The following is a 72,089-nucleotide window of genomic DNA, read 5'->3' on the forward strand; positions in this document are numbered from 1 at the left end:
ATGTTAGAAAGAAAAAAAAGTAATGCCACATCACTGAGGGGCTTTCACAAATGAGAGCCATTGTCAAGAACTGAACAGCCAAACAGTGATTTCTAGGATATCCCCATTAAACGTACCTGTTTGGTTTGTGCAGAAGACAGATGATAATGTGTTGTAAATGAATTGTAAAATTTGTAAGCATCTCATGACTCCATTTAGCTACTATTTTATACGGTTCTTTTTTAGTGGAGCAAATTAACACATACCTAGAAGTCGGTTTGCTTTGTAGCTATCCATCTCACCTGAAGCAATTTGCTTTCACTTGATAAACATAAACCTTCACCTTTATCTTTGTCAGTCCTCTAACTCTACAACATAATTTAATCCTCAGGGATTTTTATCATCTCTTCATCTTTTGGTATATAATGCTTGTATATTGCATCAATCATGCTGCTAGGGCCATATAGTAGTAGCAAAATAAATGTTTTGGTAATACCTACCTTTGAAAGAGGATGGAAGATATATCACATAAAATTCAGGGATCTGTTACTTAAAATTGGAGGGGTCCAGTGATCTGAAGCTTGATGATATAGCTCCTTCAAAACGGAAGTCTACAAGGAGTCCTCTGTATCTTATACTAATAAGGAAAAGATGCACTGGTTGTGGACTTGTTTGGATTTGGGATTAATATATAACACATGTGGATATGTGACTCTGACATGTTTATCAAGTGGATTGCTTACAAAACTGTTTACAAATAGTGGGGCCAGAGAGAGAAAAGGCATTCCAGCAGATCAAGGCTGCAGTACAGGCTGTTCTCCCTCTTGGCTCTCATGAAGCAATAGATTCAACGGGGCTTGCAGTGTCTTTGGCAGACTGACATGCTGTGTAAAGCAAGTACAAGCCTAAATAAGAGAACTATGATAGAGGCCACTAACGTTCTATTGCAGAGTCTTGTCTTCTTCAGTTAACTGTTCTTAACTTGTTACTGGTCTGAGGTAGAGACTGCAAGCAGGTAACTGCAACCTGAACTCCTAAAATGAACTGTTTCTATCTTGTTTTCCAAACACAAAGTCAGGTACGTTGAATGGTTCTCCGTCAACAAATTGAAGAGGTAAACACAAAATGCAGACTTGTCAGATTCTGAGAGCACAAGAAATTTGCACGAGTGACTAATCCTCAGTGTACTTACTCCTATGGCTCTGCTTCTGACCCTCCAGAATGGCCTTGAACAGGTGTTCTTATGAACAGTTGACTTACGGGGAGGGGTAATTTGGGTCTGCTTTAGAGATGTTAAATTGCTGGCACCAGATGGCAGAGGACTAGTCTCCTGTACAATCCATTCTTTTAAGGTCAGTCTTGAAGAGAAAGGAAAAGTCTCTTGATGAGAAGAACTACCGATTTATACCAGTTCATGCATCGTGGCTGACGATCAGATTGAACAGTCTGAGATTTAGAAAGAATAAGACAGGAGGACTAGTGACAGATTGGTTTGGGGAAAAGAAATGTGAATGAGCTTCTTGGAATGGGTCCAAATTATGAGAATGTTTATGCTGTGGATGAAAACTCCCCAGAAGGACCCTTCTGTGGAGGAGACTTTCAGTAATTGGTTAGATAAGATTACCCTATGGATTCAATCATAGCTTTCCTCACCCAGGCAGTGCTTGTTTAATGGGCTCATGAATGAAGTGGTCATAATAACAGATACTGAGGTCATTTGTGGACTTGCCACAAATTTATAGAATTCCTCTAACTGCAGCGGATCTGATTATTACTACAACTGGGAGCCCAGCCTGTCGAAACAACAATAAAACTTGAGTCCCTGATACGTTATCATACTCTGGAGAGACTCATCTATCTTTGGCAAATTGATGAACTGTTTTGAAGAGTGTTCTAAAGTATACCTGGAAAAATAATTTGGGAAAATATTAAGCTAAGCCAGAATTTAAAACTTTGTTTTGTTTTAATAGAGATTCCATAATTATATTAATTTCTTCCCTACCAGGTACAGTCTTGATTTTGTCTAAGTGATTCAAAAAACATCAAGGTGTGCAAAATACTGTTCATAGTGGTATGAGACCAATTAGGAGAAAAATGATCTAAATTTAGAGATAATACATTATAACTTGTATTACCCAGAGGGGGAAAATAATTTTATATTTATTTAAAATCATTTGGCTCTTTTTTGTTTTATTATACCCATATTGCTTTTAATTTTAATTAATTTGATATCATTGAACTCGAAGTCCACTTATTAATGCCATTCTTTTTCTTTAACCTTCTCAGTCAATAATTACGATCTTTAAAAAGTGATGCATAACTTCAAAGTGAATGTCTCTTGTTACTGACAATGAGATGTGGGCTAGCAGATTTCCTTGCAAAAATGTGTCTCTCCCTTTAAAGTTGGAGGAAAACTTGCTAGCTTCTCAGCTGTTGGAAACACATATTGAATAACTTTTCTGTAGCTGCATTTTCAATGAATAAACAGCAAGAGCTTATAGAAATTAAATTTCAGAAATAATTGTTGCATAGTAGTTTAAAAATTATTTGTTATTAATATTTGTTAGAAATGTTGAAATAAATTTATTTAAATTTATTAAAAACCACTTAATGAGAAAGGGATGAGAAAAAAATTTAGGAAAATTCTTAATTTTAATATGAATGGATTGATGATTATTTATAACTCTTATATACTGGAACAATCTTCCTATTGTCCTTTTTCTTGCACTTATTCCATCGATGAAATGGGAAGAGTTGTGTTTCACCTTAATGATACAATACTTGAGCACTACTTTTGTTACATATAGAAAAAACTTCTTAGCTGTGCTTTAAAAAACAGTGAAACCAGCCAGTATTTATGATTTGTCTACTAGGTGAATGTCTCCATATGGGGCTAACATTAAAATAATCATACTTTATGCTGTGAAAAAATTCTTGAGGTAACTGAGTAAATGAGATTTAAAAACATGTAGTTTAATAACATTTAAATAGTTGTTTAGAGAGTGTAGAGATGTCAAAGAGAGTCTAGATATAAATCAATTTTTAAAATCCAGCAATTGCTATAGGAATTCAGAGAAGGGACAGATCACTTCAGACAGCCTTGGTCTGGAGTGGTGCCACTTTTCAACGGGAAATCTGTCTGGTTCTGACTGTTCTTCTGGGCTAGGATAAATAAACAGGCAGATAGTTACGGGCTAAGTTTTAAACTTTCTTGACTGAAAATATGCATAGCTTGGACACTTCATTTTTTAAATATCAGTGTTAACTAGAAATGTAAAATAGGCAGTCAGATACGAAAAGTACTAGGATTTCAGTTGCCATCAATTCAAAGAAAGAGGTGAGATCTGAGCTGTTTAGAATGTGAGAGAAGATTTGAATCTATAGAGAAGAAGATCTCTATAGAGCATTTTGGGCATGTGTAACAAAAAAGATCCGGGGATGCTTACAGTGGAAGGGAGTAAGTATGCTGGCTGAAGCAGAGGCAGCATAAAGGAAGTAGTTGGCAATAAGGCCAGGAACTTGGGATGTTGATTGAGGCCAAAGATGAAAGACTTTGAAAACCAAGATCAATTTAAACTATGGGAGTGAAGGATTGTGGATCAGATTTGGAAGAAATTGATGACATAGAAAAAAAAAAAGATAATAAAGAGTGACATTTTCTCACAGCTTCCTGACAGATGTATACCACTCCACGACGCATCAGTCTGTGGAACCTCCATCCCAACTGAACTTACAAGGCTTGTCACTCAAATATAACCATCCAAACCCAGTTTCTTGTAGAGGTAAACATAATGTATGAATTGGTAAACTGCTACGTGTGTGAGTTTTTCCTATTATAATGATTCGTAGATGTCTGGAATGTCAACACCAGATGTTCCTTGCATTTAAAAAGAAAATACAGAGGCATTCAAGAAGGGTAATCAGTTCAGACATAGCTCTCACTTACACCTTAGTGTGAATGATTTCTCTAAGAACTTTTCCCAAAGAGTAAGATCAGACGGTATAGCAGAGAAGGCATGGGACAAAGAGCGGTAGATACAGCACATTCATGTCAGTTCAATCTTCTACCAATTGCATGTGGGTGAAGACATGAGAAGGGATGCTAGTGTGGGGGAATGAAATATAAAAGACTGTTCGGGCCCCGACTGTACTCTCTCAGTTTTGTCCAGAGCCAGCTGATCACCTCTCTGCTTTCCCCAAATTGCCTTGTTGGACAGCTATTCTTATTTACACAGATATAATCGGTTGACTGAGTTCAGCATTAAACCTATCAGACATGTGCTCCCTGAAATGGAGGTCTTGGAGAATTGCCAGAAAGATGAAGAAAAGTTTTTATTTTATTACCATATTTTCCCTTTCATTTAGTCATCTTTATATAAGGAGAGTCATTCTCTTCCCAGTTCCCTGGTCTAAAAGTCACTTTCAAAGTGTAGTCCCTTGAGGGCGTTACTGTACATTATGCATATAATCTATTTATAGACTGACCTTGCTTTTCACTAGGAAAATGAGGCATCTCATTTCCAATATGCTTTCCTTGGATAGAATAGAGAGCAAGCAGAGATTTATGGGTGAGTTCTGAAACTTCTTAACCAAAGATATTTGGAACATTCACTTTTGATATATCAGTGTTATCTGGAAATATAAAATGGGCACCAACTGCAGGGGCAGGACCCTTGGCCCGGTGGACCTGGAGGGCAGATTATTGGGCCAAAGAGAATTGTTCTTGAGCCTTAAGATCTAATGGAACTTGCTCCACTGGATTTTGGGCTTGCATGGTACAGTCACTCCTTTCTTATTTCCTAATTCTCCCTTTTGGAATGGGAATGTCTGTCCTATGCTTGTTCTACCATTGTGTTTTGGAAGCAGGTAACTTGTTTGATTTCCCAGGTTCACTGCAAGAGCAATTTGCCTCAAGATGAATCATATCTTGAGTCTTACCCATATGATTTAGATGATGTTTAGATAAGACTTTGGACATAGATTTCTTAAGTTAACACTGGAATGATTTAAGACTTTTGGGGCTATTAAGATAGAATGACTATATTGCGCATGCATGAATTTGGTGGGGCGGGGAGGGGTCGGTGGCAGAATGCTATGAAGTGAATGTTTGTGTCCTCCCCAAGTTTATATGTTGAAACCTAACTCTCAATGTGACTGACATGTTTACGGGGGGGGGGGGCGTCTTTGGGAGATGATTAGGTCATGAAGGTGGAGCTCTCATGAATGGGATTAGTGACCTTATGAAACAGACTCCAGAGAGCTTCCTTATTTCTTTCACCACTTGAGGACACAGCAAAAAGATGGAACCAGCTTCTATGAACCAGGAAGTTGGCTTTCACGAGACTCTGAATATGCTGGTGCTTTTATTTTTGACTTCCCGGCCCCCAGAAACATGAAAAAGAAATATTTGTTGTTTATAAGTGACCTAGTCTAAGGTATTTTGTTACAGCAGCTTGAACTATGAAAGAGTAATAGATATTTATTTAAAATATTTAAAATCGAGCATCATGAACATATGTTGATCTTTTCAAATGGTCTTGTTAAAAGGAAAAGAAATTGAAAATTGGACTTTCAGGGAAGAGGATCTTCTGGAATGTATAATTATATTACTTTCGAGTAGTGCTTTCTAATCACCACCCTGGTCAGAAATGCTTTATGTCCTCCGTTGTATTGGTAAAGATGACCAATAACAGTCATTTTCAAAAGGTTTTTATTGGGATTGTAATGTCAGTCTTTTGAGAGATTAATTTTTTGAAAGTATTTATGGATATCCTTTAGGCACTAAACAGTACTAGGCACCGAGTATATAAAGGGAGAAGACAGGGAGGGGACCTCTCAGTGACACAAATCAACAAAATGCTGGTGATTTCCGTGGGATATGCTGTTTTCCACTCCTCTCCACTTCTGTGAACCTGTACTGTCTCCCTGTTAGCATATAGAATATAATCTCATCATAGCATGTATAGTGTATAATCTCATGCAGCTCAAGGGCATGTGACCCAGAACAGGCCAATTAATGCCTTTTCCGTGTTCTTTTCCGATTGGAGCTAGACAGTAAGGTCCCTTGTCACCTTGTCAGGACCTGTTAGGATTCAGACCCAGAACTTTCAGTGTGTGATCTCTGCCTCACAGAGAGAGCTGTCTGCAGAAGGAGAGAATGGAACCTATGCTCAAAATGAAGCAGAGATGAGAATGCTGGGAAGGAATGTCTTGACAAAGTTTGAGTTCCTGGATCCGAATGATGTTGAGACCAGCCCCACCTCTTGCTTTTGTTTTGTTTGGTTACATGAGCCAAAGAATTTCCCTTTTTCAGTGAAGACAGTTTGAGTTGACTTTCTTTTGCTGCCAACTAAAAGGTCTTGACCAATCACAGGAGCTAACGTTCAGTATCATACTTATATTTATTACCGTAGAATGAAAGAAAGAATATCACCTCCTAATAGGACAAGGTCTAGCAGAATGCATGATGATGATGATGGTGATAAGAAAAAGAATAAGAAAGAGCAGGAAAAAGAGGAGGTAAAGGAGGAAGAAAACATTAATAAAAATCTAGCTGACATCTATTGATTTTCTAATTTTTATTAGGCTTTGTACTAAATATGTTACTTGTATTAGCTCATTTAATCTTACAGTAACCCTATGAGATATGTGCTATTTTTATCTCAAATTTATAGATGATAACATTGACAAAGATGTTAAGTAGTCTTCTCAAAGCCACATGACTAAGAGTCAGAGAGATAGAGGCAGTCAGTATCCACTTTAGTAGGCTCTCAAGTGATATTTGCTGATGGATAGAAAGAATGAAAGATCCATGAACATAAATAATTATACTGCAATGTGATAGAGGTTTAATCTTTAAAACATTACTATAAAGAAGATACTATTATTAACCTCATTTCATCCACGTGGAAACTGAGGTTTAGAGAGTGTAGTGGATCTTCCTAGGCCATCACTTAGCTAGAAAGTGGTGGAGCTGGGACTATACCCAAGCTGACTTTAAAGTACCCTTGGATACTTTTGTATAAGGTGAGATCCTAAGTAGGAGACCACCTTTATTTTATTTTATTTTTTTACGTCTTTATTGGAGTATAACTGTTGTACAATGTTGAGTTAGCTTCTGCTGTGTAACAAAGTGAATCAGCTGTAGGTATCCATATATCCCCATACCCCCTCCCTCTTGTGTCTCCCTCCCCCCTCCATCCCATCCCTCTAGGTGGTCACAAAGCACCCAGCTGATTTCCCTGTGCTATGCGGCTCCTTCCCACTAGCTATCTGTTTGACATTTGGTCGTGTATATATGTCCATGCTACTCTCTCACCTCGTCCCAGCTTACCCTTCCCACCTTCTCCATGTCCTCAAGTCCATTCTCTATGCCTGTATCTTTACTCCTGTCCTGCCACTAAGTTCATCAGAACCATTATTTTTTAGATTCCATGTATGTGTTAGCATACGGTATTTGTTTTTCTCTTTCTGACTTACTTCGCTCTGTATGACTCTAGGTCCATCCACCTCACTACAAATAACTCAATTTCATTTCTTTTTATGGCTGAGTAATATTCCATTGTATATATGGGCCACATCCACCTTTAAATGAGACTTTAAAACATTTTGGTGCTTTATCCATTTTTGGATCTTTCTTCCTACAATTTTCCTGTAACTATTTCTTTAAGTTTTGTGTTGTTAACATACTTATATATTACATCCTTTTCAGATGTATTATTTCTATCTTTTTGCAGGATCTTCACTAAGATCAGAGCATTCAAACACAATAATAGATAGTCCTCATTTTAAACCAAAACTCATACACATTTCCACAAAAACCTTTTGAAAACTATTGTTGTTGGTCACCTTTACCAATACAATGAGGGCATAAGGCATTTTGACCAGTGTGATGATTAGAAAGCGCTACTTGAAACAAATACAATTATACATTCCAGAAGGTGCTCTCCCCCAAAAGTCCATGTGCATCTTTCAGTTTCAAGTAACTAAATCTGTGTAGCAAAGAAGGCAATCTAAAAATGAAGTACATCCACTAGCTATTTATTCATCTGATTTGCTAGCTGCTGCTTCTTTCACTGAGTCATCTGTTTTCTTACTACATTTATGTGGATAAGTGGTCAAGAACATATCTCCTTGGATGGCATTTTTTAGCTATCCATTTTTCAGTTCTTCCTTAGCTTAGGTACTGTTCTATGCTAACTTCATATCAGTTCATTAAGTTCTTTGGTGAATTCTAACACTGCAGTACTCTTTGAATACAAAAAGTGGTTGTCTTTAGCCAATATTTCGTTTCTAATACAATATGTAAACAATCTTCATTTTTGGCTTTTTGAACAGTGCTGTTACAAATTGCAGCTTGTATTTCTGATTCTTTTCCCCAAATAAATCTTGGAAATAAATCAGTGTGCTATTTCCCAAACTTACATCATACAACCCTGACATTTGAAAAGTTTCAACAATGTGTCTTGGAAATATTTCCATGTCTTTTTAGTCAAAAAGTTTCATAACTTAATCCCTATATGGGCAATTTCTGACTTCTTTGCATCTTTTCCTGATTATAACTCTACCAAAAAAAGCTTTTAAGGGTCTCTGGCCTGTTTTTTTAATATCAAATAAGAGAAAGAAGCAAACATGCTCTCACACGTAAAAATGTAAATACACTCTAGAATACTTTGACCTGCCTAAGGATCTTTCTTCTTCTCTTCAGGGTCTTCTGGGAAGTTGCTGGATATCAGATAACACCAGATAGAGCTTTTTCTTCCTCTTTTTCATTACTGCATTTCCCTCCTTTCCCTATTAAGCATTAAATCCTCTACTTTCAGGAACTTCTAATTCTCCCTCTTTTCAAAACTATAATTGGTATAATTTGGGAATGCTGGTTTTTGCTTCCTTTTGACTCCGTTCCGTGTTTTGCTCCTCTTACCTTTTTTCATCCAGATCTTTAGTGCCAATGTTTTTTCCTGATTTGCCTACTCATGGCCACTCTTCTGTCATTACTGTAAGGGCTTTCTCGTTCATTCCTTCCTTGGTATTTTTCTATAGAATCATCATAGCATACATTTGAAATACAAAGTAATTATTATTCTCATATTAGGCATTATTTATAAAGAAACCGAAGGACAGTGACCTGAGTATGTCACCGAAAAAGAATGACAGACCCAGGTTCAGAGGTTAGAGTTCAGACCCAGGTTCAGAGGTTAGAGTTCAGCCTCAACTCTTAGTCCAAGGCTATCCCATCTAGACTGCTGTTTCTCATTTTAGGAAAGTGTGAACATGACATTTTGAGCCCCAATTTAAATTTATTTTACCTTTATATAAATTCACAACAGTAACCTCCAACCTCATATTTAGTAAGATGTTAAATTTTTTTTTCAGGGCTTGCCATTTTAAGTAGCGTTTCCCACAGGATACTTATCTGAAGGCCTAAAAAAAAAAAAAGTGAATGTGTACTGGATGAGACCTGCTTGACTCAGCAAATTTCTGCAAATTAGACAGATGATGTGCATAACCTCAAAGTATCTTTTTTAAGAAGAAGCATACCACAACCGATTATTAGTCCTCAGACATACGATCATCCTAGACATCAAATTGCTTCCAATTTGATGGATTTTATCCTTTCACTGATCAGACTGTTCTCTTTTTTTTTCTGGAAAAAAATAAATTCTGGAAAGATTTCTTCTGATGCTGAAGGAATCTTGAAGGCTTATCATTGGACTTTGATGGAATTAGAAGCCCACTGATTTGTTCAGAAAACCTCAGACAAGTTTAAAAATAGTACATATTTAGTTAGTAAAACTAACTGAGGGAAAGAGCATATGGTTATATTAGTTAGTGGGTTCTATGAATAGCATTCATGTATAACTCTTTTTCATTTAACAAGGAGTTGTAATTTCTGTACCTGCAGATACATTCTGAACCAGGCTTATTTTGAGCAGTATGTTTCCCCTTTTGTAGAATATAGTGTCTCATGAAACCATGGGGGAAAAAAACAGAATTGATTTATAATTTCAATCAGCTAATTCTTTAACGTATTCCTGATGTTTGATTTCCAAAAAGTTGTTAAGCTGTCTGGACAGGATACAAGTATTGATCACCTATAATTTGGGGGTTGACTTTCTTATTTTAACCAAAAAAATGTGATTCTCCCTTTTCCCTTGAGCCATTGCAAGAAAGGTACCATTGCAAGTGTAAAGGAGGACCTTTTTCAAATTAATTTTTGCTCTTTATTTGACTATACTCAAATTGACATGTAATTTGTGTGAGGCTGTGAAATTGTGGACATTGGAAAAAACTTTCCTGCATTACTGAAAGAACTCCAGGTGGCTGGCTTCTCCCTGTTTCAGAGCTCTTTCAGCACCATTAACCCCTTTCTCCTTTTCTGAGGTGTTTCGGTACCAGCGTACCTCATTTGGTTCAAGTACAAAAATTAAATGGGCTTTTTAGTTAATCTAGCTAAATGTTCTAGCTAATCACTCAGCAACTAATTTTTCTATGATCTTGGCAAAAATTTCAAGTAACAGAATCATACATTCTAGGTCATTCTTGTGGTCCCATGTTTCCAGCATAGATGAATAGCAGTGGACTTTTTCAAAGGACAGATCTGGGTTTAAATCCCATTTCCAGTACTTACAAATTAGGTAGCTTTAGGCAAGTGCGATGGTTAATTTTATGTCAACTTAACTGGGTCATGGGGCACCCATATATTTGGTTAAATACTATTCTGGATGTTTCTGGGAGAGTGTTTTTGGATGAGTTTAACATTCATTCAAATTAATAGACTGAGTAAAGCAGATTGCCTTCTCTAGTGTGGGTGGGCCTCATCCAATCAGTTGAAGGCATGAATAGAACAAAAAGGCTGACCTTCCCCTGAATAAGAAGGAATTTCTGCTTCCTGAATTCCTTGGGGCTCAGACTTTTTTTTTTTTTTTTCTGCTTTCAGACTTGAATAGAAACATGGTCTCTTCCTGGATCTCCAGCCTGCCAGCCTTTGAACTAGAACTATACTGTTGGCTCTCTTGGGTCTCCAGCTGACTGACTACAGATCTTGGGACTCGTCAGCCTGCATAATCATGTGAGCTAATTCCTTATAATAAATCTCTTTCCATGTATAATTTATATAGGATATATATATCCTGTTGGCTCTGTTTCTCTGGAGAACTCTGACTAATATAGCAGGTTATTCATTCTTTTGCAATGAGTGATTTCATCACATGTGAAATAGGGATAATAACACCCATTTTACAAGGTTGTTGTAAGGTTTATGAGATTAGGAGGGCAAAGCATGTTGCACAAAATAGGTGTTTATAAGACAGTAACTGTTGTTATTATAATGATTATTTTTCAGAGCACAGATTCTTTCTAATCTTAAAAAATACAGTTATAGTTAGTCCAATTTTTTTCTTCTTTCTAACTTTTTCTTCCACCTGCAGTTAACTTCCTTTTGATTTCTGACTCAGTGCTGTTTATGTTCCGATGCCATCTCTTCCAAAATTCCTGGTTGAATTTTTTTCTTATAAAATTCTTTAACTCAGCAAAGCAGCCCATGATCCACTGGTAATACTCTTTTATTTAAAAAAATCAATTAATTAATTAATTAATTTTTGGCTGCATTGGGTCTTTGTTGCTGTGCGTGGGCTTTCTCTAGTTGCGGCGAGCAGGGGCTACTTCCGTTGCAGTGCGTGGGCTTCTCATTGCGGTGGCTTCTCTTGTTGTGGAGCACGGGCTCTAGGCGTGCAGGCTTCAGTAGTTGTGGCACGGGGACTCAGTAGTTGTGGCTCATGGGCTCTGGAGAGCAGGCTCAGTAGTTGTGGCTCACGGGCTTAGTTGCTCTGCAGCATGTACCATCTTCCCTGACCAGGGCTTGAACCGGTGTCCCCTGCATTGGCAGGCGGATTCTTAACCACTGTGCCACCAGGGAAGCCCCCATTGGTAATACTTTTGATTCTCATTTTCTGGCTCCCCAGTCTCCAACTGCTTTTGACCCTATCACTCAAGATTGAGGCATCTGGCTTTACCTCTGGGTGACACACATTCCTTAGGCCTGGACAGCAAAAGAAGATGTCGTGAGAATGTGGGTCTTTCAGACTTAACGTCAGGGTCTAGGAGTGTAGTTGGAAGAGGTATTGGGATGGGGGTCTTGGGGTCAGATGAATCATGTCAAATACTCAATGTAGTGTTTCCCCTACAAATCCTTCTGAGGTGTGCTCTTTTACTCCCTGATTTTTCCTTTTTTGCCAGTCCCTGACCACTACTCCCTTAACCCTCCAGATACACATACACTATTTTCTATTCTACCACCTTTCTCTGACTTGCCTTGCTCTGTGTGTATGTGCAGCAATATTGCCCTTACGAGTGGCGTTTGGGTAAGTACCCCTCTTCTTTCATTTCCTTGACTCTAAAGTGGTGCTAGTAACACTTACTCCTGGGATTTGGGGGAAAATTAAATAACACAATGTATACAAACTGTCTTGTATCCTGCCTAGGACACAGTAAGTATACCATAAATTGTAATCAATGCTGTTATGTGACTCAGTTAGAATAGGTTATGAGTTCCAGGGTGAGGATACAGAGGGGGAGATTAGGCCAGAAAGATGGAGGGCAGTGCAACCTTATCATATTAATGTAGGCAAAAAACTGTAGTTGAAGTTACTTTTGTATGTTAAAAATGTGTATTGTCTAAGTATATACATATTAGGAGCATATATTATATATTTTAATATATATCAATCTATATATATTAGTATGTATTATTAGTAATATATTAGTAGTAGTATATATATATAAATAGTATATATTTTTATATATACTTTAAGTATATTATATATATTAAATATTATATATTCACTATACTTTAAATATATTATATATACTTAAAGACCAGACCAAGGCCAAAGATTAAGCTGTCTGGCCAGATAGAGGCAGCAGGAAAGAAGAAGTACTGGCGATGGTTTGTAGGGAGCCAGAAAGTCTAGAAGGAAGCAGAGACAATCGTGGTCCAGGAATGACAGGAGCATATAACACGGGAAGAGTCCTAAAAGATGACAGGCTGGCAAGCTTGCAAAAAGACTAGATTTTAAACGTTCTCACCACACAAAATCTTTTATGTGACGTGACAGAGGTGTTAGCTAATGCCATGGTGGTAATCATGGCAAAATATAAATGTGTCAACTCAACACATTGTACACCTTAAACATACCAATGTTATATGTCAATTATATCTCAATTAAAAAAAGAAATCGCTACAGCCGGAGTGGGAAGGACCATGGGTGCTCAGGCATCGACTACTTGTCCTCTCCCGTGGTGGCAGCACCCACTCAGTGAGGATGGCTGTGGCTGAATGTTATGTGTGGGGACCAACCAGCTTTTTCTGGATCACACAGCCAAGCCGGAGAATTAGAATTTGATCCCAGCACTTTCGAACACCAGCTGCTCTGCAGAGCGAGCTTTTCACCACATCCCACATTCCTCTAACACATGTTTTCTGAGAAATCTTCAGGAAAGAGCAGATACTTGAGCTAGCTTTTGAAAGGCATTCTCAACAAAGGGCCCTGAATGGGAGAGCACGGCAAGTTTAGAGAAGTTAGGGCAGAGAGTGTTTGAGTATAGGCACAAAGCAGATGTGAAAATGGAGCCGGGGCTTTAAAAAAAAGTACAATTTGAGGTCCCTGAGCTAAGTGGAAATGCTACTCGGGAGTCCTGGAGTTACTGAGGAGATCGTTAGAAGATGTGAAGCAGGAGTGACGTGATGAGATTTGTGTTTGAACATGTAATGAATGAATTGGAAGGGAATTCAGCTGGAAACTAGTAGATCAATTAAGAAATATTTTAATGAATGATAAGAAATGTCAAGAAGTCCAATATAGGAAGTGTTTGTGATGTTGGAGAGCAGGGGATAACTTTGACAGATATTAAGCACATTCAGTGTAGGTAAGTGAGGGGGGAGGGAGGAGTTGATAAATGAGACTCTTGACACAGGAGGAGTGACTTCTGCTACTGAGAGATTCTCCAGGTGGCTTGAGGACCCTGCTTTATCAGGAGAGTTTTGGCAGATAATGTGCACCTTGCCAGAACTCAGGGTACTACAGAGATTTCTAGGAGGAATCCATTCATGGCATTCCTACCTTGTGAAGTACAGGGAGACGCTCAGATCTTATTTAACAGTGAGAGTACATTTACCTTTGAATTGCACCTTCTCTGAATCACTGTTACATACAGAGTGTTGTTGAGCTCTAAAGCACATTTGGTTCAAATTTATGGTTATACAACAGGTATTTTTTTCTGATACTGAATATGAGGCCTTGAAAATATTATGTTAAATAGACAGACCATTCCAGCCTATTGTGGCATGTCTGTAAGTACCTGTTCAGTTTATATATTCTGTATATACTCTTTAAGAAAACAGCACCATCCGCCATGATGCACCCAGGACAGCTAGTTATTTCTGTAGGTGTTGAAATGGATATATATTTGGCTTTGTCTTTGTCTATGATTAAATGTTATTGAGTATTAACAAATAAAACCCTTTATGACTTTTTTCCGAAAATCGAATGCAGCATGATATAGAACTTAATACCCCTAATTGCAAACTAACAAGAGCTGCTTTTACAATTACTTCAATGTTTGTATGGTTATGACTCATGAACAAATTACTTTCATGGTTGGGTTGTGTTTATACAAGGCAGGGTGTGAATTTTAAAAATGGATCAACAAGATGGGACAGATTTAGGTGTGGACATATTTATGTAACATGTTTAAATATGGGCATAGAGAAGCAGAAAAACAAATACCTCTTTTGGCATGCTCAGTAGTTAAAGAAGATTTTGTGCACTATTGTATTAATAAACATTTATGGAGATTGAATGAAAATTGGCATCAGGTAGGGTTCTGGCAAAAAGCCCTTTAGTAGAGTCAGTTGAAAGCTAGTGACACGTTAAATCCTTAAGAAAATATGGAATAATGCCACTTGCAAATCCTTCACTTACAACAGATGGAATGCAAGCTCATTCCAAATGGCAGACTACTCAACAGTGGCAAATGAAATTAAACCAATAATGGTAGTATGAATCTGTGAAAAAAGGAAGTAGACATACAACCCAAGAAATTCAAATGGAATATTACTACTGTGTTTCACATCTGGTAATATACCTCACGCACAGGTAATGTTCTAACTTCCTTGAGTGATTGTTAAGTCATACTGTTTGTCCTGTTCTATGCTCATAGGCCCTTTTGCAAGTACAGCCCAGTTACTGTTACGCATTTAACCCAAGTCTGAGTCTGTATCCCTCAGACTTTAAGAACAGACACTATGCCCAATGCAGTCCTTACATACAGTAGGCTCTCTGAAGGGCTGACAAGGTCTGAAATAACTCTTCCCAGAACAAGGGTTAAAAACCTGAATCTTCTCTATGGTTCTGAAAACATTCCATGTTTCTCCTAACCAACTCTGCCCATGGGTAACGCCAGCCTGCTTATAGGCAGTCTCTGAGCAAGTTCAGAACTGTGCAGTAAATAGTACACGATGCATTACCATTTATATTACAGCTAAATTGGTCTTATTAAGAGATTAACTATAGGACAAAAGATAACTGCTAGAGGCTTAAGAATTCTCTTTAAAAATGTGTCCTTAAGGAGGAGCGTAGAAAAAAGAATTATCATCCAGCTAACAAGATGTTTAGGAGGCAGTGCTGGGGGTAGACATTGTATAACAAAGGGGCTTGGACATACTACATAGATGTATATCCTAGTAAGTGTTCCATGTATATATATAATTATTTACATGGGCTAAATCAGAGAGACGCCTGCATCGTATTCCACTTTTATTTTCTTTCTTGAGATTTTCTGTTACTAATAATTAGGAGACTACATCACATTGTTTGTCACAGGCTCAAATCTTGATTCAGGATTTCTGGGATTTCAGCTCTAGGTAGATAATCAGCAGCATCTTTGGGGAACTTTTATAGAGAACAGCTTCTTCTTCCCCGGAAATACTTGGCAAAAATTGTGATTTAATGTTCTTGCCCTGAGCTTAGTGGCATTCTCTGGTCTTCCCATCATTCTTGCTCATTTCCCAGAGGCAATGATGCTTCCCTACTTCCTTTGGCTACCTTCTCTCTAGAGGGTAGCTAATATCCATGCTCTTAGGTACAGAATCACAGGCTTTTTTCAGGGGCTAATTTGTTGCAGTAAAGTTTCTCAGAATCCTTGGATACTGTCTAGAAGGTATACATTTTCCTGATGACTGCAGAATACTATCCAAATGATCCCTTAAAATATCTTCACAGGTACTGCATTGCAAAGCTATTCAGACCGGAAGTGTCAAAACTCTGGTACCCATACATAGTAAGAATCCTGATGGATTTTTCATATGTCCCTGCCATAAATCTGTGAGGGGTTATGGACTTTGTCTTCTTTCTGTCTTCTATCCACATATCCAGTCCTGTTCATTCTACCTATTTAGCAATCTCTTGAGTCTTCTCTTTATCCCAAGCACCTTTACCATAGCTGAGCCACCTGCTGTAAAAATCTTTTATTTCCCCACATGTACCCCTAATCCCTTCCGATCATTCTTCATACAATAGCCGAGGTAACTTTATAATAGTACAGACCTTATTATATTCTTTTCCTAGTTCAAACCCTCCTAATGACTCCTGATTGTTCTTAAAATAAATCCGAATCCTTATTGTGGTGTCTAAGGCCCTATCTGGTCTTAGACCTGTCTACCGCAATAGCCTCATCTTTTGTAAGGCTCTCTCTTGAGCTGTGATCTCTGGCCATCTTCCGAGATTTTCCTCCTGTCTGCCTCAGGACCTTTACACATGCTCTTCCCTCTTTTGGAAATACTTTTCTACACCCTCCATCCACTCCTTTATTCAGCTAACTCCTACTAGTTCTTCACTTTTTAACTTATATATCCTTTCTTCAGGGAATCCTTCATTGACTCCGGTTCACGCCTTCTGAATAGCTAAGGTCACTAATTATACACTCTCAGCACAATGAACTTCATTAACCAATTGTCACTGACATTAATTGTTTTATGCTTATTTTCTCATTTAGACTTTAAGCTCCAAATGAGAATAGACTGTATCGTGTTCTTGTTTATAACATTTAAACCACTGTTTTCCCTATGCCTAGCTTGGAGCATTGCAACCAGTAGGTGCTCAATATATATTTATCTGTCACTTGCTAAGTGTCTCTGGAAGTGCATGCATAGCCTTTGGTTCAACAAGGTAAACTTGAACAACAACTCTAATAGTTTCTGATTATACTATTAAGACTTTGGAGCATACAAAAAATCCAATTTTTCTCTTATTTTTTGGTTTGGACAAAACTGCTCATGTTAATAGCTTGTCCCTGGGAAATTATGTCTTTTTCTTTTAATCTCATGTGATGCCTGTACAATATGTAGATGAATGTTTGGTGAATTCTTAATAAATGCTTAAGAAGGCTTTCCACTGCCCTAATTCTTTGTCTTCTTTAGCATCTCTAGTGATTTAGCTATTTCGTTTGGTTGTTCTCTTGGTTTAATATTAACCTCTGAATTCTAGGAGCCTGGTACCAGTGTCCTAAAGATCTGGACTGGAGGATACTTTAAATGACACATCACCATGTTCTACTCACAACTATTCCCCTTTCCCTCTGGACTATTTATCCTCTTCTGTAGGGTGATTTGCTTCTCAAGCTGCTACATTGTCTAGAAGGGTATTGGTGACCATGCTCATCAAGTCAAAAGCTGCCTTTCAGAACCAAAGTATCTAGTCATTCTTCCTGCCACAGAGCTCACTAGGTCCCATGCAATTAAAATTCAGAATTGCATTGTCTTTAATGAGTATAATATTGATGCTATCCAAATTAAATATGAGTGATAAAAAATAGACACAGATTGAAAACCATGTTTGTACTTCTTTCTTATCTAGATAAGAAAGTAGATAAGAACTACTTACTAAATGGCAATGTTTTTATAACCTCTCTTTGGGTTTGGAATATATGTAATTTTTGAAACCATGTCATATAGTCTGAAAGGGCATCTGTTTATGATGAAAGAAAAAAACCACAGGAATCACATCTTCTCTTACACCTGATTTAAATAATATTTACTACCTGTATGTGATTATACTGATAGCAAGATACTCATGTTTGGACACACATACCAGACTGGATTTTTATAAGCAGTTACTGCTAACTGAATTGCTCCTGTGTTTCTTTCTGGACTGTATGATACAGCAGAAATTCAGGAATATGTTTTGCTTCTCTTTTCTTCTTTCAAACCTTTCTTTCTTTCTTCTTTGAGACCTCCATCTTTCAGAGGTTTCAAATTAACAAAGGTTAATAATGAGAATAATTTCTTTATGTATTAACATATATGTTCTAATTTAGAATGATATAAAGATAAACACATTTTATGATTTTTTTATTCTAGATTTCATTTAATTTTCAGCCTCTAAACCTATGAATGTTGAAAACTGTGCTTGGGCATAGATTTTGTGCCTCTTCATGAAAAAATGTGATCTCTGGGCGAAGTTCGATAATGATTTATTTCTCTGGCTTATACCTAAAACATTTTCCTTCAGTTATTTATTTTATTTTTAATTTAATTCTTCAAGTCATACATAAATATGTTCTCAATGCACAAGATGTAAACAATACAAATAAAGTAAAAGTCCCTCTTTGTAACCCCACGTCAATCATCTCCTAATCTCATTCCCTTTCCCAGCAGTGACCATGACTAAATGTTTGATATGTGTGTTTGTTAAACTTTAAAATTTATTTCATGCATATATATATGCTAATACATAGGTTAAATTTATCATAAAAATATATCATGACCTAAATCAAATTACTCTTTTGCTTAAAAATCTCCCTTGGCTTCTTACTTTACTTCATACCTTATTTTACCATGGACCTCACCCTGGCCTCCACGGCCCTTCATGATCTGATCCTTGCTTGCTTCTCTAACTCATTTCCTACACTACCCCATTTCTTTACCAAGGTCCAAGAACACTGGATCATTCCATCTCTTTAATACATTCTGTCTTGTTAATACCCTGCATGTTCCTCCCTTACAGTATGTTCCTGAGCACTTTTCTTTACCTGGAAGAGTCCACACCCAACATTTACATGGCTAGTACTGCCTCATCATTCAAATCTCGGCTCACATACCGTTTCCTAAGAGAAGTCTTTTCTCAGAGGCTATTCTGGTCATTTTGTCTCCTGCTAGGTACTCTCGAGCTAACTATTCCGTTTGAGTATCCACAGCACTTACTACTACTCAGAATTTTGTAGTGGAGACAAACAAAACAAACCGTGATTGTTATCTGCTTTCTGTACTAGAATAGAAGCTTCATGAGGACAGGGTCTTTGGCTTGTTCATCTGTTTATATCTCCCATGCCTACAATGGCACCTGACACGTAATAACTGATTTTTGAGCAATGAGGACTACAGAGCAAAGAAAGTCCTGTCACGTCATGGTTCGTACCATGATGGAGGTGCAAGTTCTATTTATAGTTGTGGGTAACGAGTAAGTTACTTAACTTCTTTTGAGTATTCTCATGTCTACAATACTTATGATAACAATAGAATCAGCTTCGTCAAGTTGTTGTCAGACTGTTAACTGGGATAATGCGAGCAAAGTGGATAATTTCCTAGAAATATATGACCACCAAGACTGAATCATAAAGAAATAGAAAATCTGAACAGATTAATTACTAGTAAGAAGGTTGAATCAGTAATCAAAAATATCCCAACAAATAAAAGCTTCAGGACCAGATGCCTTTCCTGGTAAATTCTACGAAATATTTGAAGAAAAATTAATGCCAGTAACTTCTCAGACTCTTCCAAAAGTTGAAGAGGAGGGAACACTTCCAAACTCATTTTACGAGGCCAGCATTACTCCAAGACAAAGCCAGATAAGGACACTATGAGGAAAGAAAACTACAGACCAATATCTCTGATGAATATAGATAGAAAAATTCTCAATAAAATATTAGCAAACAGAATTCAACAGTACATTAAAAGCATCATACACTATGATCAAGTGGGTTTTATCCTTGGAACATAAGGATGGTTCAACATATGCAAATCAATAAATGTGATTCACCACATTAATAGAATGAAAGATAAAAATCATATGATCATCTCAATAGATGCTGAAAAAGCATCTGACAAAACACAACATCTTTCTATGACAAAAGCTCTGAACAAATTGGGTATAGAAGGAATGTACCTCAACATAATAAAGACCATTACAGTAAGCCCACAGCTAACATCTCACTCAACAGTGAATGTTTGAAATCTTTTCCTCTAAGATCAGGAAAAGATAAGGGTGCCCACTCCCACCACTACTATTCGATGTCTTACTAGAAGTCCTAGCTAGGCAGGAAAAAGAAATAAAAGTCATCCAAATTTGAAAGGAAGAAGTATAAATGTCTTTGCAGATATGATCATACATATAGAAGATCCTAAAAACTCCACCAAAAAACTGTTAGAACTCATCAACAAACTCAGTAAAGATTCAGAATACAAAATCAACATGCAGAATCAGTTGCATTTCTATGCATTAACAACAAAATCTCTGATAAAGAAATAAAGAAAACAATCCCATTCAAATATAGTATCAAAAACAATAAAATACTTAGGAATAAATTTAACTAAGGAAGTGAAAGACCTCTACACTGAAAACTATAAGATTTTGATGAAAGAAGTTGAAAAGACACAAACAAATGGGAAAATATCCTGTGTTCATGAACAGGAAGAATTAATACTATTAAAATGTTCATACTTCCCAAAGTGATCTATAAATTCAATGCAATGCCCTTCAAAGTTCCAATGGCATTTTTCACAGAAATAGAACAACCAATGCTAAATTTTGTATGGAACCATAAAAGACCCCACATAGCCAAAGGAATCCTGAGAAAGAAGAACAAAACTGGAGACGTCACACTTCCTGATTTCAAACTGTACTATCAAGCTATATTAATCAAAGTAGTATGGTACTGGCATAAAAACAGGCATGTAGATCAATGGAACAGAATTGAGAGCCCAGGTATAAACCTTCCCATATAAGGTTAACTAATATTGGGAAACAAGAATACTCAATGGAAACAAGAATACTCAATGGGGAAAGTTTAGTTTCTTCAATAAACAGTGTAGGAAAAACTGGATAATTATATGTAGAAGAATAAAAATGAATTCCTATCTTAACACCAATCACAAAAATAAATGAATTAAAGAAGAGATCTGAAACCATAACACTCCTAGAAGGAAGCACAGAGAAAAAACTCCTTGACTTTGGTCTTAGGAACAACTTCCTGGATATACACAAAAAGCACAAGTGACCAAAGCAAAAATAAATAAGTGGGACTACATCAAACTAAAAAAAAGCTCCTGCACAGCAAAAGAAGCAATCAACAAAATGAAAAGGCAACCTACAAAATGGAAGAAAATAATGACAAATCATGTATCTGATGAGTTAATATCCACAATATATAAGGAACTAATACAACTCAATAGCAAACCACAACCAAATAGTCTTATTAAAAAATGGATAGAGGGACTAAACAGACATTTTTCCAAAGAAGACCTCCAAATGGCCAAGAGCTACATGAAAAAAATGCTCAAATTTACTAATTATCAGGGAAATGCAAATTAAAACCACAATGAGATATCACTTCATACCTGTTACAATGGCTATCATCAAAAGTACAAGAGATAACAAGTGTAGGTAAGAATGTGGAAAAACAAGAGCCTTTGTTCACTTTCGGTGGGAATATAAATTGGTACAGCCATTATGGAAAAGAGTATGGAGGTTTTTCAAAAAATTAAAAATAGAATTACCATATGATTCAGCAATCTTACTTCTGGGTATATTTTCCAAGGAAAGGTTATAAGAAACTGAAGAGATATCTGTACTCCAGGTTCACTGTAATATTATTCACAACAGCCAAGATATGGAAATAACCTATGTATCTGCCTGTAGATGAATGAATAAAGAAGAAGTGGTATATATACACAATGGAATATTATTCAACCATTTGTGACAACATGGATGGACCTTGAGGGCACTATGCTAAGTGAAATAAGTGAGACAGAGGAAGACAAATACTGCATGGTATCATTTATTTGTGGAATCTAAAAAAAACTAAACTCATAGATACTGAGGGTAGAATAGTGATTGCCAGGGGTTGGGGTTGGAGAAAATGGGGAGATAGTGGTCAAAGGGTATAAACTTCCAGTTATACGAAGAATACGTTCTGGAGATCTAATGTATTCCATGGTGGAAATAGTTAACAATAATGTATTATATACTTGAAAGTTGCTAAGAGAGTAGATCTTAAATGTTTTCACCACAGAAAAGCAATGGTCATTATGTGAGGTAATGGAAGTATTAACTAACCCTACTGTGGTAGTCATTTCACAATATAGAAGTGTATGAAGTCAACACATTGTAGACCTTAAACTTAATGTTATATGTCAATTATATCTCTATAAACCTGGGAAGAAAATGACAGCTAAAATTTGGTGTCAACTCCTAAGTGATATTTGAGACCTCTCATTTTTTTCTTTACTGTTCTAACTGGGTGTTTCTTCCTAGGGAGGGAAAAAAAAAAAAGAGCTGGTTTTGTTGTTTTCTTTTTTTTTTTTTAATTTAAGAAATGTGATAGGGTAGGAAGGCAAAGCTAAACTATTGATACATTGGAAACCCATCTCCCTTTGCCCGTGGATGGATCTACCGCCTCTCTTGCACTTTTTAAAAAAATTGATGAGTCTTTAAATTCTATAGTGCTTGCTCTATATCTCTTGCACTTTTTTTGAAGCAATTCAAGTATGAATATAGGAGGGGGATCAAGAAAGAGAACACACTAAAATTCCCTCTTTTATTAACCATATGGTTAAATGTGTACTGTTAGTGGAATTCAGTAACTCTACACAGTTTAGTCTACCCTCAGTGGGCAATTAGCCATATTATAAGCAGCAAACCTGCGATGGAGACAAAAAGATAGTCAGTTTGTTAGTTCAGGACTAATGTTTGCCTATTTCTAGTACACAGGATTTAAGTTTATCTGAAATTATAGACAAACCTTTCCTACCAGCCACATAATCCTCGGTTGTTTACAAACAATTGCAATTTGGAGTCCTACTTTATTTGCTCATGAAGACAAACAGGAAGGGGAAGAAGTGAAATTCTTAAGACTCGGCAATATAAACAATTGACCGATGAAGGGACACAGACTATTCTAGCCAGGTTCTCCCCGGTCCTCTTACCCTTTCATTCTCTTATTTTCTTGGAATTAAACCAGAATGACATTGATCTGGTTAGCAGGAATTTCTCTTGTTTAAAGATTATTTCAAACAAGGATGGGGAACGATACAAAATGTTTTCCTTGTGTAAAGGCATAAACTGAAAATATCCAAGTCTCAGTCCCCACTTCAGCTGTCAGTAACAACCCCTGATGGAGAAGGCTTTAATCTGGGAAGTTATAAGGACAAGTTTAGCTGGGAATGTTTGACCTTACAATTCGGAAAAAGAAATCTACTATATAATGAACTACAGCACCTCCAGATTAGAGAAACCATAAGCAACATGTAGTAGATTCTCCTGTTAATTCTTATTTTTCTCTTAACTAAAGAGTCAGTGAAATCCTTAGCTTGACCTATCATCAGGGGATTTGCTGCTTGTATCTAATTTTAGATTTCTCCTCTTGCTTTGTCTAAGCTCTGCTGATGCCCTTCTCTGTGTGCCTCGGCCTTTCAGTGGCATATTTCCTTTCATAAGCACCTTGCCACGGGTTCTTCGGTAGAGTCTGGAGTGGAGCCAGATGCACAGGATCTGATCCCAGCCATGCCGCTTCCTGTGTGGATTTTCATATTAAGTCATGTAACCTCACAGTGCCTTGCTTTTCTCCTTCTAAATGAGACTTATCTGGCAATTTCATGGGGTTGATGTGTAGTTCAGCTGTTATCTTTATTTCTAGTGGAAGACTTGGTTTAGTTTCATCTGCATTTGTTCAGATTTCACTTTGTTTAACAAGTTTTTTCAATGGCATTCTTTTTTTTTTTTTGAGGATACAGATGTCTTTTATTAAATCAGACGTTAAAGACATTTGCAAAAATGAAGAATAATATCACTCTTCTCACTATTTTTCTGTTTTAGAAAACAATTATTTTTCATAAAAATGTTATTTGTGTTAACATGCAATAGATTATATTTTTATATAAATACATAAATATTTTCTAAATTTATCAGTTTTAATTTCTGATATGTAGTAGATAATAATAGATATAACTCACATATACCAAAGCTCCTCAGGGTCCTGAATACTTTTTAAGAGTGTAAAGTCCCTGAGAGGAATAAGTGTGAGAACCACTGCTCTAAGATTAGTCAGGAGAATGAAAGAGAAGAGTCCTTGCCCTCATTCTAGTTGGAGTATGCAGGTGAGCAAATGGATAAACATGACTTCAGATTGTACAAGGCTCTAAAATAAATGAGGTGATGTGATACCTCATCGGTAAAAGTGCTTTCAATACTAAGCTCAGGGAAGGCTTCTCTGAGAAAATTATAATTTGGCCTGAGACTTAAAGAATGAGTAAAAGTGACCAACTAAAGAGCCAGAGGAAGAGCATTTCAGGTAGAAGGAGAAAGAATTACATTAATCTGAGACACAAAAGGTGTGCATGTTTGAGAGCCAGAGATGAATGGGGCCAGTGGGACTGGAGTGGAGTGGTCGTCAGAGAAAGCAGTGCTAAAGGTTGCAGAACTAGGCAGAGGAGAAGGACCTTGGTGGCCACCATTTGGATTAAAACGAAGTCCAGTGGGAAGCCACTAAAGGATGAAATAAGGGACTGTGTAATGTGATGAAGATGTTAGAAGGTGACTGGCTGCTGTGTGGAGGCTGGATTGCTGGGTAGTAAGAATTGAGGCGGGGAGACCAGTTAGACAGGCAAGACTGGAACAGACAATGGCAAGTGGCTAAGCCAAGTGGTGGCCATGGGGATTGAGAAAAAGTGAAAGATGCCAGATATACTTTGGAAGTAACAATAGGATCTGCTGATGGAATGGATGCGGGGAATGAAAAAAGGGAGGAATCAAAGTTGATTCCTAGGTCTTTGAGTAGAGCAACCAAGTGATGACAGAGTGCATTTGCTGAGATGACCCATCACTGTGTAATCACCACACATTGCCACACCTTCAGCCCCCTTGCACCTCTGCATCAAACTTGCCTGGTAAAAATCTCAAACCTGGTCCAATATAAATCGCCACTGACTCTTCATTTGCCCCCGTGCAATGAAACATGATGGAGAAAAAAAAGCACACGCACAAGCTGACTGATCTCACTTTAGGACCTCAAACTTCAAGTGCACCTTTGTCCTGCCATGCAATCCTACTATAATTTCCTAGGTAATTCACCTTCCTGCTCTCCTAGGTAACTATTTTGTATCTTCTTCTCTCTCCTTTAACCTGCAGTACCTCTCCACTCTCCATTTCTCAGCTGATAATGACCTTGCTTTCTATTTCAATGAAAAATGAGCTTCCACACCTCTGGCTACATCTGCCAACCTACTTAAAATGGACCCTTCTGCCCTTCCTCCAACTGCAATGGATAAAATGTCTGATCTTCCACCTATGACCGCAGTCTCCACTTGAACTCTGGATCCCCCCTTCCTTGCCTAATTGTGAACATTGCTCCAAAGGTAACATCTGTCTTTCTGGAGATATCAGCCAGCATCTGCAGCACTCTCGTTAAGCTTTCACTCCCTCCATTACACTGTAATTATTCTTGTCAAGGTCATCAATAACTTCCACATTGTTTTTAAAAAATTTTATATATTTTAATTAAAAATTAAAAAAAATTTTAATACAATTTTTAAGGGTTACTTTTCATTTACAGTTATTACAAAATGTTGGCCATATTCCCCATGTTATACAATACATCCTTGAGCCTATCTCACACCCAGTAGTTTGTATCTCCCACTCCCCCATCCCTGTGTTGCCCCTCTCCCCCACCCCAGTGGGTCTGCTTCTTTTTTGTTATATTCACTGGTTTGATTTCAACAGTATTCTTTTTTTATTTTTATTGGAGTACAGTTGCTTTACAATGTGTGTTAGCTTCTACTGCACAGCAAAATGAATCAGCCATACATACACATATATCCCCTTCATGTAGGACACTACAGTGCATTAAGTAGTGTTCCCTGTGCTGTACAGTATGTTCCCACCAGTTGTCTGTTTTATACATAGTATCAGTAGTGTATATGTGTGAATCCCAATCTTCCAATTCCTCCTACCCCACCCCTTTTCCCCTTGGTATCCATATATTTGTTCTCTATGTCTGTGTCTCTATTTCTGCTTGGCAGTTAAGGTCATCTATACCATTTTTCTAGATTCCACATATATGCATTAATATATGAAATTTGTTTTTCTCTTTCTGACTTACTTCACTCTGTATGACACTCTCTAGGTGCAAACACGTCTCTGCAAATGACCTAATTTCATTCCTTTTTATGGCTGAGTAATATTCCATTGTATATATGTACTATATCTTCTTTTTGCATTCTTCTGTTTATGGACATTTAGGTTGCTTCCATGTCCTGGCTATTGTAAATAGTGCTGCTGTGAACATTGGGGTGCATGTGTCTTTTTGAATTATGGTTTTCTCTGGGTCAACAGTATTCTTTTTAAAATTTAATTGATTAATTAATTAATTTTTGGCTGCGTTGGGTCTTCGTTGCTGTGCGCGGGCTTTCTCTAGTTGCGGTGAGCGGGCGCTACTCTTTGTTGTGGTGTGCAGCCCTCTCATTGTGGTGGCTTCCCTTGTTGTGGAGCATTGGCTTTGGTGCGCGGGCTTCAGTAGTTGTGGCGCACGGGCTTAGTTGCTCCACAGCATATGGGGTCTTCCTGGACCAGGGCTCGAACCCGTGTCCCCTGCATTGGCAGGCAGATTCTTAACCACTGCGCCACCTGGGAAGTTCTCAACAGTATTCTTGAAGAGGCTGTTTTTAGCATTATATTCTGACAACTGCCTGTACTAATTTTTATTGCTCAAGAAACAGTTTGTATAATGGACATTATTGTTGTTGTTTTATTATTATTTTCTGTTCAACAACTCTTTCCCCTTAACTTTTAAATAGCATCTGGTTTCCTTTTGGGGAATTCTCTCACCACCTTTAGGTAGGTTGCCAGTCTTGAAGGTGCTTACTTCTCCCCCTCAAACCTAATTGGGCACTCCTGGAATTCTGATAATTTAAGTAGTGGGCAGAGTGACAAATGAACTAAAAATGGCTGAACCTATTCACTCCAGCTGTAGTGCACCTGGATGAACTTCTCAAGTAACTCCTTCTAACTTAGACTCTCTAAAAGATATCTGATTGCTACCCGAGTTTTTCTGGTAGTCCTGAGAGTTCCCCCTACATCCATCCGATGCATTATCTTTTTATATACTTAAGCTGGCCAGAGTAAATTTCTTTTACACAAAGTTGATGACTCTCCTCTCTGATACAGATTCCTTCTCTCTGTGTTAGTCCTGCAACTCTGCTTTCTACCCACATATTCTGTGCCCACCCCAGTGTTTTGCTCCGTTGTATTCTGTGTACTCCGGCCAGCTGCTACTGTGTTCTTTCCCGCTGCAGCCATTGCAAGCATATTTTATTCTACTGCATTTGGTAGAAAGAATCATTTCTTGATTAGTATCTGAGTTGAAAATGGTTTCTCAGTTGAGCAAAATTACCAGAGGTGTACTAGACTTGTTTTAATGGCCTGCTGTTTCCTCAGCCCTTCCAAAGCAACCTGCTGAGGTCCTTGTTCACTAATGAATGGGCGTGTTACACTCATGTATCATGTGACCACACCATCTGGCTGATACTTACTGGGCCATGGATGTGCATGTACCCCAAGGCAGCAAGTCCATGTTTCAGCAAGGCAGAAACTTATGACTTGCATACTCTGGCTCAAAAAAATGTGAAGAAAGCCAATCAGATCCATCTCTTAAGAATTTAGAATTGGGAAACAGACCTGCCTAAAGTAGTTAACCTTAGGGACATCCATCAAAATGATGGATGAAGAGTTGCTAGTGTATACAGGGGGCTGAAATACTCACTTGGAGACATGTACAAGCTGAAGCAGGAAAGGACCCCTGAAAGAGAGGCAGATGAATGAAGCGGTCTTGCAGAAAAAAGCAGAAATGTATGAAAATGTGATCTCTGAGGGGGAAACAGGTTTGGTTTCTGATGGCTGTCCTGGTCTAGTTCCTGTGAGGCTAGCTGTATAGTACTACCTCTCTCAAATTTATGAGATCTTTATATATCCTTCAAATATTATATCCTGTCATGTTTTTCCTATGATTTGTGAAGCCACAGTTTCCTGATTAAAGCAGATATTGTGACGCTTCCTATGTAACATCATTAATTCTCCTCTTTGGGAGTAGTAGCAGGTCAGAATATTTCTGTTAAGTCACTTTATAGTCATTATGTATGAGCTACAATAACATGGGAATTTTCTTGTTATTCTTGTAGCTTTTTATTAAATTATTGGCTTTGTGTATGCCATCCCTCTTCCTAGATGGCCTTTTCATCTTACGGTCAAGCTAGTAGTGATCTGTACCCACTATACCACTAGGCATTGGTAGCTATAGTCAGTGTAGCCCACCAATTCTGTGTGACTTATTCAAGAACACCATGGTTCAATTAGATATTTAAAGCTCTTCAATTTTTCCTTTTAGAGGAAAAGATAAATTTGAGTTTTTAATGGAAGTGGGACAGTTGCTTCATTCAAATGCTAACTACCTTCCCCCTTTGGAAATGCTAATCCCTTTGAAAAACACTGTGGAAAATCTTTTAGGAGTTTCTTGGAATCATGCAGTTACAATAGCACAATGACCTTTACAAACTCTAGCTACTGAAGTAGTATTGTGCGGTGGCCAGCACCATGCGTCTGGAGTCATATTTGGTTTGACCTTAGTCTTTACAACTTATTAGTTGTTGCTTTGGTTAAGTGCCTTAATTTCTCTGATCTGCATATTTAAAATGGTGACAATGATAGTACCTATGTGTAATTGCTAGGGTGTAGGGTAATCTACTATAATAACAAAACCTCCAACTACAGTGGATTTGTAAATATAGGAATTTATTTCCAACTCACACAATAGTCCAAAGGCAGGGGAACATTTAGAGCAGGAAAGTGGCTCTATAATTCTCATATATGCTACTCCTTGTGGGTTCAAGGTGGCTACTATAATTTTCATTATCTCCAGTTAGCAGAAAGGTGAAAAGGATGAAAGGATCCTATGACAGCTGTTATACAGGAATACCTGGGAATTGAACATACATTACTTCCTTACTTGTTGCTGAAAGGTCACCCTTAGTTTTCAGGGATGTTGCAAAATATGTTCTTTGGGTGAGAAACCATGTGCCCAGCTTCAAGACTGGGGAAGATGAGAAGAATGGCTCATAAGGTCATTTAGTTTTCTGCCAAACCTACTCTATTTTCTGAGTGTTAACTCTGTGCAAATAATTTAGTTATACGAACTTATTTAAACCTCACAAAGTTCATATAACTAAATTATTTGCATAGAGTTAACACTCAGAAAATAGAATAACAAATTATGTAGATTCCCAGTTACACGTCGTTTCATTTCCAAAAGCATTTGAGTTATTTCTTTGGGAGGAAAACAGAAGTTTTCTCTAAAGAAATCATAAACACAATATAGCCCAGTATCTAATCCAGGATTACATTTGTAAAAAATCCCGATAGGTAGGTAGCTTTCATACTTTATTTTTTTGAGTAGTGATGCTTTTTTTTTTAAACATCTTTATTGGAGTATAATTGCTTTACAATGGTGTGTTAGTTTCTGCTGTATAACAAAGTGAATCAGCTATACACATACATATATCCCCATATCCCCTCCCTCTTGCATATCCCTCCCACCCTCCCTATCCCACCCCTCTAGGTGGTCACAAAGCATGGAGCTGATCTCCCTGTGCTATGCGGCTGCTTCCCACTATCTGTTTTACATTTGGTAGTATATATTAGTCCATGCCACTCTCTCACTTCGTCCCAGCTTAGTTGCAGTATTCAGAATTTATTTTTTCTTTCTTTTTTTTTTTTTTGGTACGCGGGCCTCTCACTGTTGTGGCCTCTCCCGTTGCGGAGCACAGGCTCCGGACGCGCAGGCTCAGCGGCCATGGCTCACGGGCCCAGCCGCCCCGTGGCATGTGGGATCCTCCTGGACAGGGGCACGAACCCGCGTCCCCTGCATCGGCAGGCGGACTCTCAACCACTGCACCACCAGGGAAGCCCTATTTTTTCTTTGATTTAGAGTTATTGGGAGTTTTTAATTTAAAAAAAATTATTTTGTGAGTGAAGCAATATTTTTTTAAAAATTAGACTTTTGTTGTAAAGTTCTGATTTTAATGAATTTAGTGACCTTAAGTTTTCTTTTTAGGCAACAGTGGTACAATGGTGGAGAAAGTTGTCAAAAGTGTCTCCTCATTTTTGGCTGGATGTGATAAATCTTTTTGCTCATAGCACACACATACCTACTTACTTCACCTCAAGTTACTTTTTTAGGGACTTTTTTTTATCAACAGTAACATATCCTGATGATTTCAAGTCTGTAAGGAAATGGATAATATTCTCTTTAAAAAAAAATTAGGTAGCTCATCTCAGATCATTCTAATTACTGCAGCAGCTTCTTAAAATTCTTCTATGCCATAGGGCTTCCCTGGTGGCACAGTGGTTAAGAATCCGCCTGCCATTGTAGGGTACACAGGTTCGAGCCCTGGTCCGGGAAGATCCCACATGCCGTGGAGCAACTAAGCCCGTGCGCCACAACTACTGAGCCTGCGCGCTAGAGCCCATGAGCCACAACTACTGAGCCCGCGTGGTACAACTACTGAAGCCCGCGCGCCTAGAGCCCGTGCTCCACAACAAGAGAAGCCACCACAATGAGAAGCCCGCGCACAGCAACAAAGACCCCATGCAGCCAAAAATAAATAAATAAATAAAATAAACAAAAATTCTTCTATGCCATAATTATCTGTATAAATGTGAACCTTTTGTAACCATTCCTTTGCTTTTTATTCTCATTTGCTTCACGAGTACTTGGCATATTGTTTTCAAAGATAGCTACAATTTCTCCCATCCCATCAGCCCCATAGTGATATGACTTTATCACTCTTATTATTATTATTTATTTAGTTAGTTTTAAATTTTTGGCTGTGTTGGGTCTTCGTTTCTGTGCGAGGGCTTTCTCCAGTTGTGGCGAGCGGGGGCCGCTCTTCATCGCGGTGCGCGGGCCTCTCACTATCGTGGCCTCTCTCATTGCGGAGCACAGACTCCAGACATGCAGGCTCAGCGGTTGTGGCTCACGGGCCCAGTTGCTCTGCGGCATGTGGGATCTTCCCAGACCAGGGCTCGAACCCGTGTCCCCTGCATTAGCAGGCAGATTCTCAACCACTGTGCCACCAGGGAAGCCCCTATCACTCTTATTATTAAGAGATGAAGTCTCTTTCCCCTCCCTTTGGTCTGTGCTTGTCCTGAGATCTGCTGTGACCAACGGTGTGCAACAGATGTGACATTGCGTGACTTCTGGCTCTAAGTTTTAAGAGGTCTTGAGGTTTCCATTTTCACCCTTGGAGACATGTTCAACCTAGACTACCAACTAATAAGAGCAGACCAAGATAACCAAGTGTAGATAAAGGTTACATGGAGGACTGCTTTCAGCATGAGAGCCCCAAATATGTATGTGCCATCTTGGATCCTCCAGCCCTGGTCAAGCCACCCCAGCCAGCACTGTATGGAGTAAGAACCAAGCTGTCTCCTGTGACTCTTGCTCAAGTTCCTGACCCACAGAATGGTGAGCAATACAATGGTTGCTGATTTCAGCCACTAAGTTTTGGAGTGGATTGTTATGCAGCAAAAGATTACTGGAACTGTCTTTTCTTCCTCTTGTCATTACATTGTTTTTCAGGACAGGAACCAAGTCCAATGCATTTTTTGTTTGTTTTGTTTTTGTTTTTTTGTTTTTGCGGTACGCGGGCCTCTCACCGCTGCAGCCTGCAGCCTCTCCCGTTGTGGAGCACAGGCTCCGGACGCGCAGGCTCAGCGGCCATGGCTCACGGGCCCAGCCGCTCCGCTGCACGTGGGATCCTCCCGGACCAGGGCACGAACCCGCGTCCCCCGCATCGGCAGGCGGACCCTCAACCACTGCGCCACCAGGGAAGCCCCAATGCATTTTTTTGATGTCTCTCCACAAAGCAGTGTACTGATTGCACAATAGCTGTAACTGAGTGTTAATTCCACTTCAAATGTCTGGAGAAAATTTCTCAGGATTAAGTTGATAAATTTCATTGAATGTTAGTGTGTTTTGGAAAAGCAGCTTTGTTATAATTTGATATTTTAACGCATGACCTTGTGTAAGTCAGTGAATTGCATGAGGCCTTGGTGCTATTAATCAAGGTCTCTGAGTACCACCACCCTGAAATTTTGTGAAACCGCAATCCTGTGACCAGCTCCAGCTAGAACCACTAATAAAATAGAGAATAAAAATATGTAGGTAGAAAGCAATGGAGAGAAGAAGAGAATGTAAATGTAACCATGCCGAATTTTAAGGCAGTTTAATTTATTTGTTCTGAGTTGTGTATTTTGGCCTTCTATTTTAGAGTAAAATAAATAATTTCAAATAAAGCAAAACTGGATAGTATAGGAGGAACAACTTGTCTCCCACACAACTCCATATTTTCTGTAACTAAGGAAAATACCACAAATTGAGGAAACAACTATTAAATGACAGTTATAGCAAAATGTGACACCAATATATCAATATTATGCAAAATCCATGGTCTTATCATAAAGACAAAATAAAAGCTAACCTCTGAGTAAAATATGGTATTTCAAAGCAGACGTGTGCATTGCTAAAGGATTTACTGTTTTGATTCCTCCCTCCCTCCCTCCCTTCCTTCTTACCCTCCTTCCTTTCTTCGTCCTTCTAGTGGATGAGCTAATCACATATAAAAGAAAAGAATTCAAAGTATCAAAATAGAGTTTTGGTCATGTTTCTTTAAGTAACTAAATTCCACATTTTGCTTGGTTGGAAATGACCTGCTATCTTACTGTCACTTCTGACACATGGGAAGTTGTGTCTTTATTTATCTATTTTTATTTCTTCCATTAGCATCTAAATAACTGCAGCTTGTACTGAATTACTGCATGGATTGTCTCTGCTTCTTTGAAAAGAAAGTCATTCATTAGGGTGCCTTACCTTTACCAACAGACATGTTCTCAGCTTCATGATGGCTGGCAGCCAGAGAAGCAATTTCCTTTCCTTTAAAAGGGGTTGGAAAGCATCTGATTATATCGGGAAGAGGTATTTCAGTTTTCAAGGTGAAAGAACACTTGCTTCTTTTATAGATAATGGAAGAAATAAGATACATTAGTGAAAGGCAGAGGGCATACCAATTAAAACTCTCTAGGAAGGGCGGGACACAGTCTGTCCACATGTTATTTCAATGTAAATTAGCAGAGCAGGGTAAGAATACCAGTGTTCTCCTTTACGACTTAAATAATTCAACTTTTAAGATAGGTTTTTCTTGGACATATTTTCTATACCAGAGCAACTGATAGCACAATACTTATCACTTAAAAGTTCTTAAATATTGTTTCCCTGTCTTAGACTATAAATTCTCAGAATAAGAGTTATAATACTGGAAAAAAAAAATTTCTACTTATTTTATCCCGACCTTTAGAATTTTGTTCAAGAGAAAGAAAACATGGAGGTTCCTTGGACAAGCAGACAAAAGAATAATAGCTATTGAAATTATCTTTAACTGTTGTGAATCTAAGATAAAACAACTTAATAAAAAATGCCCAGCCCACACAGGCTATTCAGTTCATATTTGTTGTCTACCTTTTCCCGCATATCCTCTGTACCAGGACCATGTGACCCAGCAATCCACTACTGGGCATATACCCAGAGAAAACCACAATTCAGAAAGACACATGCACCCCAATGTTCACTGCAGCAGTATTTACAATAGCCAGATTATGGAAACAACCTAAATGTCCATCAACAGAAGAATGCAAAGAGAAGATGTGGTACATATATACAATGGAATATTACTCAACCATAAAAAGGAACAAAATTGGGTCATTTGTAGAGATGTGGATGGACCTAGAAACTGTCATACAGAATGAAGTCAGAAAGAGAAGAACAAATATCGTATATTAATGCATATATGTGGAATCTAGAAAAATGGTACAGATGAGCCTATTTTGCAGGACAGGAATAGAGATGCCGATGAAGAGAGCAGATGGGTGGACACGGAGCAGGGAGAGGGGAGGGTGGGATGAATTGGGAGGTTAGGATTGACATATATACACTACCATGTGTAAAATAGGTAGCTAGTTGGAAGCTGCTGTATAGCAGAGGGAGCTCAACTCAGTGCTCTGTGATGACCCAGATGGGTGGGATGGGGGGGTGGGAGGGAGGTCCAAGAGGGAGGGAATATATGTATACATATAGCTGATTCACTTTGTTGTACAGCAGAAACACAACATTATAAAGCTTATACTCCAAATAAAAAAATACATATCTAATATATAAAAATATATATAAAATATAAGGTATATAAAATATAACATATATAAAATATCCATAAAATATATAAAAATATAATGTGAGATATACAGAACAAGCGAGTGGTTACCAGTGGGGAGAGGGAAGAGGGGAGGGGCAAGATAGGGGTAGAGGAGAAAAAAAAGGGTTATTATGGAATTATATGAAATCATGTGTGAAACTTTTGAAAATTGTAAAGCACTATAGAATTTAAAGACTCTTTCATTCAGTAAAATAAAATAACATGATTGATTGAATCAACAAAAAGTGTAATGTGAACCACAAATATGAGAACACCTGTGTAATTTTATTCTTATATTATTTTTTCCATACTCCTAATTTATCAATGTAATTTTAAATTTTCTAGTAGGTGCATTAAAAGAAAAGAATCTGGCAAATTTGTTTTGTTTTGTTTTGTTTTGTTTTTTTTGCGGTACGCGGGCCTCTCACTGTCGTGGCCTCTCGTTGCGGAGCACAGGCTCCGGACGTGCAGGCTCAGCGGCCATGACTCACGGGCCCAGCCGCTCCGCGACATGTGGGATCTTCCCGGACCGGGGCACGAACCCGTCCGTGTCCCCTGCATCGGCAGGCGGACTCTCAACCACTGCGACACCAGGGAAGCCCGCAAATTAGTTTTAATAATATATTTTATTTAACCCAATATATCCAAATAATACCATTTCAGGATGTAATAAATATATATTATTAATGAGATATTTTATATTCTTTTTTTGGGAACAGAGTCTTCAAAACCATTATGTACAGATTTTACATAAAGTATATCCCAATTTAGACGAGTCACCTTTCAAGTGCTCAGTAACTACATGTGTCTAGTGGTTCCTATACCAGATGGCACAGCCTGTTTTCTTTATTCAGTTCTCCAAATTTCTTTTCCTGATATTAGCTTCTAGGACCATGTCTTCAACTTTTTGGCTTTTCGGGTGATCTTTTCTACGTCTGCTTTGGGGGAGACACATAAGGTGCCTTCCCCTCCATGTGGGAGTTTTCATGAGCTATTTTTATGAATCTTCCTTACTTCTTCTTTATTACCTCTTGATGTGCCAGCTATCCAGTATTCACTCAGGAACCCAGCAACTCTCTGTGTGCAGATAATTCACACATTTGCTCCATTTATTTCTAGTGTCCATCACAATTTATTTCTCTTAGCTTCCTATTTGACATTTTGTAAATCAAAGCCTTTAAGCCTTGGTTTTAAAATTTGTAAAACAAGGGAGTGTTAACTAGATGATTTCAAAGGTCCCCTGTACATTTACTATAACATGATTCTAGGGTTCTTTATATTAACTCAGACTCAACATTATGAAAGTGGCTGTTTCACTCAATGCCCAGTTTCCCCATTATAGGGGGCTATTTATATACACACTGAATATTCTAAGCAAAGACTCTCTCTTTGAGCTAATGTAGTCCGTCAGTTCTTCCTTCATCATGTATCACCTGCATCTAGACCCCAATCAACTCTCCAGAATTTTTGTAGGTGTTATCCATTCTTCACATTGTCTCTCTCTAGTGTATGTTTAAGTTTGTTGGATTTATCATCATCTCTAACTTTGACTACATATTTAGGGAGGTAGAAAAACAAGAGAAGCCCTGAATGTGTATATGAAAGGGAATATGAACTAGAAATTGGGGAATTAAAGTCCCAAGTTCAAGACTGAAATTTAAAATCAGTTTGAAGGTGAGCAGTAAATGTTGGCCTGATTTAGATGACCTTATAGAAGGTAGAGCTACTACAGAAATATGTGAGTTTGGCATTTGATGTATTTTTTTCCCCATCAAATAAATGTTGTACCTCTAAGGTACAAATTATGGAACTCTGATAATAAAGTAATTTAAATGCTATAAGGTTTGAATTTTGTTATTTATTACGTAAGTCCAGCCTGTGAAATTTCTGTAGCCATCTGTGATCATGGAATATATTCAAAATATGCCATCCCGTGCCAACTCAACTGCAGCACACCCAGGCTCCATGAAGAATCTGAACATCATTTATCCTGATCAGTATATAGTGCATAACAGCCCTTTCAGGATCAACAACATTACTTGTCATCCAAGAGCATCCCATTATCTTGTCATTCCTTAGGTCTTTCCTCTTCGAGCCACTCCATGACACCTGTGATTCGTTGCTCTCTACTGATTCCACTGTTAACCACTTTAACTATGTCTGTTTCTGCTGGTTTTGTTTTATATTTAACATCCAAAGATAATCAGATTATGTATTTCGTATCCAATATAAAGCAGTTTTCCTACTTGGTGTTCTCCAGACTGCCATGTTGGGAGACAGGTTCATTTATGTCTAATCTAGAGATGGCTTATCATTGGTCCCTTCAACTGTGGTAGAGGTTTCAATGTCACATAACTCAAAGCATAGTAACTTCCATGCAAAGAACTGTCTGGAGCAGCTTTTCCCAGTACATTTTTGGTTATGCAGTGGATACTTTACAGCTTTATGCGTTTCTACAGTAAGCACCTACTATCCTCTAGGAACTTTTTAAACACTTGTGTTATAAACAAATAAGACATAGATTCTGTCTGAAAGGAGCTCACAGTCCAACGTAGAAATGCAAACTTTTTTTTTTTTTTTTTGCTAAAAATATAGTTATGCAGAGAGATAAGCAGAGGTGTGATGAAGAAGTGATTAACTTTAGTTGGAGAGAATAAGAAGGCTTCATAGAAGAGCTGATTTTGAAGAAGCATCTTAATTGCAGATGTTCTCAGTAGGGTGTGGAGATAGGGAAGGAAAAGGGAATGCAATTTCAGACATGACACAATCTGAATGGAAGTACAGATGTGTAATCCAGAAGCTGGATGAAATGTATTAGGGTTAAAGCATAGACTGCAAGGGTGGCGCAACAAGAGAGTAGATGGGATAAGTAGCTAGTGTCCAGATCATGGAAGGCCATGTGCTGATGGGTTTGGACTTTGTTCTACAAGTAATGGGAAGCTACTGAAAGGTTTCAAGCCATTGACTAAAATAACAAGATCGGTATTTATGTTAGATAACCCTGATAGCAGGGTAGGGGAGGAATTAAAAATGGGGGTGACCTGAGGAGTGATACTGGGAGGGGGGTATTGCCACTGTCCATGAAAGCGCTGGTGAGATGAGGCTTTGGAAAAAGACAGCAATGAATGGAAGAAGGGTTCAAAGAAGTAAAAGGATAAGGATTAGCAATATATAAGTGACTGACGTGGGGCTAAGGTTGAAGCAGGAGACTAAGATTATTCCCAGGTTTGGTCCTCTATTTCCACGTGAATCCTGGTGGTTTTCAAGAAAAAAAAAAAGGGAACCCAGAAGGACAAAGAGATTTGGGGAAAATTCTGTGTACAATTCCTGTCATTGCAAGAGCTCCAATCAAGGAGGTATGGTAGGGGTTTGGGCACCTATTTTAGCTAAAGTTATGGATGAGAATGTCAGGGAATGTCTAGAAAGAAGAGGAGATGACCAAAGACTAAGCTGTAGGGCTTCCAAGCGTTAAGAAGTGGGTGAGCAGAAGAGACTGAGGGATATTTAGAGAGGTGGGGTAGAGAACCAGGAGATAGTAGCATACAGGTTAGCAGTGACAAGGAGTAAAATAGGTCAAATGGAACAAGGACTGAAACAACCCAATAGAAAATAGTGACATCTACTGGAACATTTCCTGGGCTGTGGGGAGGATAGAACATTGTTTTAAGTCATTTGAAGAATAAATATGAGAGAGAGGAGACAGCAATTTCAGATCATTCTTTCAAAGACTTGGTTGTCAAGGGGAGAGCTAGCATAACATGTGCAGAAAGAATTACTGGAGCTGATAAGGGAGGGTCTGACTTTTTGGATTACTTAATCTATAAAATGGGAGAGCCATTCTGAGCATGTTTAAAGCCTATAAATTGAGAGGCAAAAGAGGGAGAGAACAGTTATGCAGAAAGAGGATATAACTGCAGGACCAAGTTCATATCAGGGGTAAAATTAGCTTTGAGGAGGAAAAAAGAGCAACATCCTATAATACTTAAGACAGGTTAGATGATCAATGCAAACTGAATCTCTTTCAGGTAGCAGTTTCTGAGAACATTTCCTAAGTATATGCAAGAGTGCTCAACACACATGATGTGATTATTGCTGACTTTATCTATTTGCTCCAAACCTCACAATTTTCTGTTTTCAATACTTGTATCTGTGATTTGCCCCCCAGTTTTTACTGGCAGTAGAAAAACTCCCTCTGGAAAAAACAGTATGGATTCTAGTTTCAGTTACTACCATTGCCCATTACTTCAGCTACCTCCTCACTCAGCAGCCACAGAGCTGGTTAATTTTAAGTTGGAGCTTCTTTCTCTCAGCTCAGAACTTGTTCCACGTCTGTTCTAATATAGCACTCCATTTCTTAAAAAAACTCAATGCTTAAAGACTAATAAAATTATTTCCTAAAATTACTTTATAAATAAATATAGTAATAAGTGAGAAAATAAAATAAGTGAAGGCATACTTTTTATAAAAACTTACATTCCAGTATTTCTACAGAGCTTTTTGTTTCTTTGTTTTTAATGAAGACAGTATCTATTATCCTCTCCTTTTTTCTACCTCTCCCAATCAATTTCAAATCTTTTATCTATTTCTTTGGTATTTACCTGTATATTTCTTAAAAAATATCTTAAACTACTTTAATAATATAGTTATGTTTTTCCAGCTTAGACATTATGTATTTCACATACTACAAGTGAAAGATGAATATTTAATTCTTTTATATTCTCAATCTCCTTCACTTTCTTCCCCCATTTTCCAATATGTTTAATCTTGTTTATCTGATCAATAATCAGTTCTTACATTATTGTGAGCATAAATATTTTTCACAGGTAACCCTTATAAGTTATTATGTTTATATTTTCTTCCTTGGATACTTTTTTTTGTTTTTTTTTGCGTTTGAGTTAAAAATTGTGTGTGTGTGTGTGTGTGTGTGTATGTGTGTGTTTGTTTCGGTTGCTTTATTTGCTACATACCTATTACTGATTCATCCCCAAACTCTGCCAAAGGGGAAATGTCTTAATATTTTAAACATTTAAGTGTTTCTATTCATTTTATCTTCTTGGAGATATCTTTCCAGGAGAGCTTTCTCCTCTTGGTCTCCTTTGGGCTTACTGCTCTCCTGGTGTTTTGCATAGCTATTGTTGTTTTGGGATCTCCCTTTACAATCATCCTAGAAATTCTCTTAGTAGTTCACCTCCATTGGATCCCCTGTGTGTAGGTTTATGTCTTCCTTTTTCTTGGTTTACACCCTCATTTTGGTGACATGTTTTCTACTAATTTCCTGAGGAAGAGCTCATGGGAGATCAAGTTTGAGATACCTTGTAAATATGAAATACCTTTATTCCACTTTCATGGTTTTCTTTCCCAGTTTGGCCACTGTAAAAGTATAAAATAGCAATAATATTCATTCATAAGTTTGAAGTTATTGTTTTATTTATTTGTGTGTTTGTCTTGTGTTGCTGCTGACAAGTTTGATGCCATTCTGATTTTTTTCTCTCTGCGAGTTTTACTCCCATGTTCTACTTTTTAAAGTGATATGAACTGATGTGGGTTTTTTTTTTTCCCTCACTTGTGTTAGGCATTCCATAGACTTTTCACTCTGAATTTCAGTTTTGAAACATTATGTTGAATTAGTTCCTTGATAATCTCCTTAGGATAATTTCTTCTGTTCTCTTTCTCATTTTCCTATTATTCATATAATGAACCTTTGAGGCGGGTGCTCTACGTTTTTTTCCTTTCTGTTTAATTTTCTACATGTAGTCTTTTTATTCTGATTTCTTAGAGATTTCCTTACGTTAAATTCAACATTTTCTAGCTGAGTTTTTCTTCATTTCTGCTATCACAGTTCTAGTTTCTACAAGTCTTCCTTTCTTTGTATGGATGTTTATTTTTTTTTAGCATCATGGTGTTTTTTTCATGGAAGTAAGATTTCCTGTCTCTGAGAGGCTAGATGTTAAATGCAGACACACAGACACAGAGTTTTGTTCTGCTTCCATCACTCTGTTTTCTCCACATTTGTTACTTCGGTTTGTTTGGTCTCTGTCTTTCATGTTAGAGGCTTTCCTCAAATATCTGGGGATACTTGGCTGCCCATAAATATTTAGAAATGAGTCACCAAATACCTGATTAGAAACTGATGGGCTTGTCAGCTGGTGTGCCTTCTTGGTGGGTGATCTGGCCCTGACGTTTGGTCAGTGAACTCCTGACTATTAGTGATTTTCAGGTCTTTTCTCTTAGTCTGGTTAGATTCCCTGGAGAAGAATTATCCACCCTCCTATCAGGAGGGTCTAATACTGGCTGCTAGCATTCTTAGAGTCACGTAAGGGGAGAGGTCAGGGAGATCTCGTGGTTCGGGGTGTACATGAACCATTACAATTGAAGAGTCCTAGCTGGGCCCATGTTCTCTACTCCAGTATCCCTCTGACTCCTCTTCTGTAGAAAGTTAAGCCCCATCCTTCTACAGGAGAAGAGAAAGTGGCCTAGCCGCCTGTAATGTAGTTAGGGAACTGTTTCTGTATTGCATTCAACAAACATCCTCCTGGATTTAATCCACCTTTATCTTCAGGTTTGGGTATAGCTGGGACTGTCAGTTCTGGAGGATTTATGAGTTTTGCAGTACACATCATTTTGCTTCTGGACTTTCTCTATGAATGTCTTGGAATTAATTCATCTTTCTCCAGGCTAAGGCAGTTATTATTTGTCTATCTGCTTTCTAGCTTCCAAAAATGTGCAGCTGTTGTCTTTTCTTGCATGACATTTGTATTTATCACTTACTGCCTTAAGAATCCACTGTTAGGTTAATAGGGTGTCATGAGCAAACACAGGTAAGCGTGTGTTGGTTTTGTTGTATAATTTAGACAACTTGGAATATATAGTTTTTTGAGACAACCTCTTAAGATATAGCATTATTTAAAAACACTGATCTAAGCATGGAAGTCACAACTTCTAAATGTTTTGTAAAGTGCAAAAAAACCAACATAAGTTTCTAAAGGTGATAAAGTTGAACCATGAATCCCTTTAGTAATAAATAATCTATATCTATTTTTGTGTGCTTCACACATCTCTTAATAACCATGAAGGGATTACAGTATTCTCAGTAGATCGATTCCATACTTCTTATTAATCATTCTAACTTTTATAATGCTGGAAGTGCCAAAATATCTCCTCAGTGCAGCTGCATATTCACGGTCCAAAACATTCTTTCCAGTATGACTTGATTATCCTCATCAACTTTGTAACGACCTTCATATGTGAGGTGAGGGAGTGAAAAAATCAAGCTTGCCACAAATAAGAGTAGAATCAGCGTTCTAATGTGAATTCCGATTAGAAACAGTGTGCTAGCTGTGAGGAGAATTAGTTGGAGTTGCTCATTCTAGAGCAGACACACTAAACATATATAAAAAATAATAAATAAAAATCTTTGGAAAAATATGACTGCCCCTAATTTACAAGAACTTGGTTAAATATTTAATAATTTCAAAGAATAAACAACTGTTGTGTCCAAGAAGTAGACGTAATAGTAAATGTTGAAACCAAGGCAAAGAAGATGAAAATATCTGTATCTAGTGTTGTCAGTATGGCTTCAGCCAATATGCCAGTAGAAGAGAATAAATGACATGTAAATTGGGATCGAAGAACTGCCTCCATTCTTGTAAGATGCAGTTCGGAGGTTTGAATACTTCCTGTATGAGTTTAAATTGTCTATACATTGAGTGGGTTTTATAGGAAACCTCTGTATGGCAAAAGAAATTGAAGAAGTAACAAAGTTTGCCTGAGGGCTAAACACCTGTATTCAAGTTAATGGGATATGTGCCCAAATAAGGCTTCAGTCAGTCATTATAAAACAAACAAACAAAATATGAGGTTAGGAAAAAAAAGTACCACTTTTCTGAAGAGTCTTCCTCCTAATGAGCACTTCAGATTACATTAATTTCCTTTAAAATTTTACATGAATTCTTTTTTCCCCAGGAAGTTTATGTATTTTTATGCCACTTGGCCCTCCGTATAGAAGAAATATATTGTCCCTATTGCACAGAAAAATGAAAGCGCAGCAAAAAGATTGGTGGGATGAGAAGACGGTTAGGGGGATGTTCTGAAATTAAGTAAATCAGAATAGAAAGAGAATATTTATGCTTCTTTTCCTTTGATTCTATTTTTAAATATGCACTCTCAGATTAGCATAGAAAGATATTTATTAACTGCTTACTAGCATGTAATTGCATTAGATAAATTATAAATAAGTTGAAAGATATATTGACAATTACATCCAATCTCGCATTTCAAAGCCAAGAGAGAAAGCAAAGTAAACAAATTAAAAATAGAATATAAAAGCATTACACAAAATAATCTAAGGAAACAGTGCAATGCAGAATCAATTCTGAGGAAAAATAAACTATGCTAATTATAAAATCAGTGGGACTATTTCATTGTGTGGACTCATGAACTCAACTTCAAGAGATGCACTGTAGTAATTTGTCAAAATTGGCCCATTTATTCAATTCCATATAATCTAAGAAGGTGAAGATTGCATAGTGTTGACCTCAGTTGGAAAAGAGATTTCACTACCTAGGTCAGTTATATATCTGTCATTCATTCATTGCTTTATTTATTCACCTTCGGGACAATTAGTGTTTATTTTCAGTTGGGGGTCAAGATATTGAAGAGGAAAAACACATGGTCCTGATTCTTCAGGAGCTCAGACAGTTGGAGATATAAGAACATATAACAAGGGCGCTGATATGTGATCACTTTTCACAGGGATGGGATGTTAAGTGCTGTGGTGTGGAGCGTAAAGGAAGGTTTCTGAAGTCATGCTTGCTTTCAATCTAAGAATATGACTAAGTTCTCAGCCATAAATCAGTGGAGGAATTATTTCAGTTAGAAGAAAATGTGCAACAGCACAGATCATGAGAGGGCATGGATTGTTTTGGAAACTACAGCATAAGCATCACAGACTTTCAGGAGTGGTAGGAGATGAGATAAAAGAAAGGTGTTTGAAGGGTCTTATGTATGCTAAGCCAAGGGATTTGTATTTTAGTGTAGGGATTGGGGAGTCACTTAAAGATTTTATGAGGGAGACCAGTGTGATTGGACTTGCTTTTGGTAAGATCTCTGGTAGCACCTCAAAGGGTAAACTGGAAAGGACTGAGAATTTAGAGAGAAAAGTGAGTAGCAAATGTAATAAGAGAGGAAATAATAGGGAGATATTTAATAGTTGGAGCTGTCTAGTCTTTATCATTAATTAGATTCAGATGGAAGAGTGATTACCTGGTTTCCAGTTTGGCTAAATGGTGAATGATGTTTCTGTTACTCGATAAGGAGAGGAAAGAGAAGCAGAGGGAAGGTAATAAATTTGTTTGGAGTAAATTGGATACTTCAAAAATGGAGAGTAAAACAATTTACTTAAATACAAACAGGGATTTTGGGAAAAAAATAGTTATTTCTTGCAAAATAAGTAAACCTTTCTTTTTTTAAATCCTGGAAATGTGTTACTAATACCAACTGATCTGAACGTATCCTTTCCCATTCCTGGAATAGGATATTATTTAAACTTACTTTCTCTGGAACATTGCCTTTGGCAAATAGCCCAAAGAAGTATATAGACTTAGGAAAGTCTTTGCAGATGGGAATTCTGCTTTCCCTGTTTTATTACCATCTTGACCAGGAAGAGGAAGAATTCAATTAGAGGACACCTTTAGGTTTGAGCTTTGCCTTTTAATAGCTAGATTTATTTAGTTATTGCAGGACCAACAGATGGGCCTAAAAAACACCTTGTATTTTCCAACATAATATTGTTGATCTCTTTTGTTTGTTTGTTTGTTTTGGACGAGAGACTAGACAAATGGTGACCAGACGGTTCAGTCTAGAAAAGCATAATTGCCAACTCTGATTTAAGCGGAAGTGGAAAAACTCCTCAGAGGAAAATGGGAACTTAGCTTCAGGATAGTAGCTTCCATGTGTGAGTGGGTTTTAAATTCTCCGATGGGGGGAAGAAAAGGCATAACAGAAAAAAATCATTTACAGGATTTAGGATGGTAAGTTTATTTTTAGGGAATCTACTTAAACAGCTATTTCTTGCTTCTGTATATTTGTACTAGTAGAAATCATTAAACTTTTTTTTTTTTGCAGATCTTAGTGTTCCCATCCATACTTTAGAAGGAGTTAACTGAGCTGACAGATTTGATTACTCAAAGTGGTCACTCTCATTTTTTATTTCACTTTGATATAAAACTTGGCACGAGTCTATTACAAGCTATGCTCATTTATTGCTGCACTTCTAAGTTATAAATCTGGTTTACATCTATGGAAAATGTAGTGCAGAATTGAAGACATGTCCAATTATCTGGGCAATTTGTTTTATGAACTTATACCAAATTAAATAGAAAGCATCGCCAGTATTTGTTCTTCCTCTGTGGGCTGCAAATCAGTTAAGAAAAAACCCTTCTTGAACAGGGGCATCCAAAGTTCTGGCTTTTCAGACTGTCTCCTGAATGTGTTCTGATTAAAACAGGACCTGAAAGTCTGATTGATAGTCTCTATTTCTTTCCTTAATGTCACAAATGCATTCAGAATGTTGACTCCTCTGAAAGGTAGAATTGCTGAGCTGAATTGCATTGCCTTCAGCAGTTCTTCATATTAGTTAGAGGAAATGATTTGATGAAGCATTTAAATCATGGATATGCAAGGCTGGTTTTCTCAGGAAATAAGTATTGAAAGGAATTTTGTGCGTCTCTCATCTATAAAAATGAAATAAAATTCAGCCTAGGAAGGGCAATCAAGACATAGTATTATATGTATATGCTTTTGACTTTCACAAATAAGTGACTCATCTGATCAAGCATAATATGTAAAGGTGAATTTTTAAGCATTTGTCCTCTGGTAATAAAGAAGTGGGTACCACCCTAGGGATATAAGACTACGATATTATTGGGGATGATGGTGGGAAAATCTGTGGTCTGCTTTTTTGGTTCTACTCCGTTTTTGGCGGGGCGGGGTGGGGGGAGGAAGGCTGCTGAATGAAAACAAAACTAAACAATGTGGAAGACCTTAAGCTCATGAAAACTTGGGAAACTTTCTGCAGTAGAAATAATGGGTAACTTTTAAGGAATCCATCAGTAGTTGATTTGGAGTCAGCTCTTGAATTGGTTCCCTCTGGAAAGGGAGGTTGATTGATTCCTTTCTTGTTTTATTTTTACAACAGCTTATTCTCATTTTATAAGTAAAATAATTTATCTTTCTAGGAATATACTGATTTTAGAGTCTTGTTCTGATTGTTTTAGCAACTCTGTTTCCTCAGGTGTAAATTATTCTCTTGGTTGAGTTTTGTGTCTCTTTCACTGTGTGGCTTTATTTAATTCTTTGGTTATGTGATTCTTGTGTGTTTTTATTCGTCTGCATCCATTTGTGCAAAGTGCTTGGTGGAAGTGTCGTGAGTTTTTGCTAAGACTTGTATTCTGTTGTGTTTTCAATTAAATTTAAAGAGACACATACATTTCCTTAGGATCTGGTCTTCTTGTTCTGTTGCCCTTAAGCATTGACCACCTAGGGCTGTTGCCTCTTTAACACAAGCCCTGCTCCCACACTTGTCTTCTATCTTTGAGGTTGATCCCTTGCTCCCTGGAGAGAGGGCAGCTGCACAAAGGTGAACCTCTCTGTTGTCCCTAGCACGTCCTCCCATGCTCAGGCTCCCCTGCTCTCAGGCCTGGAGCACCTAGTCTTTAGTCTGTGTTCTACCTTGTATTTCCTGTGTTACATTTTCCCCCCTTTTATTCTTATCATTGTGTCATCACTTAGGAATTCTATGGGGTTTCTGATCTATGGAGATTTCTCATTTTTGTACATGGCTATATGTTTATTCATTTAAGTATATTTTCTATCATCTGGAGGGATTTGACATTGCTCAAGCTGACACTTTGAATGAAATCAATACTTTTGTTAGGCTTAATTTGGATAATTGTGCTTCCCCAGAATTTTTCACTGCCATCTCAGTGCAAACTTGCCTTTAAAACTCACCACCAGCTGTTTTTCACTGGAGATGTTTATTGTCAGGCACATCCAGGGGCCTAGTAAGTGGAGAACCATCATCAAATTAAATTATTTCTGTTACTTTTTAACAATAACAATTTATAAATCTCAAGAACATATATTAAGTTATAAAACAATAAAAACAAACTATCCTATTCCTTTCTATTCCATTATTATTCCACTTTTTTTAATCTAAGGGGGCAAAATGAATATCAAAAGGGAGAAATATTTTAAAATTGAAAACTAATGGACACTTTACCTCACCCTTAAGATACATTTGGCAATAAAATATACTCTCTTAGGTTCAAATCTGCAGTTATATATGGTGAATTGATCAACACAAGAAGAAGGAATTAGAAAATAGTCTTTTGTGATAAAGGCAAGATTTAATTGACTAGTAAAAATAACTTGTCTTTGTGGATGAGAATTTTGGTCAATACCCTTGTTTAAAAATTGTATATACGAATTTAAAACCACTTTTCAGGAGAGTTATTATGGAAGCTTTAAGAGGAATTTCCTTATGCTCATATACATTTCCTCATCTGTTTTTCTTTCTGCTGTTAAAATTAAGTGGATGCTGTATTGAAACTTATCCTCATTGCTTTTTATTCTCTCCAGAATTATTCATGCCATAGTCTATTTTTCTCCATTTATTATACTAATTTGCTTTTAATTTGACAGTTTTCCTCATGTTTCAATGCATTGTTTTGACAGAGTTACTCATCAAGATTTTACTTGAAAAAGAAAATGATAATTCCTGTTCACATTTTAAACTTAATTCCTTTTAGTCTTTCTTTTTATTCCATAGTTCTGTGTGCATTACAATGATAGAGACTATAACTGACAAGATAATGGATTAAACTTTAAGAGTTGATCTAGCTAAAGAGGGCTCATTAGATACCAAAGATTAAACTGAAAGCAAATTTTTTAAAAATAGAGAAATGTCAAAAACACCCCACAACAGATAGACGATATGATTTATTTTAAAAAGCCACTACTCTTATGCTTAACCAATAACTAGCTAACTTATATACCACTTACTCCTGTTCTTTCCTCACGGCATGTATGACCTGGATGGGTACGCCATGCACAGGCTTGCGAGTAAATATCACTTTGCCTTAATCTACATTCAGCCTGCTCCTTTATTTGCACATTCCCCTTGATGAAAGAGCTTTATCGTTTTCACCCCTTTTCTTCCCTGTTTTGTCTGCCCCTGCTCTTATTTTTTTGCTTTCAATTATCTATCATCTAGCTATCATCTAGCTATCTATTAACTATCTATCTATCATCTATCTATCTTTCTTTTCTGCCTCTATCTCAAGTATTTCGACAAAATCCTCTGACATAGTTTTGATGGTGGAGATGAGGTTTTCTTTTGCACAGTTTTTTCAATTTCCTGCTACCTTCTATTCCTTACAAAGTTTGAGAAACAAGATTGAGAGGTACAAGTCTGTTAAGCAAAGGCGGCCCACAGCCTGCAGAGGGCGTGGTGCACAGCTTGCAAGGAGGTCTTTACTTGGTGTATTCTGTCAGGTATCATCAGTCAATAGCCCTGGAACTGGACTCTGTCTAAAAGATAGTCAAAGACAGACTTAGCCAGGAAATTTCTGCCCCATTCGGAGTCCCCTTTTTTCTTAGGTAGACCAGCTTGGGTTGGAATCTGGGGTAGAGTGGACGTCCACATAGGGGCCCATGGAGTGGAACCAAATAGCCTCTTCTCCCTTATTCAGGGTAGTTAAGGAAAATGATTGAAAACACTATAGTCTTTGAATATGAGCCTAATGAACACAATAGATAATACAGTTGACCCTTGAACAACACAGGGACTAGGGCAGCTGAATCTCTGAGCAGTTGAAAATAAGAGTGTAACTACGTTGGCCCTTCGTATCCCAGGTTTTGCATTCTTGGATTCAACCAACCTTAGATCATGTGGTACCAAAGTATGTACTATTGAAAAAAATCAGCGTATAAGTGGACCTATGCAGTTTAAACCCGTGTTGTTCAAGGGTCAACTGTATTACTTTGAACTCCAAATTTAATTTGTTTGTAGTCTTTGTATTTATTGTGATGATTTATTTAATTTTTGACTATTTGGGGATCATAATAATTATACTAAAACTCATGTTAATATGATAGAGAAATGTAATGTTCCTTTGTATGGGTTAAAAAATCTTATTCCAGTATAAACTTTTATTTAAAATTCTTATGAAATGGCTAGTACAAATTCTACAGAATTTGGATGGGATTTTAACATGACTGTATTTTAAAAATTATTCTTAAATGAGGCCATTACCACTATTAAGTGCATAGCTACTATATTATCACTTTTTCGAAGCACTGTTCTAGACAGTGAATGGAGAAAATCATTCTCATTCATAAACATCAATTTAAATTTTAATAGTGTTACCATCCCATCTACTTTAAGGAAAACCACTACTTATTGAAAACATTTAGACAAAAAAATTGCTTCACACAAAGAAGTTAAACACTGTTTAATGTTTTAGTACAGTACTGGGGACATTAAATAAATAACAATGGAAATAAAACAGAAGAGAAGGTCTGTTAGCAGCCTGGACTTCATTCACGTGAAAGACTGTTGAAATTTATGCTCAAGTTACTATGTACCAGTGTATATGACATCTGAATATGTGGGTGTCACATTTAATTCTTTTAAAAAATCTGCTTTTAAAAAAACACTAATTGAGTAAATACCTGATAAATATTTTCTTCTTGAAAATATAGGACTTTTATTTTTGTGTCCAGAAGCCCCGTCTTTTCAGCTGGAAACTGCCTTACCACACTTCATAGTCCTAGAGATGTCATTTTACTACACAGTAGTTGATTAATTTCATACTGGAAAAGTTATAGTACCCCATTCTCTTGGCCTCAGATTGATTGGTCTAGTTATAGGTACATGGTCATAGTTTGCTAGTGCATTCCTTCTCTAGTATTTTCTTGTTACTATGTGCACTTACTGTGGCTAAAGTTTTAATGTGTAAAAAGATCAACAGTTGTCATGCCTTATTGGCTAGAAGAGCAAAGGTGGATTCTTTGGTGCAAGGGGAGGGTAGGAGAGGGACAGTAGAAAGAATGACAGCAGAAGAATGATAGGGAGGGTGAGAGGGCAGTGGGCATTGGGGAGAGAGAGAGAGAGATTAAATTGACCTAGAAAGTCAACTTAGAAGAGAGATGGGTGCTCCCGATGTCTTTTGAATTATTCGAATTCTTGGTTCTCTGCTTTGCCTGTAATCTGGTTGTTCTGCAAGATACTCCAGTATTTTTCCAATAACATGCCCCTTTAAAATCTATTCTTACTGAGTATCTGTCATTGCCACCAAACTTTCTGATAAATGCAAATTATATCTTATTCTACAGGTTTCATTTAGAGAGATGTCAGTTTGAAGAAAGGCAAACTTGTAAATATGGTCTGTGTCCAAATGCAGAGATCCTCGTAACAATATTTAAAATCAATTTGGTTAACTTTTACAGAAAGCAAACAGTTGAAGTAAAACTTGAATCTATTAAGTGATACTTAGAAGCCTTTCAGGCTTTGAGACTTAGGTTTTCTTTAATGAGTTAGAAAGGCAGTTGATGAAACAAGCTTATCTAGGATGAAACAAGTTCACCTTCTTTACCTCATGCAGACCTAAGCAATCCCAATGATTTTGAATGTCTTAATAGAATCACCAAGTTGTCAAGTGAATTTTGTCCATTTCCCTAAATAAATCCAGTTCACTATTATCTGTAAAATAAGCTCTTATAATCCAAACTTCCTGTCATTTTAACACATTTTTTAAGGGCCTTCACTATAAAAAGCAGTGTTCTCAGTTCTGTGCTGATATGAAGACATGGTCTCTGACATACTGCAACTTTTTTTTTTTAATAAAGGAGGTAAATAACATATGTCACCATAATACTGAATAACATATAGAAGATACAGATTCTATAAGGATTTAAGGATACTTCGAATGCCAGGGATCTGTGTCTGCCTTCTTGGAGATCACTATTCTCTTGGCTATAGCCACCGTCCAGAAAACTGGGAAATACAACCCATCAGGTAGCCCAGCAACCTCTTTATAATTCTACAGTTCAAGACTTCTTTTTTTTTAGGATAATGGCTGTGCAGAATATTTCCTAAGGAGCGTGAGTCAGGGCAGAGCTCTGCCTCTTGAGGGCAGGCTGAGGGTCATGTATATTGGGCAGATTACCCTTATAATCATTTCCCAGTTTCCTTGACTTATTTCTTTATCAAACGCTACAGCTGTAAGTCTCTAATTGCCCCCAGAGCTCCGTTTTGCTGCTTTGCTGTTTTGCTTGCTTACACTTTCCTTCTTTTGACCTATGTTCATGGTTTTCAGGTGATGACACACTCATTCTCTCCATTTCCTGACACTGGTTCACACACAGCTTTGGTATCCCGGCTCTTCTGTTCTCAGAGCTTAAGTCTCATAGGGACTGCAATTCACATGTCCCTTAGTTTTCTTAGAAAAATTCAAATTCATTTTCTAGAATTTAAATTCATTTCATTTAAATTTACTTAAATCCCTTTAAGAACTCTGTTGCTGATTTATAGATTATTAGAAATGATTGGAAGATTTTGAGTAGACTGGAGAAGGTCCTGATGAGAAAACTGACAATGTCAAGGATAGAACAGAAGGCTAGGGAGAGTTTAAGAACGAAATGCCACTTAAAAGTAAGGTTATTATATGATTCCACATTTGCTTGTCTGTTTCTCCCAGTATAGACCCTGTTGAGTTTTTTATTTTTCAATTTGCAAAACATCTGACAAGTAATTGATAGCACATAAATATTGTTTCAATATATAAATGAAAAATAATAGTGAGAGTTTAAACCAAGGCCTCTGAAGGATGCAGGAGAAGTTATAATCAACAATACCTGACCTCTCTTTGGAAGAAGAATGAAGGAAGAAATCCAGACTCTCTCAGATTTCAGGTTAGTGTTTTTCTGAGTGGTTGATGGTATTATTGACAAAGCAGGAAAAATAGAGGAGCTAGCAGCTTCTGAAGGTACAGATTTTGACTTTGGTTTTTCTTACGTTTAATTTTTGGTACCCTTTGGACATCCCAAAGGAGCTATCCAGTAAGGAGTTAGATATTTGGACCTGGAACTCAGAGGAGAGATAGAGGCTGGAGATCCGGGCTAGATTATGTGATTCTTTGAGAGGGGAACCTCAGTATTTACAAAGTGAACTGCAAGAATATGCTATAGAGGAAACAGAAAAAAATCTAACCTAGAACTAGAAAGGTAAACACAAGACCAATGCCATGGAAATTTGGAGAAGAAAAAATACTGAATGTCATGAGATTGCATATTTCATGCAGTAGCCCTATGGGAGTTGCAGAACCTATTCAATGGCAGATGAGGAACAAGATGATTTATAAAAACATTGGTAGAGAATCCTACCACCCTGGGACTGCCCTGCAAACCAAATATGCCTCTGCAGGGTTGGCCAAAGAGTTTACTGAAGGCTGCACAGGGCAGGCTGTGTTAATAGCTTTCTTCTTTCTGTGCAACTGCAGTGCATGCATCTGTCTTCTGCTGTGATGTGGATGAAACTTTCACACTTCCTTTCTCTAACTGGAGAACATTTGCTTGTACACTTGAGAAGACTGAAGAACTTCTGAGTCCTCAAAATAATCTCTGGGCAAACATTCCCACTTTAACACGCAATTATTTGTTTCCAAAATAGTATTTGAATATAGTTTGTAGTACAGTGTTTGTACATAGCTTGTATCCACTCAGAAAATGTCAAGTAAGTGAATGATGTAGCTATCGACTCATATGTTTATTAATCTGTTAACATGGCCCACACGAGGCTAATTACAATGAATAGTTTTTTACAATATGCATGTGGGCACAATCACAGTCAATCTAACATATTTTCCAAAACCATTTTTAATCATTTCAAAGTGAATTCACTCTGTGAGATAAGACTAATAATTAAAGGAAGTAAAAAATGATGAGTTCAATGAATAAAATGTTCAATTCAGACATCCCTTGCTCTAGGTAATTTTTGTGAGCATTTTCTTATTGTTTCTTTGCTTTAGTGTTTGATTCTGAAAAACTGAGTCTGCTTGGACTTGGGCCATTGGCCTATTTCGTATTTCCAGTTTTTGCAAATTGGAATATATATTAAATTTCAGAGTTCCTCAGACAAAAGTATATTAAACATCCCCAATTGCTCTTTTCTAATGTAAAAAAAATGAAGTGATCTCCAGTGGAGAGGGACTCCCTCTTCTGTGGGCTTGTCTGAAGAGCAGGGGACTACTTATATGTGAGCTCAGAATCGTTGTGCCAAGAAGATGGTTGCTTTGATGTGTCCTATCAATCATTTTGTTCTTTTGTTAAGATTTTTATTTTGTGTTTCACAGAGTATAAATCTGGCTTATTACCTTGAAATATTCATGCAGAGCCATATATTACCTTAAAATTTTTGTTTTTCTTGATATAATTCTTATATTAAAATTAAGACCTTCAAAAGTTTACGAGCCAAACGAGTTCATGAATATAAAATGGAACCCATCAAGCCACCAGAGTAGAGATGCCTAAGTCAAGTTGCTCTGAAAATGAATATTAGTTACTAATAATTGAGAACTATATTCTCCTGCCAGAACAAAACGGATTATTTCTATGATGGATATAAGGTAATTCAGCAAAATAATCAAGCAAATTTTTTTTTTACTGTTTTTTTTCTATTCTGTTGAGGGGACCCAAATCTGGCATACTTATGAACTGAATATTTGTGTCTCCACCAAAATTTGTTGGAGGTTGAAACGCTAACTCCCAATATGATGGATTTTGGAGATGGGGGCCTTTGGAAGTAATTAGGGTTAGGTTAGGTCATGAGGGTAGGGCCCTCATCATGGAATTAGTGATCTTACAAGAAGAGAAAGTGAGAATACAGTCAGAATGTGTCAAGCCAGGTAGAGAATGCCCACAAGAAATGGAATTGGCCTGCACCCTGCACTTACACTTCCCAGCCTCGAGAACTGTGAGAAAAGGAATTTCTGTTATTTAAGTCACCCAGTCTATGGTATTTCGTTACAGAAGCCCAAGCAGACCAAGATAACTATGATATTCCCTGGGCTGTTTCCTTGTTTCCTCATTTTCAGAATTTTATTTCATCTTTCATATTTCAAATATGGACAAATCAATAAAACGTTCAGTGATTGTGAGGTATTGCATAGGATATAAACAGGGCGATGTGACAGAGCACTAGAAGAGCGATCAGGGAAGACTTCATTGTTGTTGAAAATAAGGTTGTTTGGCATTGTAAAGAGTAAGTGGGGAGAGAGTTTCAGGAAGGGGTAATGGCCATCTCATTGGCCCTGTGTGTACCCTAGCACCACGCCTTGTGATTCTAGATATTAAATAAAGACAGTTGACAAGATGAGAAAGATGAAATTTGTTTTGGATTTGGTTAGGGATGGAGAGGGACTTTGGAAATATAGAATGTTTCTGGGCATATGTGTGATCTATTCAAAAGAAAATAATGTAAAAGTATTTAAAATTTGAACAGTTGTTGAAAATGCAGCTTTCTTGGCAAAACCTACATTGATAGCTTACATTCTCACTCTTACTCTGTCCTCTACTGTTGTGTTACAACCCAGTTTTATGTGTCTCTGAGTTCTGTAGGATTTACATTCATGATTGTAAATGCCTCTCTACAAATGGACTCTAGAAACTGTGCAGGGATTTGGGAAGTTACTATAGATTTGCTGGAGTGCAGTGTTTTATTTCTATTGTGTATGTTAAGGTCTAGCCTCTGGAGCCAGATTTCTGCCCCGATTTCCTGGCTGAGGCTCTGCAAATGTGGTTGGCACCATGCTAGGGTGGCTCAGGTAGCCAGGAACTGCGACTATGTTTACCATTTTCATAAAACCTCATGGAATAAATATAGGCTCCAGTCACCCTTTATTCTACCCCCTACTATAGCCCTTAGCAGGAAGGAAGTATCATTTTCATCTCTTGGTACAATGAAAGCTCTGAGAATCTAGTTACAATTTCTTTTAGCAAGTGGAATCCCAGAAGTGTCTGCACATAGCTAAAATGCACATGTATTCTCTTAGAGTTTTTTTTTCAGATCATGGTTGAAAAATACCTGCTCTTTAAATTATTCCATTGCTTTACAGAGGAAGTATTAATTACATGACTGCAAGCATAGATCAGGCTGGGATGTAATTACAGGGCTTACTTTGTCTCTGTTGTCCAACAGAATTAGGCAGGAAGTGTTCATGATGCCAGTGGTTTAAGGTGTTTTGGAGCCCATTATGTTTCTGGTTCTCTCAAGAACTTAGGCATGGATCAAATGACATTTCTGTTGCCCAGTTGTCTGGAAGAACAACAAAGGAGGTATTACTAGAGATACATTTTTTCAAGTTTTATGTTTGTGCATTGCTAGAAAATGTTATATGCAGCCTTCAAAAGGTAGTCTTCTGTAGCATCACTCTTGTTATCTGATGTTTCTCTCTTTTGCCACAGTGTGAGTCCATTACTGGTTCTATATTTGGTTATCTTGCTAAACAGTGATGTAACTGAGAAGATAAAAATGTGTTTGTATTATACAGTTTATTTCTTTTTTAACAATACTTCTATATTTTTCTTAGATGTCTAATTTTAAATTAGAATATCAGAATAAAAATTAAAGTTTCTAAAACTGCCCTTCCATCTCATTTACTTTTTTTATGGGTTATTATTTCCTGTATTGAGATTCTTCATCATTGTTATAAAAATTGAATCTATGTTTTTTCTTGTTAGTTCTATTGTAAATTTCCTTGCAGTGATCATGTTTATTCTCAGCTTTTAAGCTCTCTCTTCAATTAGGTAAAGAAGCTTTTTCATTCTGCTACTGTTTTCTGTCATTTGGGGTTCTACCTCCTCTGAAAATTCTTCTCAAAGCTAGATTCTCTTCCATCACTTCTCCCATCCTAAATATTATATTTCTTGATATTATTCTTGTTGCTATTGGACAATTCATACTGCATCCCACTCTTTCCTCAGACTTTCACATTATTGGACTCTTTGGTTTCTTTGCAATGCACCCCAGATTACAGTTTGAGTGCACAATTCTCTTGAAGCAGTTGTGCATATAACTGCTTTAATCCCAGTTACATAACTCTGACCTTGTTACTGGTTTGCAATCATTGTGTTTGTTTCCCGTTTAAAGTTTCGCTTTTCATATTCTTCTTCTTCTTCAAAAAACAAGATGACAATTTCTATCATATGTCAGAGTGGTAGAACTGAACCTTCAGGGTTGTACAGGCCTCCTTCACCCTCCCGTTTTTGAGATCTTGTTGATAAAAGCCATCACCCCAAAGACACAGACTTGGATTTTGATGAGCATCTTCAGTCTTTGCTAGGGAGGGCAAGAGTAGTGATGCTGGCAATTTGGGTATGCCAAAGAGAAGCCACAAGGTGCTTTTTTTTTTTTTCGGTACGCTGGCCTCTCACTGTTGTGGCCTCTCCCGTTGCGGAGCACAGGCTCCAGATGTGCAGGCTCAGCGGCCATGGCTCACGGGCCCAGCCGCTCCATGGCATGTGGGATCTTCCTGGACCGGGGCACGAACCTGTGTCCCCTGCATCGGCAGGCGGACTCTCAACCACTGCGCCACCAGGGAAGCCCAAGGTGCTTTCTTTAAGTGAAAGGGTGACAGTTCTCAACTTAATAGGGTAAGAAAAAAAAAATATGCTGCAGTTGCTAAGATCTACAGTAAGTACCAATCTCCTATCTAGAAAATTGTGAAGAAGGGAAAAGAAATTCATGCTAGTTTTGCTGCTGCACCTCAAGCTGCAAAAGTTATGGCCACAGTATGTGGTAAGTGCTTAGTTAATATGGAAAAGGTATTATATTTGTACAATAAGATATTTTGAGAGAGACCACATTTACATAACCATTATTACAGTATATTGTTGTAATTGTTCTATTTTATTATTAGTTTTTGTTGTTAATCTCTTACTGTGCCTAATTTATAAATTAAACTTTATCATAGGCATGTAGTTACAGGAGGAAAACCTTGTATATGTAAGGTTTGGTACTATCTGCGGTTTCAGGCATCCACTGGGGGTCTTGGAACATATCCCTCGTGGATAAGAGGGGACCACTGTAGTTCGTCTGTGCTCATTTTCATTAAATTCGTTCTTTGTTTTTAAACCTGTACTTACCGTGGAGTAGCAGGAAGTGATGTACCTTTGGTGAAGGTCACACAGCATAATGGTTAAGAGCACAGAATATAGTCAAACAGATTTGTGTTTATATCTCAGCTCTCCTGCTTCCTATTGGTGTGATCTTGGACAAGATGCTTAACTTCTTTAAATCTCAGCTCCCTCTTCTGTAAATTTGAAATAATAGTAGCATGAAACAGCATATAAAGCACTTAGCACAGCAACTGACGTGTAGTTTACAAGTATTCAATCAATGTTAGTGATCACAAAAACCGCCACCACCCTGACTGCTACAAGTTAACAGTTCCGTTAAGAAGCATCACAACAGCAGTCAGGAACACTATTGTTGCAGCTATTTTCTTTCCTTTAAAATCCATACAACATAATGTCCTAGAATCACTTATGTAAGCAGCATAATTCCACTTTACAAAATAAAATTAGTATATTTCCTGAAATAGTTCAAAGTATAAATGTTAGGTTTTGTTTAAAGAAATGAAAATATTAATATATTTTGTATTTATTTTTCTCTTTTAACAGACCACAGGTAGATAGTTGTAATGAAGATACCATCCTAATGCAAATGATTGTTGCTAAATCAATAATTAGGAAGGGCAGCCTGCTGTACTGGAAAGAGCAGTGAATTCATAATAGAAATCTCAATTTGTAATTCATTTGTTCCAGCCTGTAGCATTGTGACCAAATACTTACCTGACTCTAAATTTTGATCTTTTTTTTTTTTTTTTGGACAGAGAGTTCCAGGAAGGATGCCTTATTTTTCTTTTAATATTTATTTATTTATTTAGGTTGCACCAGATCTTAGTTGTAGCGCGCGGGATCTCTAGTTGCAGCATGCAGACTCTTAGTTGTGGCATGCACGTGGGATCTAGTTCCCTGACCAGGAATCGAACCTGGGTCCCCTGCATTGGGAGCGCAGAGTCTTACCCACTGGACCAGCAGAGAAATCCCTAAATTTTGATTTTTAAATTTTCTATAATCCCTGCCTCCTTGCATTTATCTCCTCAAGTCAGAGAAAATCGATCCAGTTTTATGGAGAAAAAAAAGGTAACTGTGAAATTGCCTTAACTTGAAGAATACACAAATATGTGGCAAAGAATTCCTCAGATTTCATTTGTACATAAGGTAATGAGTTTTAGTTAAGTGGCATAGGAGAAGATTAATATGACTAAATGAAATGTTTCAGTAATGGATTTTTTTAAGTATTGAAATATTAGTGCTTTCCATTTCAGAGAACTGAACTTTTAAATATGCTATTGGCAGAAGTGTTAAGGAGACAAGTTTTAATAACTAAGGATTATCTTAATATGTATATGAATTGCTGACAATAATCATACACCTTTCTCCAGTTCTTGAAAATGGTTTGACTTACTTACCATTCAATTCTAATTTGTTTATATTATTAATTCATTTAGCATATTCATTTTACATAAGGAAGAGAGATGTGGTGGTGGGAGAGATGGCTATTTATTTGCCAAAAATGGGTACCCTCTCTTCCAAAGGAGAGGTGTCACTGGGAGAAGCCTGCCCAGTTTCCCAATGAGAATGCCTCCCAGCCCCTGCCTTGCAGTTCAGTGTAGTCACGTGATTGCATTGTAGCCAATGGAGTGAGAGAAAAATGAACTCCTCCTCCAGGCCTTCCCCTTGAAGTTCTCTCATGATTCACTCCTCCTGCCCTTTTCTGTTTCTGGCTGGCTGGATTGGAGAAGACCCCAGGGGTGAGCTCAGAAGCCCCAGAAGCTGATTTCCTGGTTGACTGAGTGGGAGAGTCTCTCCTGCCATCCTGGACTTGGAGCAACTACACTGAAGATTAAGAGTGTAAAATTACACTCTAATTGTGTGAAACCATTCAACTGCGGGAATTAACTGCAGTACCTTACATTAGAACATTTTCTCAGCTGCTTCCTGAATTTTTAAAAATAACAGTCTAAAGTTATGATATTATACTGTTTAAAGCACTTATGCAGTGTTTTAGCCTCAACATACCATAATAGCCTTTAATTTAACATATAGGTAGTCTCACTTTAATTATCAGGAACCTGTATTTATAGACCAAAAAAATTCTTAATAAAAATTTTAACTTGTAGCCCCTTTTCTCACATCCTATTTAATTGCATATAACCATTAATTAATACCTCAAAGATCCCACACACCTTTGTATTACCTAAAATTAAAGAACTGACTCTTCTTTTAGTTCAGGGGAAAAAAGAAAACTCTCTACATCTTGAACTCTCAGAAAAGAGGTCCCAGAATGATGATTCAACACTGTTCTCCTGACTCTACCCCAGATCTTTTTGGTAGTTCTCATATCCCCAGAGGCAAATCCTGAAGCACGTATTCCAGTTTAAGTTATTTGAGAGATCATTGCAGGAAATGTCAGTAGAGAGCAAGAAAATAAAACAGGGAAGAAAAGAAAGCCAATAACAAATGCATTAGCAAGCAGGTTACTACTACTGGGCATAACTAGGTTTTGCCCTCACTGAGAAAATCTGGGTGCATTTCACAATTAGCGCCAAGTGGGGAGGGCAAGCTGAAATATTTATGCACCAAAATCCCTTCCATTATTGGTGAAGGGATGTTCGTAGCGGGTGTTAATTCTTAGGCCACGGTGGCTTTGGCCAGATAAAATTCACAGGCAGGGCTTCCCTGGTGGAGCAGTGGTTGAGAGTCCGCCTGCCGATGCAGGGGACGCGGGTTCATGCACCGGTCCGGGAAGATCCCGCATGCTGCAGAGCGGCTGGGCCCGTGAGCCATGGCCGCTGAGCCTGCGCGTCCGGAGCCTGTGCTCCACAATGGGAGAGGCCACAATAGTGAGAGGCCTGCGTACTGCAAAAAAAAAAAAAAAATTCACAGGCGATGAAACACAGGTGTGGACAGCTGGCAATATGAACAATAGGTATTAGAATGCTAAGTGTGAGGGGATTTGAGGGGGGCAACAACAGTGATCATTTCCCACTTCAAAACCTTACAGAACAGGAAACATAGAAATGGAAACTATGAAATTTTGGCATTTGCATTCACCTCTTTATTTTACAATGATATGTACATAATTCTCTATTTTTAAACATCTTTATTGGAGTACAGTTGCTTTACAACGGTGTGTTAGTTTCTGCTTTATAACAGTGAATCAGTTATACATATACATATGTCCTCAAATCTCTTCCCTCTTGCATCTCCCTCCCTCCATCCCTCCCTATCCCACCCCCCTAGGTGGTCACAAAGCACCGAGCTGATCTCCCTCTGCTGTGCGGCTGCTTCCCACTAGCTATCTATTTTACATTTCGTAGTGTATGTATGTCCATGCCACTCTCTCACTTTGTCCCAGCTTACCCTTCCCCCTCCCCGTATCCTCAGGTCCATTCTCTAATAGGTCTGCATCTTTATTCCCGTTTTGCCTCTAGGTTCTTCTGACCAATTTTTTCTTTGTTTTTTTAAGATTCCATGTATATGTGTTAGCATACAGTATTTGTTTTTCTTTTTCTGACTTACTTCACTCTGTATGACAGTCTCTAGGTCCATCTGCCTCACTATAAATAACTCAGTTTCGTTCCTTTTTATGGCTGAGTAATATTCCATTGTATATATGTGCCACATCTTCTTTATCCATTCATCTGTTGATGGACACTTAGGTGGCTTCCATGTCCTGGCTATTGTAAATAGAGCTGCCATGAACATTTTGGTACATGACTCTTTTTGAATTATGGTTTTCTCAGGGTATATCCCCAGTAGCGGGATGGTAGTTCTATTTTTAGTTTAAGGAACCTCCATACTGTTCTCCATAGTGGCTGTGTCAATTTACATTCCCACCAACAGTGTAAGAGGGTTCCCTTTTCTCCACACCCTCTCCAGCATTTATTGTTTGTAGATTTTTTGGATGATGGCCTTTCTGACTGGTTTGAGGTGATACCTCATTGTAGTTTTGATTGGCATTTCTCTAATGATTAGTGATGTTAAGCATCCTTTCATGTGTTTGCTGGAAATCTGTGTATCTTCTTTGGAGAAATGTCTGTTTAGGTCTTCTGCCCATTTTTGGATTGCGTTGTTCGGTTTTTTGATATTGAGCTGCGTGAGTTGCTAGTATGTTTTGGAGATTAATCCTTTGTCAGTTGCTTCATTTGCAAATATTTTCTCCCATTCTAAGGGTTGTCTTTTGGTCTTGTTTATGGTTTCCTTTGCTGTGCAAAAGCTTTGAAGTTTCATTAGGTCCCATTTGTTTTTTTTTTTGTTTTTATTTCCATTTCTCTAGGAGGTGGGTCAAAAAGGACTTTGCTGTGATTTATGTCATAGAGTGTTCTGCCTATGTTTTCCTCTAAGAGTTTGATGGTGTCTGGCCTCAAATTTAGGTCTTTAATCCATTTTGAGTTTATTTTTGTGTATGGTATTAGGGAGTGTTCTAATTTCTTTCTTTTACATGTAGCTGTCCAGTTTTCCCAGCACCACTTATTGAAGAGACTGTCTTTTCTCCACAGTATATTCTTGCCTCTTTTATCAAAGATAAGGTGAGCATATGTGCGTGGGTTTATCTCTGGGCTTTATATCCTGTTCCACTGATCTATATTTCTGTTTTTGTGCCAGTACCATACTGTCTTGACTACTGTAGTTTTGTAATATAGTCTGAAGTTCGGGAGCCTGATTCCTCCAGCTCCGTTTTTCTTTCTCAAGATTGCTTTGGCTATTCGGGGCCTTTTGTGTTTCCATGCAAATCGTGAAATTTTTCATTCTAGTTCTGGGAAAAATGCAAGTGGTAGTTTGATAGGGATTGCATTGAATCTATAGATTGCTTTGGGTAGAATAGTCATTTTCACAATGTTGATTCTTCCAATACAAGAACATGGTATATCTCTCCATCTATTTGTATCATCTTTAATTTCTTTCATCAGTGTCTTATATTTTTCTGCATACAGGTCTTTTGTCTCCTTAGATAAGTTTATTCGTAGATAATTTATTTTTTTTGTTGCAGTGGTAAATGGGAGTGTTTTCTTAATTTCACTTTCAGATTTTTCATCATTAGTATATAGGAATGCAGGAGATTTCTGTGCATTAATTTTGTATCCTGTTACTTTACCAAATTCATTGATTAGCTCTACTAGTTTTCTGGTAGCATCTTTAGGATTCTCTATGTATAGTATTATGTCATCTGCAAAAAGTGACAGCTTTACTTCTTCTTTTCCAATTTAGATTCTTTTATTTCTTTTTCCTCTCTGATTGCTGTGGCTAAAACTTCCAAAACTATGTTGAATAATAGTGGTGAGAGTGGGCCACCTTGTCTTGTTCCTGATCTTAGAGGAAATGGTTTCAGTTTTTCACCATTGAGGATGATGTTGGCTGTGGGTTTGTCATATATGGCCTTTATTATGTTGAGGAAAGTTCCCTCTATGCCTACTTTCTGGAGGGCTTTTATCATAAATTGGTGTTGAATTCTGTCAGAAGCTTTCTCTGCATCTATTGAGATGATCATATGGTTTTTCTCCTTCAATTTGTTAATATGGTGTATCACGTTGATTGATTTGCATATATTGAAGAATCCTTGCATTCCTGGAATAAACCCCACTTGATCATAGTGTATGATTCTTTTAATGTGCTGTTGGATTCTGTTTGCTAGTATTTTGTTGAGGATTTTTGCATCTATGTTCATCAGTGATATTGGCCTGTAGTTTTCTTTCTTTGTGACATCTTTGTCTGGTTTTGGTATCAGAGTGATAGTGGCTTCGTGGAATGAGTTTGGGAGTGTTCCTCCGCCTGCTATATTTTGGAAGAGTTTGAGAAAGATAGGTGTTAGCTCTTCTCTAAAGGTTTGATAGAATTCGCCTGTGAAGCCATCTGGTCCTGGGCTTTTGTTTGTTGGAAGATTTTTAATCACAGTTTCAATTTCAGTGCTTGTGATTGATCTGTTCATATTTTCTATTTCTTCCTGGTTCAGTCTTGGACGGTTGTGCATTTCTAAGAATTTGTCCATTTCTTCCAGGTTGTCCATTTTATTGGCATAGAGTGGCTTGTAGTAATCGCTCCTGATCCTTTGTATTTCTGCAGTTTTAGTTGTTACTTAACCTTTTTCTTTTCTAATTCTATTGATTTGAGTCTTCTCCCTTTTTTTCTTGATGAGTCTGGCTAATGGTGTATCAATTTTGTTCATCTTCTCAAAGAATCAGCTCTTAGTTTTGTTGATCTTTGCTATCGTTTCATTCACTTCTTTTTCATTTATTTCTGATCTTTATGATTTCTTTCCTTCTTCTAACTTTGGGGTTTTTTTGTTCTTCTTTCTCTAATTGCTCTAGGTGTAAGGTTAGGTTGTTTTTTTAAAATGTTTCTTGTTTTTTATGGTAGGGTGGTATTGCTATTAACTTCCCTCTTAGAACTGATTTGCAGCATCCCATAGGTTTTGGGTCGTTGGGTTTTCATTGTCATTTGTTTCTAGGTATTTTTTGATTTCCTGTTTGATTTCTTCAGTGATCTCTTGGTTTTTAAGTAGTGTGTTGTGTAGCCTCCACGTGTTTGTATTTCTTACAGATTTTTTCCTGTCATTTATACCTAGTCTTATAGCATTGTGGTTGGAAAAGATACTTGATACGATTTCAATTTTCTTACATTTACCAAGGCTTGATATGTGACCCAAGATATGATCTATTCTGGAGAATGTTCCATGAGCACTTGAGAAATATTTGTATTCTGTTGTTTTGGGATGGAATGTCCTATAAATATCAATTAAGTCCATCTTGTTTAATATATCATTTAAAGCTTTTGTTTCCTTATTTATTTTCATTTTGGATTATCTGTCCATTGGTGAAAGTGGGGTGTTAAAGTCCCCTACTGTGATTGTGTTACTGGTGATTTGCCCTTTTATGGCTGTTAGTATTTGCCTTATGTATTGAGGTGCTCCTATGTTGGGTGCATAAATATTTACAGTTGTTATATCTTCTTCTTGGATCGATCCCTTGATCATTATGTAGTGTCTTTCTTTGTCTCTTGTAATAGTCTTTATTTTAAAGTCTATTTTGTCTGATATGAGAATTGCTACTTCAGCTTTCTTTTGATTTCCATTTGCATGGAATATCTTTTTCCATCCCCTCACTTTCAGTCTGTATGTGTCCCTAGGTCTGAAGTGGGTATCTTGTAGACAGCATATATACGGGTCTTGTTTTTGTATCCATTCAGCCAGTCTATGTCTTTTGGTTGGAGCATTTAATCCATTTACATTTAAGGTAATTATCGATATGTATGTTCCTATTACCATTTTCTTAATTGTTTTGGATTTGTTATTATAGGTCTTTTCCTTCTCTTGTGTTTCCTGCCTAGAGAAGTTCCTTTAGCATTTGTTGCAAAGCTGGTTTGGTGGTGCTGAATTCTCTTAGCTTTTGCCTGTCTTAAAGGTTTTAATTTCTCCATCAAATCTGAATGACATCCTTGCTGGGTAGAGTAATCTTGGTTGTACGTTTTTCTCCTTCATCACTTTAAATATGTCCTGCTACTCCCTTCTGGCTTGCAGAGTTTCTGCTGAGAGATCAGCTGTTAACCTTATGGGGGTTCCCTTATGTGTTGTTTGTTGTTTTTCCCTTGCTGCTTTTAATATTTGTTCTTTGTATTTAATTTTTGATAGTTTGATTAATATGTGTCTTGGTGTGTTTCTCCTTGGATTTATCCTGTATGGGACTCCCTGTGCTTCCTGGACTTGACTTTTTTTTCCCCCATATTAGGGAAGTTTTCAAGTATAATCTTTTCAAATATTTTCTCAGTCCCTTTCTTCTTCTTCTGGGACCCCTGTAGTTTGAATGTGGGCACGTTTAATGTTGTCCCAGAGGTCTCTGAGACTGTCCTCAATTATTTTCATTTTTTCTTCTTTATTCTGCTCTGCAGTAGTTATTTCCACTATTTTATCTTCCAGGTCACTTATCCGTTCTTTTGCCTCACTTATTCTGCTATTGATCCCTTCTAGAGAATTTTTAATTTCACTTATTGTGTTGTTTATCACTGTTTGTTTGCTCTTTAGTTCTTCTAGGTCCTTGTTAAATGTTTCTTTTATTTTCTCTATTCTATTTCCAAGATTTTGGATCATCTTTATTACTATCATTATCCTGAATTCTTTTTCAGGTAGACTGCCTATTTCCTCTTCATTTCTTAGGTCTGGTGAGTTTTTGCTTTGCTCCTTCATCTGCTGTGTGTTTCTCTTCTCATTTTGCTTAACTTACTGTGTTTGGGGTCTCCTTTTTGCAGGCTGCAGGTTCGTAGTTTCCATTGTTTTTGGTGTCTACCCCCAGTGTCTAAGTTTGGTTCAGTGGGTTGTGTAGGCTTCCTGGTGGAAGGGACTAGTGCCTGTGTTCTGGTGGATGAGGCTGGACCTTGTCTTTCTGGTGGGCAGGTCCACGTCTGGTGGTGTGTTTTGGGGTGTCTGTGGCCTTATTATGATTTTAGGCAGCCTCTATGCTAATGGATGCAGTTGTGTTCCTGTCTTGCTAGTTGTTTGGCATAGGGTGTCCTGTACTGTAGCTTGCTGGTCGTTGAGTGGAGCTGGGTCTTGGCATTGAGATGGCGATCTCTGGGAGATTTTCGCCGTTTGATATTATGTGGAGCTGGGAGGTCTCTTGTGGACCAGTTTCCTGAACTTGGCTCTCCCACCTCAGTAGCACAGCCCTGATGCCTGGCTGGAGCACCAAGAGCCTATCTTCTACATGGCTCAGAATAAAAGGGAGAAAAAAAAGAAAGAAATAAAGAATAAAATAAAATAATATAAAGTTATTAAAATAAAAAATAATTATTAAGGAAAAAAATTTTCTTAAGTAATAAAAACAACAAAAAAACGGACAGACAGAACTCTAGGACAAATTGTTAAAGCTATACAGCCAAAATCACACACAGAAGCATACACATACATACTCACAAAAAGAGAGAAAGGGGAAAAATATATATATATCGTTGCTCCCAAAGTCCACCTCCTCAATTTGGGATGACTCGTTGTCTATTCAGGTATTCCACAGATGCAGTGTACATCAGGTTGATTGTGGAGATTTAATCTGCTGCTCCTGAGTCTGCTGGGAGAAATTTCCCTTTCTCTTCTTTCTTCGCACAGCTCCCGGGGTTAAGCTTTGGATTTGGACCTGCCTCTGCATGTAGGTCGCATTTTGGGAGGTCTGAGGTTTTATGCCAGCCTTCAGTAGGTGTTCTGTAGGAGTTGTTCCACATGTAGATGTATTTATGATGTATTTGTGGGGGGAAGGTGATCTCCGCGTCTTACTCTTCCACCATCTTGATCCATAATTCTCTTTTTAATCTAATTTTTTCTTCCCATAACATCAAAACCAGAATTTTCATTTCTTCCGTGTGACTGTTTCTTCTATTAAGACTATTTCTAGTAAGATAAGACTATTTCTTATTCCTAAGATATACCACATGGTTTGATCTCCTGGACATCTGGTTTTCTGTCAAAAAAAGAAGTTTACCTTTTGTTGAAACTTTTCTTTATCAGTTCCTTTTTATATTAGTGACTTTTATATCAGTTCCTTTACCGTAATCTTGATTTGGACAGTTACATTAATTTGGTTTTGCTAAAAGAATAATGGAGTGTAAATTTAGATCCTGAAAGGGAGAAAGAAAGTGAACATTATTAGAAATCATACTTGTGCCTCTTATTCCTCTGGTCAGGGCAGATTTCACTGATGGATTACATCATTCCCTTTGAAAGACATTTCACCCTGAACTTCAATCACACATTTGAGTAATATCACCAACTCTCATGTCCTATTTTCCTTCCATTGAGTTTCTTTACAATTAAAACCACATTTTTTGATCAATTCACTAGCCTGTTTTCTCTTTATCTATCCCTGGGCTACAGAATGTTTCTGCAGAAACTCACACACCAAGCAGATGAGTACCATTACCGTTTACTGTTTCCAACTTCATTTGGACCCCATAACGGTGTCTGGTGATGCTTAGATGTCTCCCTGCTCAGCTCTATTGCTAATTATATACAGAGAAAAATGATTTTTATTCAGTACAACCTTCTTATTGAAAGTATTAGAAAACCAGTTTAAACTAGCTTAAGCAATTGAGGATATTTACCAAAACCTTTCTGGGATGTCTTACAGAATTGAAGAATGGGAATAGGACTGGTTCTTAGTAACAGCTGGAACCAGGAGATTAAATTCCATCTCTCTCCATCTCGTGTTTATTATCTTCTTTGTTTATTATCTCTTTTATTTTATTTTTTCTGTGCAGGTCATATCTGTTCTGTGTTCCCAGTAGTAGGAAACATGTGGGAAACACAATGAGAGGACAATAGGATATGGTATTCAGGTTTCCATGGTAAAACCCGGATTACTAGAAAGACAGTGACTTCTACATTTAAGTTCCAGAAATTCTAGGAAAACACTCTGAATGGTTACACGAGAGTCTGGTGCCCAGTTCTGGGCTAATCAACTGTGGCCCAGGAGTATTTATAACTGAATAGTTGGGCAGTTCCAGTGCGAACAACATGGATGAAGCAGAGTGGACAGGAGAGTTATTGGAACCATGAGTAGGGTTGAGCAAATACCACCATAGATAATTGATTTATTAACCTTTTCTACTTTCCTTAAATTGTAACCTCACCATCCTTCCATTCTTCTCAGAAATGACCTTACTTTCTATTTCATGAAAATAATGTGAACATGTACCTAAAACTTCACTTATTGTTTCTTCTATCTCTCCCCACCCCACCCCCCTTTTTTAAAGTAAATCTTTATTTTATTTATATATTTTTTGCTGCATTGGGTCTTCGTTGCTGTGCGCAGGCTTTCTCTAGTTGCAGCGGGTGCTACTCTTTGTTGCGGTGCATGGGCTTCTCATTGTGGTGGCTTCTCCTGTTGCGGAATACGGGCTCTAGGCGCGCGGGCTTCCGTAGCTGTGGCGCAGGGGCTTAGTTGCTCCGCGGCATGTGGGATCTTACCGGACCAGGTCTCGAACCCGTGTCCCCTGCATTGGCAGGCGGATTCTTAACCACTGCGCCACCAGGGAAGTCCCGACCCCCCATTTTTATAATAAAATAGTTGCACCTCATACTTACGGTGAATTTCTAGGTCCTCATTATTTATGCTGAATTATATTGTCTTTGAACTGTTCCTACAACTCTTGCCTTTGTATTCTCTGGTTCAACCTACACAACTATTGCCAGATAAAACTCCTGAATCAGTAGTTCTCTCCATAATACTTTCTTATGAAGGTACATTCTAGAGATACTTATTTCAACAAAATAATGTAAAAAACCTATTTAGTTTGGCATTCAGGGCTTTTTAGTCTCTAGTCCACAGTATGCTACAACCTACTTCCTCAGGTTTATGTTTTATTATTCCCTATACGTATGTATTATACTCCAGATGCTTTCATTGATTTCTTCAACAGACTGAGTTTTCCCACTTCAGTGCCCTTATCCTTCTATTGCATAAAATAATTCTGTTTTTATGTTTTGAAATTTCATCCACCTTTCAAGACTCACAAGTAAACCACCTCTTCTGAAATGCTTTTCTTCATCTCTGTACCAAAACAATCTCATTTTTTACAAAGTTTATGTATTCTGTACTCTGTCTTATGTTATGGTCACTGGGGTACTTGTATTAGTCCGTATATTAATCTAAATTTTTAACCCAGATATTATATAGAAACTTCTTTGCCTTAAAATATTAGGCTTATTTGGAATAGACTTGCATAGACTTTGTAATCCCATGAGAAATAAATAACTTTTCAAATTGTCTCTAGTAGAATTCACTGGCACACAGTATTTGCTTCGAAGATAGACTTTGCTGAGTTTGCATATGGGCTTTAATTGAGGGGTTTACATAAAAATGCACACATAGGTACTGTAGTGTGTTCTCACTATAGCACCCTTTCTCTATCTTGTGGACTCTTTCCTTTAACGTCCATTTCTCTTGCACTCCTTTGGCTGTTTTATAGGAGTAAAACAGCAACATCCTCCACCCCTCCCATTTTCTTCTTTAAATTCCCTCCTCTGAAGGCATGGTACAGGCCACACCCTTCTTATACGTTTTACTGAATTGCAGGCAGGGGCTGGGTCTTTGTCATCCTTGTATCTTCTGCAGTATCCACAACCATGCCTCATGCTCTCTTGAATTGCTAAGTGGCATTGAGTGACTCAGATGTTAAGTGTCTCATTGCTTCAACACATGTAAGTAATACAGAGACAGAAACAAAACTAGAGAATTATGGAACACACATCAAACTTTTAGTTCTGCCTTTTAAACTTGTAAGGGTTCTAGCAATTATAAACATCCCCCTCTGCGAATTTATACCAGCACATTCCTTCCTCTGTGGGGTAGGGAAAAGTAGAAGGGAACTATGTATGTGATATAAATTAGATTAATAGTTTGTAGTGGAGAAATATATTAGGAGAGAACATTCATATTCATAAATAATTTTATAGGCTTGGTTCCTGGCTCCACTTACCTAGAGTAAGTGTCTTCACTACAAGATATTTTCCATGCCTTGAAATGACTTTAATGAATTCTCTTATTTTCCCAAGTGTGAGAAGAATTAATTCTGCATGAGGTCAAAATTAGGAAATTGTTTCAGTAGTTTAGATTACAAAAATCATCCATGTCCTAATTAAGAACATTGTTCTTATCTGACTGAATTAATTTCTGCATGAATGCAGCATTCAGAACGGTCTATTGGAGGTCATATCATGTCTTCAATAATTTTATATTATTATATCTTACCTATGGAAAACTAATTAAAAATAAAATGATTCGAAAGGGTAGAAGCTTCAAAATATCAGCCGAAAACAATAAATGTGGAATTTTCTCCTTGACCGCTTCAAATTTTAATAGGTTGTTGAAGCATATTTTACTAGACATTATCCCTCTGAGTACAACGTGATATGCATATTTTATTAGCCAACTTTGGATCAGAAAAACAGAGCCAGTAGGAGTGATAAAAACTGGGGATTTAATCAAAGGGATTTGACTTTACACATTTGTAAAAGCTGGATAAGTAGTTGATACAAACCTGTTTCTCTACATTGGGTGCCGGGCCTGAAGTCAGTAGGGCAGACCAGTAAAGCTGGTGAGGGGCAGGGCGAGCTGGAACCCCCCACCAAGGCTCAGCATCCTCACTGCTGGTGACTTGAGCGTGAGGCTGATGGTCATCACCCTGGAGCCAAACTCGTGGAGCTGGTCCAGGGGTAAGAGAAACTGAAGGAGGAGACCTGACATGAGTGGAAGGAGCAAATGCTGTTGCTGCCGTGGGAGCTGCACACACTAGCCCGGGTTTCAGGGGAACCCGCAGGAGAGCGGTGGCGTTGAGGAGGGCTGGCTGAGATCCACTTAGACAGGGGAGCCATCAGGCCAGTCAGTGGTGATGATGCCTTGCATGGAACTTCCCAGTGTAAAAACATATGGCTACTGCCTCCTTCCAACTTTTAGATGTCACCCCAAATATCTTTTGTGGCCCACAGGAACTTGAAACTATGCAGGGAAAGGAATTCTGAGAATCATAGTTCCAAGGATGAGCTAACACACCTTGCATGCTAGCGAATCACCTTGTATAAGTTAAAAAGAAAAATGAAATAAAAGTGCAAACAATCTGATTTTCTCCCTGGAACAAAGACTTACTATCTTTTGGTCAATGTTATGTTTTCATCAGGATTCTCATCATAGCTTCAGTGCCTGCATCAGATAACATCTTAGGAAGTCTCATTCAGGTCACCTTTCCTCCAGACACACTGGATATCATCTTAATTGCCAAGCATATTAAGAGAAGATAATAAGATAACAAGGGAAGCAACCCCCATTAGATGTGGTAATTGTCAGTCTGGGACCTGAAAGCTGTAAGAAAGGTATTGGGTAATAAGGATCTGGAGACTTGCATGTTGAACTTCATCCACAGTGACCTGATGGATGTGTTTAGCGTGATGGTAAAGATCTTATGTTCAAATTCAAACTGAGAGGACTGGAAGACTATTGAAGTTGTCAGGCAGCCCATTAGTGAACCAGGGCTGCCTACAAACCATTAGTGAAAAGTGCAAGGATACATGTAACACAGGCAATAAACAAAGAGAACTTTGTGTGGCGTGCACAAAAAGCGTAATGATTACAGACTGCCCGAGGCTTTGAAAGCAATTTACTGAGAGAGCTTTTACAGGAGCCCACTTTGGAGCCATTGATAATTAACCAAACAAATAATTCAAAGTATGTACAACTGGTTTCAGCAAATTTCCTTAGGGACTTGCGATACTTTAAATTCCTTATCATGATACTGTTGGGTCACTGTCTTCAGCTTCAGCATCTAAACACACAGGACTTGATTCGTGATCGTGTGGGTGATAACTTAAGATCAATATTTTAAATGATGTAATAGAAAAGCAGCAAGGAATCTCTCCCTTTTAATAAACAGCAGTTGTGCCTTAGTTGTGGGCATATGTAGTCATTATGAATTCTGCCAAGTCTATAGATTTATGCCTACATAAATTACTGAGTGATGAAAGATAATATTTTCTTATAATAGCAACGTAGTTTTATAACTTATTAAATACTATAATTTATTCATGTATGACACCCAGATACCAAAGGTATTATTCTCACCACTTATTCTTATGGGATCTGAATTTAGCAGCTGATATTTCTGCTTTGCAGGGGGTCTCCGTGTTTTTCTCCATCTTGCTATGGAGGCATAAAGCTTGTCTTACACTGTGAGGCATTATGGAAGAAGATTGGACTTTAGAGCCAGAGAAACATCTGCTTAAAGGATTTGCTTTGTACTAGTTTCTGATTCTGTATAACGAGGGAGGGGGCGTCATTACTCCCCTCTCTCAGCGTTACCCTGAGAATCACTGAATGCAGCAGAAAGAAAAGTGAGTTGTAAACAGTAAGGGACTATGAAAATAACAGTCAGTTTCTGCTTTGTATTTCAGGTCTGTAGTACCTCAAGGGCTAGTGGAAAAGGGCAATCATTCATGTAAAAGGACCTAAAATGAGACGCCTCTGTTTTATTTATGAAATTCTCTCAGTTTCTTCCCTAGACATACTCTTCCTGATGCTCCCTGAAAGCACACAAAATTTGATCTTTCTCCTGCCTGACATTCTTTTCCTTTTCAATGAACTGGAAAATATGGGAAATAGCATCATAATTTCTTTTTCTATCCTCTTCCTTATTCTAACTACTCAGGTACAGCAGACACTTCCACTGTGGGTCACATGTTATCTATTTCCAGAGCTGATTTGAAAAACTGAGTTTGGATATGGGGTTGCCCTTTCAGTAGATATAACCATCTTTTTCACTCCCTTTCTTCTATTCA

Source organism: Leucopleurus acutus, assembly GCF_964270905.1.
Source record: "Leucopleurus acutus genome assembly, chromosome: 18".
Classification (NCBI taxonomy): Eukaryota; Metazoa; Chordata; class Mammalia; order Artiodactyla; family Delphinidae; genus Leucopleurus; species Leucopleurus acutus.